The following is a 53,331-nucleotide window of genomic DNA, read 5'->3' on the forward strand; positions in this document are numbered from 1 at the left end:
TTTCTTATGAGTCAAGCCAGCAAAATGTTTTTAATGGGCTTTTAGGCTTGATTTTGGAAATATCATAGTGTCACTTATGGTAAAACTAGAATAAATAATAGCATCTATCTTGAATATAGCCATCTCAGCCCCATTACACCATAGCAATGCCATTAGAAGCAAACTGGTTTTCCTGTCCTCTCTGTCTATTAAGTTATCTTCCAAAGTGATAGCATTCTTACCAGGAAAATTTGTCAAGCATGTCCAAAGAATGATTAACTGTTTATATATTGCTTCAATTTCTCCCATCTATTGCAGTTTCTGATTTCCTTTGGTTGATGTCTTGAGCATCACATCAAGAAAATAGTTCATTGCCCCCATTTGATAAAAAAATACTCTCTGTATCTGAAGGAGGCTGGTGTTTAGCTTGCATCTGGTTTAGTATAATGGTAGTTGGGAGATTATGGATTAGTGACCCCAAATTTAAAGACACTAATCTTTTCAAGAAACTGTGGTACATGAGGTATGTTGCTGGATTTGGGTTTGCAGTTTTGGTGGTGTTGGCTTTTTATAAACATTGTCCTTCTACCTTTCCCAAAGGAAGCACACCAAAGTAACTCATGTCAATTGCAAATGTGCCCACAGGGTGATTAGTGTCAGCTGTCACTGAAGAAAATGTTCAAGTGAGCAACGGTGTACACCATTTAGCATGGGATGGAAAACTCTAACTCTCATATCATTTTGGTGACTGAATATGACATGGTGCTGAAGACCAAAGTATTATTCTCTTGGCTGCAGCTTATCCTCCATAAACTGACTTGAACTAATGGACATTGAGAGCTAAACTACCAGAAAGGCAGGAGACCATACTGAGATTATTCATGAAATCTGAGGTCAGTCTGTTACAACTACATGGCTGCCAAACCTCACTGGCTCAACTCACAGTTTCCTGACATGATAAAGCATAAACCATCTTTCTTTTTGCCAAATGGCTATGAACTGCCACTAGAGCCTTATAGTAGATATCTTTGCAGCTGAGGCATAAGCAGTCTCTGAGTAACAATGAAGCATTGTAAGGGAGGATGGAGAACAGAGAAGGGGACCTGAAAAAGCTGAGACAGCTGGCAGAACAGCTTTTGTAAAGGAAAACAAGGTGAGCACTTGCAAACTCCCACATTATGGCTTATATCATCCTCTTGAGCAAGGAGGAGTCAGCTGTCCTCTGCATTTGCCCAGGAGTAATCCTGGCTCATTTAAGAGACACAGTGTATCCAAGCTATTACTTAGCTTTTGATACAAATAGTCCCTTTGCTTCTGCTTGTTCTATAGCATTTTAACATCTCAGTTCTCAGTATCAAGCTTCCTGACTGTCAAGCAAGTAAGGCAGAAATCTGAGTCCTATACCATACCCTCATTCTTCATAGGAGTAAAAGACACAAGGACTAGCCATTCTGTGTTAAGAACTTTGTCCCTCATTCCTCCCATCATAAAAACAAAAGAGGAGAAAAAACCCTCAAAATTTAACTGTATCCAGTACAAAATGTATTGAATTCTATCTGGGGACATTAGGGGATTCAAGAAAACCTTGTGTTCTAAGTCCTTACTTAGTAGTTTCCTGTATAACTGCAAAATATGCCAGCAAACCCTTCTGCACTTGCTTTTGTGTTTATATGGCCAGGAAACCAAAACTCCTCTTCCTTCCAGGGTTATTTGGGAACCTGATGCATATCTCAGTTGTTTGGAATCTGATGGAAATCTATGCAAGTGCATAAAGCTGTTTTCTTACCAAACTGTGTCTTTGTAATTGCTAAACTGAAGTTAAACCAGAAATACATCTGGGCAGCTTTACTGGGTCACTGACTAAAATGATTTCTCTTTGATGTATACTACAGCTGCTCTTTAAATTATGCCTCTTCTCCAACAGCTCATATAAAGCTTTCTGCTCACTGTTCACTTTCTCATTTTAAAATACCAGTTTGTATAGCTTTTCCAGTTTAAGAGTAAAGGGATGGTAAATTGTGACTAATAATTCCTAGATATATTTGTGATTCAGCAACCCTAGAAAGCAGCTATGCAAATAATAGATACCTGTCTTGTGAAAGAAGTACCAGGGTAATTTTACAGTCTTTGAAGCAGAAGTTTTCAGGCAGCAGTCATTGTGTATCATTCAGTTTTGCATCCCTGATCCATTCAGCTGTCCAGACAGGAAACCTTCCACACTGTTCTTGTGCTGAGGTGCAACCAGGAGTAAATACCTTGTCATAATATATGGTAAACTTGATTGTGGTCATTCAATAAATTTAAGCATGGACAGGAGTGATTATTGTTCTCATATATAAGATTCCTTTTTTGCACAGGCTTACTGTAAACCTCAGATATTATAATTGTTATGATATATTGGGAGACACTCTGAATAGCCAACTTACTTCTAGCTGTCATGTATTTGGTTTTGTACAGACTATTGCCATTCAAGAATAATTGTTTTAAGCAGAAAAGCTTTGGTTACCTAACAAGCTTTTTTTAGTATTTATTCTAAGTTAAATACATAACCTGCTATGAGGGAACATGGCTTTCTGTTGTGAAATAGTCAGGTATACCCAACTGAATCAGTAGCAATCAGTTAATTAGAGCCAAATTTAAATTATTTGTTCACATCATAAGAAGCAAGCAAACATGGTTTGGGTACAAGAAGAATTTTCAATGTATTCTCTAAGTATTGGTTTGGGGTTTTCTTCCTAACCAACTATTTATGAATTCTATAACTTCAGCTCTGATTTCTCCTCTGACTTGTTTTCCCATTTTCAGTCATATCACAGCAGTTTTCTCTACTCATGTGGAAGCACTCAGGGTTTTTTCATCACAACTGCTTGAAAAGAAGATAAATTGGATTGTAGAGGAGAATGCAACTTTTAAATCTAGAAAATTAGTGGTTTATAGGCAAGTAGGAAATTGATATTATCATAGAAGTATTGCATTCTCCTTTTAACTTGCTGGTATGTCTAGGAATGAGTTGACACAGAGTCCTGAATGATTCTAGTCTAGAGCTAGAAAGATTTGGCCTGGCTCATGAGCATGTTTAACATTTTCAAACTGGTTTTGCCCTGAATAGTGAAAAAAAAAGTCTCTCAAACATAGCCACACTTCATACATGAGAAAATTTGAAAATTTTGGTTGTATTAATTAAATTTTGGGGATTTTGGCATTTCTTCATTTCAATTCCCAATATAAATTGTTTAATTTCAAACCAAATAATTCTTTAAATGAAAAACTGGCCTCCATTGATCCAAAACAAGACAAAATAAAACAAAACTAAATGAAACTACTTCAGTGAGATACTTTGGCAACTTCCAAACTTTCTATAAAAGATTCTTTTTAAGAGAACATCTGTCAAAACCAATTGTATCAGCAGTCAGTTTCGATTTTGACAAACATAGACTTTTCTAATTAATGTTTAATTGAAAAATTCCTGGCCATTCCTGTTCTACAGTGACATGGGAATTAGCTAGCAGCTGGACACTGTGCAAAAGAAATATATTTGTGTAGCCCAAGGAAGAAAAGCAAGCTGCAGAGTGAGGGCATAAAAATTAAGGTGATGTTATATAAGGCATTTTCTTTCCCAGAAAAATCTCATAGTAAGCAGAAAGCATTACTGATTTTGTTTGCTGTGACAGCAAGGGGACCTAGTGTGGCTGAACTGGGATTGCTTAATGCCTTGGCTGTTTCTTTGCCATGGAAAGCACCTGCATATATCAATATGTCTTCTGCAGGACATAGCACTGGTATATCAATGTGCACAGTGCCAGTGGTTAAAAAGTTGAAATTTCACAGGCAAGAGGTGCCATCAGTATCTCATTTTAATGAAAAAGAAGATTAAAAGCTAGACTTCCCCTTACTCGATGGAACAGCCTTTGTGATGGAGATGCCCAATGAAAATCTTATGTTCTGCAGATTGCAGGGCTGCAAAAAACTGTGTACACGTACACAGTTGCAGAGCTTCATGTTCCTCTTGAAATACCTTAAACGAATAATTACCTTGCCAATTACAAATTAGCCCTGCTTATAAAGCATCTCCCCATTTTTAGGCTGAATTTTCAAGAAAAAAAAAGGGGATGTTCTTTGCTGCTTCTGCACCTCCCACCACCTTTATTACTGCTGCTACTAGCACAGCTGCCTCTCTAGTAAAGGTGGTGGTAAGGTGCACTGAGACAGACAGCAGTGGTACTTGCAGCAGGAGCTGTGCCCATGGAGGTGGAAAAACTGCAATGATAAGAGCAGTATCAAAAGAGTTAGGTACGTGTAGGATGAGTGGGAATTTCTGCACTCCTAGGGAGAGGAAATGAGATGCTGCAGAGATTTTGAAACCTTTTTATTCCTTCAAATCAAATCCTCCTTATTTTTTTTTCCCTATGCTGGAGCCCAGCAGGAGAATAGTGATTACAGTCTCCCTGTGCAATTCCATCTCTCTAGCCACAGCCATTTTGGGAGCAGATATAATTAATCTTTTTCTCATGCACTTGAGAATGCCTTTGGGATACCTCCAAGTCTCATCTTCAGCAGACACCTTTGTTCCCCGAGGGGGATTTATTCACTGCCACAAATCACTCACGTTGAACGTCCTAATCGATACATTTCAAGAGAGTTTGAATAAATTATGTTTGGAAGCTGTAGTAAATAATTCTTCATTTAGAAGAAAACAAACTCTCCTTGAGAGGGTGTGCATCAAGTGTATCTCTGGAGCAGAACTGACAAAACGGACACCTAGTTCACTAAAGCATCTACTCTTCCGTGTGAATTTTAGGGAATGATAAAACTAAAAGATGGAAGATACTCAGGTTTTTAGTGTAGTGGCAGAAGTTGTTCTTTCAGCCATAACAACAAAAATAGTCTCCTTTGCATAGGCCTCTCTACTATTAAAGCCCTGGATGTACCGAGAGGATAACATCACTTTCTCATCCTCAATAGGTAAATGAGCACACTGGGTGTTACTACCATCCTTTCCTGGGGACTTGAGGACAGAAAGAGGACATGAATGTCAAGAGTCCCTTGTAACACCCATAAATTGATTCAAATTCTAATTTACCTCATCTTACATATGCAGATATCTTGACAGGTGTCCAGAGGATGGCGCTGGGCTCTTTTCAGTGGTGCCCAGTGACAGGAGAAGGGGCAACAGGCACAAACACAGGAAGTTCCTGAAACATGGGAAGTTTCACCTGAATATGAGGAAGAACTTTACTGTGAGGGTGACCTAGTGCAGAAATAGATTGCCTAGAGAGGTTGTGAAGTCTCCTTCTCTGCAGGTACTCAAAACCCACCTGGACACAATTCTTTGCAACCTACTCTGGGTGAACCTGCTTGAGCAGGGTGGTTGGACTAGAACTCCAGAGGTCTCTTCTAACCCCAGCCATTCTGTGATTTTGTGGATGTGTGTACATGTGCCAGAAGGAATGGGAAGGGGAAGGCAGAGGAACATGGGGAGTGTAGTGACACCAAATTACTTCACCAAAAGGCTGACTGAAGTGAAGGCTGCAGTCTTGCACTGCTGAATGAGAAGTAGGTAGGGACAGAGAAGGAGTCTTTAGAAGTGTCGAAGTGGCTGGCTTTCCTGATTAGTGCAAGAACACCCAGGCTCACTACACCTCTGCAAAGGAAGAACACCTACAATAGAGTCAACAGAGTAGTCACTTTTACCATTAAACAGGAAGATCAGAATTTCGTCTTTTGTCACAGAAGTGTCAATTCATTAATGCAAATAATAGTTTCAATACAGGCAATTAAAATAATGAGTGATGTGAGTAGGAAAGGACCCACTCCTGTAAAATTGTTCGTCTGGATTAACTTGATTTTGAAAAGACCACAAGGCTGACAGAAGTGCCAGTAGAGCTTTTCAGCCTCTCTTCTGGTTCTAAAAGAAAAATTAACTTGGGCAAAAATGAGAATATCAATCCAATGGGAATCTGCCTTACTTAGATATTTGTGCTGATTTCAAATGATTGAAATAACTCTGCAAACCTTCTGAATTTTGATTTAGAAATACCAAAGCATCATTATAATAAATCAAAGTATTTCAGGCATTAGTTGCAGAATAGTACCTCTCCATTGCATCAAGATCTTCTCTATCCACTGTTTCCCATGATGCACTTCCAGTTTTGGAACTTTAGTGATACGCTGCAGGGTTTAGGCAGTGAGGGGAAAGCAGTTCATCAGAGGAGATAAATCTAGCGAATGCTCCCAGCATTTGGGAAGCTGATGAATCATGGCATCAGTGGCAGAAACAGTCTAATGTTGAAATGGACAAATCTGAAAGAAAGTGGAGAGAGGGGAGAATCCCCCTAGCCAGAAATTTAGAACATAACCAGCAAAATCTTTCCACCCCATCCACACCACTGGAAACCTGTAATGTTGCAAAAATGCTGGTTTCCAGCAGTCACAGGGAAACTCTGATTAGTCCTTGGCAGAACCAGGTTAAATGTTGTTCAGTAATTTGCAGCAAGACACAATTGTTAGTGTCTGCAGAATCTTTTGTAATTTTAAACCACATGGCTTTGAAATATCTCTAAAACTATTTGTCTAATATCTGCTGTGAGCAGCAGCATTTAATTCAAGTCTATTCTTCTGGTAAAAAGGTGCAGTCATAGTTGTGAATATTATTGAGTAATTCACAGGAGTTTCAGGATAGACCAGGTTGGATACCTGGTGACTTCACAAGTACCTGAACAAGAGTGTCCAGCTAACAGCATCTGCATAATTTTTCATAAGCCATTTTTAGGTTCAGCTGAATTAGCTTTCCTGTCAGATCATGTTATCAATGGAGTACACAACTTCTAGGTTCTCATCACTTTCATTAACTACATTCAGATTATCTCTAATGATTAATCAGCTTGAAAAGAATTGCCTGGCAACATGCCTTTAACCACTTCCTGCTTGTGTGCCACTGAAAGCACTGCTTTGACAGGAGGGAAGGGTAGCAGATCTATTTACATAAAAATGGGAAAAGAAAATCTCCCTCATGTTGCTGTGTTCCTTCTCCCTCCTGCAGTAAGAATTGCTTATGGAGCTACCTCAGCACATTCTGGGAGAACTTATTCTCTCAGTTTGCTCTGCAGAATGGCATCCTTAGGCAGGATGGGACCAGGGATGGAGCCATGCGTTGGGTTTGGAGGAGGGAGGACATGCAAGGTCCTCTCAAGGGATGCCAGCCACAGCCAGGCACCAGTCCAGAGCCAACAAAGAGTAACGGAAACTGTTACCCCACTGAGAGTTACTGAGTTCCTCTCCACTGAGAGCTAGAACTCTGGAAATGGGAAAGGCTAATAGAGAAGTTTCAGACATTTGTTCATTCTGGCAGGAGTTGGTGTTGTCCAAAAAAGAAGGTGAACAGGAGTTTCTGAAAGTAGATGGTAATGAAGAATCTGTTGGGTTTTGATAGTTTTGCCATGTCAAGTAGATGGTTAACCACCTATGCTATGTTCAAACTAGGAGGAATGCACAACAACGAGCCCCAGAAACAGCATGTTTTATAACAAGACACTACATGCAGGTGAAAATGGAGCTAATCACTGGTCTAGATTTCAAAGGTAATTTTGGGAAGGTGAACTTAGATACAAAACCACACTAGGACTGCAATTTGAGGTAAAGTCTACTGAAAGATCTGTAGTTAACTCGTATTAATGTGTTAGTGATGGGCAAAGGGAGTGCCTCTGCCTGAAGATTTGAATGATAAACAGGACTTTGATACTGTGGAAAATTAGGACAAACATAAAACACATTTAGAAATAGATCTGAAGTAGAATGGCATTCAAAGTCCACCATAAGCAGCACCCTGCAAACAACATAAGTATGGCTGCCCAGTGTGGAGAAACCGAAGGCACCGTGTTGGAATTTTCCCTTAGAAAGACTGCACGTTTTAGGAAATTTGATGAACAGAAGAATGCTTCCTTACAGTCAAAATAGCCCTGGAATAAAAGATCACTGGCTTATTATCTGCAAATAGATGGAAGGCTCAGTTACCCAATGCTGATGCACAGTTAGTAGTGTCAACAAGTGGAAATGCTGACAGTATTTCAGAAAGAAGAGCAACAGATTGTAACAGGTAACCAAGAAATTGTAACAGGTAACCAGGAATAAGGCTTTCCAGGTGACTTTTCCCCCATGAGAGGACAGCTAAATAACAAACAGAAAAGGTAACATCTGCAGTGCTGCTGGGGATATCTTTTCTTCTTCTCTGCAAGCTGTTCTCCCTTAAGGAGAGGCTTCAGGTGATCTCCAGTGGAATGGTAGTCCAGAGACCTCTGCTCCCACATGCTCTGTGAGTGCTGTGGATGTCTGCCATATCAGGCTCATTTGTTCCACATCTGTGAGCTCCTCTGTGTAGCACAGGGCAATTCTTCTCCATCAGTTGTCTCTCAGCATAACTGAATAATTCTACTGGGATTTTTTTGTTCTTCTTGTCTGTAATGTGGAATGAAGTCAGTCCAAGAGATGTGTATTAGAACTAGCAAGGACTGGCAGACAGGCATTAGGCATGCTGACTTGTGTCAAGTATGCTGGGAAGAAATGCTGAATTTTGCTTTTTTCAGTTGTGTGTTCACTAAATGTGCCAGAAATCTGCAAGAGGCACAAGTCAAATATAAGACGTAACAGCAAAGCATCATTTAGTTTGAGAGCTCTTGAAACAAAGCAGTGGTCTCTTTATTGAGAAATATTGTTTAATGTCCCTCTGAAGCCCCTGTTCTCACTTATCTTTGCACTTAGTTGCACACCATTTAAGTATCAACAAGGACAGGCATAAAGTAGATCTCTGAGGCTGCAGTCGTGTTAAATATTCATCTTTTGCCTCAAAGGATCAGGATTTATTTAGCTGTAGCAAATGTAATTTTTTTTGCTTCATGAAGGAGCTAGAATGTCAGAGGAATCTCTGATCCACATCACAAAGCCTTAGAAACCACCAGTATGAAACAACCTTATGTCTTATACTTAAAACATAGATAGCTTTGCAGTAAATAAAATTAACTCCATGCAGTTTTCTGTGATTTATGTAATTTTTGAAAAGAATCTGTCTCCAAAATCTTTTCTACCTAAGGGTTTAAGATTATGTTGAGACATGTTCGCCTTCTTCAGGGTGAGAGCCTTGCTTGAAATGAGAGAAGTTTCTAAGAGTAGGTTCAGGGAACAAAGCATATTATGATGATTGAATGTTTTTGAAAGTCTATGCATAAAGAATATTGTATTTTTCATAAGAGGAAAGATATGTCTTGGTCATAACAAGTTCTGCTTGCTAATAGCATTATGTCCTAATTTCCAGTTTACTCACTCAATAAAGGCTTCGTTATTCTTTCATTGTAAAGGGGTTTGGAAGAAAATATACTATAAATAGCTAGTGTGGAGATTTTAAAGCAACTGATTTCATATTACATATAAATATTACAGAATAACATACTCTACTCTTTGCCTCAATAGAATCATCTGAGGCAAATAAAAACAGGACATAGGAATTTTGACCTGAAATGAGAGCTAGATAAGGCCCTTCAATTGGAATATTTTGAATTTTTATGTCTTATGGGACTATAAAAACCAAACAAAAACCCACGAAACCCCCAAGGTTTCTAATTGTTGCCTTTTTTAAAACTGAAGTTGTTTCTAATATAAAACCTCTTCCTTAGCCTGCTGCAAAACTTGGTAGCTTCAACCATATTTTCTAGTTTTATTGCATAACTTGTTTCCCCTCCCCAAAGCACATGATGAACCTGCACAATTGACAGGATCTAGCCTAAATACTTCCGATATCCTCACAGCATATCTGAGCAATCTGTTCTAGTGCATGATCACCCATGCAGTGAAGAAGTTCTTCCTCGTGTTCAGGTGGAACTTCTGTGCATCAGTTTTTGCCCACTGCCTCTTCTCCTATTGCTTGGCACCACCAAGAGGAGCCTGACTTCATCCTCTTGTCTTGACACCTTCAGATGCTTATAGACACTGATGATGTCTCCTCTCAGTCATGAGGCTGAACAGGCTTAGCCTGTTTAGATTTGATCTGCAAGCTTAACCTTTACTGGCCAACACAGACTTCATGTAAACTCCTGCTGTTGGAATTGTTGCTGTGGCTGAGAAGGTCCTCAGAAGGAATCAGTGTATGAGGTTTTGGCACAACCAGCCCTTGTGCCCAAGCTTGGACACTGATGATGTCTCCTCTCAGTCATGAGGCTGAACAGGCTTAGCCTGTTTAGATTTGATCTGCAAGCTTAACCTTTACTGGCCAACACAGACTTCATGTAAACTCCTGCTGTTGGAATTGTTGCTGTGGCTGAGAAGGTCCTCAGAAGGAATCAGTGTATGAGGTTTTGGCACAACCAGCCCTTGTGCCCAAGCTTGTTCCCAAGCTTCCTTTGTTCCCTGTCCTCTAACACACCTCACAGAAAGGTCCTATGTTCAAAAAGACTTTGGGACAAGAGTCAATGCCCAAGTCACAATACAGCTGAATGTCTGGGAAAGGGCAAATTGTGAGGAAGGTGCAGTTGCAGATAGCTGGATGGGGCAGATGTGCTATGCCCATAGCTCTTTTTAATCCACTTAATGCTGTCCCTAAACATACAGTCAACAGGCTGCCCAGAGCTCTTGTACAGTTTCTGTTGAATTAAAACTTTACCTTGTCCTCAGCATTACAGACATAATTTTTCTACAATTCAGCAAAAAACCCTGCCTAAGTATATTTCACTGGCTAGAGGACATATATCTCCTTATGCAAAGCTCTGTAATATTTTTTAACATTATGAAATATTGGATAAAATGATGCCTATGAACTGCTCTCGTGGAGTGTATCATCTGTGTGGCAGTAAACAAGGACATCAGACAGGCTGTACCACCAGTGAGCAGAACTTTTATAGGAAGAGGGGTGCAAGACCAGACATTCACATCAAGCTTCACTCAGTAATCTGTGATGACAGTGTTCCAAGAGGTCTTGTCTGCTGATCTTCAGGGATCTATTTATCTAAATTAAGGTGGTTCACTCTATCCCATTGCATACTCAAAGGGAAGAGCTGCATTAATGCCTTGCTATACAGTAACACAGCTGGTGATTGCAAATCTGTGCTAAGCTCAGCATAAGAGTAGAGAGCTTGTAAATGTATATATCTGACTAGATGAGACACTTTCATACCAAAATTTGCATGTTTCCAGAGATTTCAAAGGTTTTACGTTTTCACAGCATGTTTTCAGTCCCTTGGTTTTTAGCAGTTTTTTTTTTTAGATTGGTACAATAAATTGACTTGAATTATGAAAAATTGTGAACTTTATATTATAGGAGAGTAGTTTTAAGTTCCATCCTTTAAACTTTATTAAAATGAAATGTTAAAAATAACCTTTCGTGTAAGACATTTTTGTAACTCACTTATAAGTGGTCTTCAAAAAGTATTCTGTGTTTGGATGTACTTTGCTCTTTTCTGGGCAGCAAATAATTTGCAATTCTTTTTCTCTCCCAGAAAGGAAAAAGGGTGGATTCTTTCCATGCAAATTTGTATTTACCATTTGTAGAAATTATAAAAGAGTTAACTCACATGCTTGATAGGTTTGAAAAAAAGTAAACTTGCTGTAATGGGTTTTAATATGTACGTTTCTGTTGTGCAATAGCTGTCAGATTCTGTAGAAGACATAATTTACTCTCTTCTGTTGATGAATATGAAAATATATGCACAACTTGCTTGAAAAAAATTGTTCACTAGAATGGTTGGAAATTTATATTTTTAAAGCTGACACATGAAGAAATGACCATTGGAAAAGAGAGGAGAAGAAATCATAACTGGTTTTGTTTTCTTTTTTTGAACCTCTATAAGTCCCTTAACAACACACAACATGATAACTACTTTTAGGGACTTCTCACACTAGTTTCAGAACATCTCAAGCCCCCTGCTCAGTGTAGTATTTTGGGAACATCTATGAAATGAAAGATACCACTTTGACTGTTTGGCATCTTCTGTATAATTTAGACATTTATGGCTTTCTTTTGCTTCACACTTGCATCATACCTCTATGTTTCGGGTAGAGAGACTGTGCTACAGGTGTCTGGTATCAGATGTTATGAAGTATCAACAGATGCATAAATTTGTGGCAGTTGGAATCTGACCTGTGAGTGGCTCTGGAGAAACCCATTCTTTCAGGCAAGCTTACAAATAGGAGACCAGTGAGGATTCAGGCAGCTGAGGAAGATGCTCAGGTGATGAGGTATACAAAGGAGGCTGCATCTTTCTACATGGGAATCCTTCCAGCAAGGGAAGGGATAAAACAAGGACAAGGAAAGAAAAACTGAGGCTTTCTCTCACTTAAAGACAGTAAGTTTGAGAAAGTTATGGCAATGGCAAGGGGATTTAACCTGGAAGTCTGATTTTTTTTTTCTCCACAAATCTCTTTTTATTTCATGTGCTGTCTAGTGGCTTTGACAGATGAGTTGTAGTCTTGCTGCAGCAGCATTAGACACACATCTGCCTGCTGTAATTGCTCTGCAGGTTATCAGTTTCACAGCAGAGCTGACAGATATCTTGGCCCGGGGAAGACAGTGACCTCAGGAGAGGGAAGGAAAGGAGGCCGTGGAAGGGGAACTGAGCAGGACACTCGTGCAAATCGGTAGGAGGCAGATGGTGCCATGAAAGTCTGGCACTCTGCTGTCAGCTGAGTGCATCCTGTACCACTGCACTGGGTTGTGTGCAAATCACAGCTCAAAGAGCACAGTGTCATCATTTTTAAAAGCTCTGTGGTGCTTTTTTTTCTTCTGTCAGGGAATCTTAGAAGCAAATAGCTTCAGGGTCTAGACCAGTGGCTTCTGCTGCCCAGAGATGTGTTAGGCATGGGGCATACCTTGTTTTTTCCAAGAGTTCTAGGTAGAATTTTTATATATTTGACCAACATAAATGTTGCTGAAATGTTTATTTTGTTAACATATGTATATTCAAGGCACACAGAAATTGAAAGCTGTGTCTCTGTTCTGCTATATCTCAAAAAAGCTTCCCATTAAAAGTTTGAAGTTTTTCAAGCCACATAGCCTGTCATCTCTCTGACATCTACTGTATTTTCTTGCTCCTAAATGCTTCTAACTCAAGGTTTAGTCAGGTAAATTCATGTCTTTTGTCTTCCCCATTTGTTGTCTTCCCATTTTCCCACTCTTGTCAGCTGCCCTTTATTTCATGCCAGTATTTCCTGGTAACTTGCTAAATAGTAGAAAGAGATAAAGAGCCCCTGATAGCTCCTCTCAATGATTGTCCTCTGCCGGTGGCTGTGGTCAGCAGCTCCCAGCTCTTTGCACTAGTGAAGCCCCTGCCAAGTCTCAAAACCAGCAATAGGGGACACAGAACCTGGGGAGGGGAGAGCACCAATTTAAGGATGTAATGAAGCCTTGAGGAAGCATGTGGCCACAGTGCTCACTCCAGCACACTCACAAACCATTCTGCTACTCAATAAAAGGACCACATTCATTTTAAGTGGGAAACCCTCTCCTGCAATAGCACGTGAAGGACATGAAGTTTGCTAGCAGCAGATGGAAAAGTGTGTGTTGCTACATGGGATGTGCAGGTAGACAAAACAGCATTAAACACAGAACAGGAAAGTACAGTGAAAGATTCAGACCAGTAGAAATACAGGATTTGAGACAACAAAACTTCTCCAAGCATAGGAGCAATAGCTGATTCATGTGCTGGCATGGTGGAAAAGAGCACTATCCTCTCCCTTCCTCAGACCAGCAAGCATTAGCAGTAACTAGAGGAGCAGAAGTATCAGGAGCTTGCTCTGAGTTTAACAGAAGTAGCATAGCTTGTTGAGGAGAAGTGGAGATTCATTATCAGTGGGTATGTACCCAGGCTGACCACTCTCTGTCAAGAACAAATATTCCTTCAGGTCTATGGTCTTGAAGGTCATAGAGACTGTAATGTGAGCAGAGTATGTCACCTGGACAATCCCTGCCCCTGCTTTTCATACTGGAAGCAGCCTATCTAGATGTGCTTGAATTTACCTTCTCCCACTATTTCAAGGTATCCAGAAAGACCCTAAGCCTGTTTTTACCCATGCCACCTTCCACTCCTCTCCCTCTCAGTCATACCGTGTTATCTAAATACCTTCTTGCCAGCACATTAATATCTTGATTTTGTTTATTATACCTTTTTTTTTTCACTTGTAAGGGTGGCTGAGGAAGGGAGGGCTGGAACACAGAGATCATGTCAGAGGATACCTCAGAAGTTAGTCAGTGTAACTAAAATCAGCATGACTACCAAATATCCAGTTATTTCAAAAATCCTATATTCAGGAAGTCTTTTTAAAGCTACTTCTGTCCAAATTTGAGACTTCCATTTTCAGAAGGAATTTGAAAAAATTAAGGAAGGGCCTTGGAAGCAGAGGATGCAAGTCTTCATTTTACGGTGAAAATGTAGGTTCTGTCACTTCAGACACCAGAACCATGTCCACTGTGGTTTCAGAAAAGCTCTTCTCACACTAAAACAATTTTCATAATGCCTTCCTTTGTCTTTCAGTCCATGGTACCACCTGCACCATAAACAAATGTTCTGTGCACTTATTTGATTAAATGCTGCCATTCTTGCAGATGAAAATTTTTCATAATGGTCTTATCTGCAAAAACGGTACTTCACTCACACTAAAACTTGTTTGATAGTTGGATTGAACTTGCAAATCTTTTTACTCTACACTGGCTACAAATTCTTGTGCCGGGCCTATGATAGTTTCTTAAATTTCTGCTGAAATTTATACAGAATCTGTGCAGTTCACGTAACCCTCAAATGACATCTGGCTTTTTTGCACAGCGAAATTACTTTGAGCGCAGGGAAACTTAATAGAAATGACAGTGCTAATGCATGCAGTAAAGCTCACTGTGTTCTCAAGTGTCTTAGTAGTGTCCTCTTTATGGGGAATGCCAGGAACTTTAACAAAACACTTCTTTCCAGCAATATGTGAAGATCTGTATTTCCCCCCTGTGAGGATAGTATCCTTTCAGCTTTCTAAAGCATACTGGCTTCATGTGTGTCAGTGGAAGCCATGCTAGCCACAATGAATAGATAGATAGATGTAGTGTAAAACAGGATTCTCAGATGTTTTTCAAACACATACCAATAAAAACAATATGCTTAAAAAAAGAGAAAAGGTTTCCTGATGAGTTTTACATTTTACTTTTTAGAAAAATGTTCCTGAAGACTGTAGAGTGCTCTTAATCATAATTTTAGTGCAGCTCCTTAAAAGCCACATGCAGCCATCTCAAATTTTTCAATAATGCATTACTGTCAGGCTTAATGTTTTGTTACTGAGCAGTAGTGTCTGATTCAGAAGTACAAATGCATATCTACTTGATGATGCGAAGATTTAAGCAGGGCTCCTTCAGGATACCAAGTTTGCCATAAAATAATAAAAAGAAATCTCAGACATCCTTTATGAGTACAGAAGCTGTCTGGTAAGTCATAAAAAGAATATTACTGTACAAAAGGCAAGGATTTTATAGTGTTCAGCCAAATTGCACAGTTTCAATTTAAATGAATATTCTGATAGCAGTGTGCTACCCAAAATAAAACACTTAAATGTCTGAACACTTTCTGCCAGTTGTCCACAAAATTTCTTCCTATTCTATTCTAGAATGGATAGAATGTCTACTTTATGACCTTCTGAGGGCTTGCTCTGAAAGACTTTAGAAAGAGTCAAGCCTCTCCAAATCAAAAGACCTCACTGGAGAACGATGTCTGTATCGTAGTGGTGTATGTGTCTTGAAACGTTTTTTGCTGATTTGCAAGTTGTTTTGCTGTAGACACTCAAGACTTTGGCCCTCCAAAAGCAATATTCAGTGAGTGCATTAACAGGTTCTCTGAGCCAAGAAGTATTCAAAACCTACTATTTCAAAAGTTACTACCAAAAGGTGATCTGCTATTTATACAAGAAGAATGACAGCAGGGGGACTGTGCAGTGTCTTGGGCACTGCAAGCTGCTTAAGAGAAAGAAATTCCCTTCATGGTTCTGCTACCTTGGTGAAAATCAATGATTCATGCAGCTAGGCTTTTAAAATTACAAGGTATAATATACGCATGGCCTTTCTTGGCTGTACTCAGCATGTAGAGCACAATCTGTGCACTGGCCTGTATGGGACATCAACAGTGTCTATGTGTGCAATATGAAGGTCTAGTTACAAACACATGGGTCAACTTCTGTTTTGATTCAGACCTTCTTACTCTTCACAATTTTTTTGAACTTAGGGTGTGGTGCAAAATAAAGTTTTTGAGGAAACCAGAAAAGCAAATCTGTTAAAATTTGGAGTTGTAATTCACATTCGGACATCAGTACTGTTAACCAGAATAGATTTTAGAAATTGCCTTGTGCATTGATCTTGCCTTCCAAAACACAAATTCTTAAAAATTCAAACATTTCAAACTTCCCATACTGATGCAATTAATTGAAATTTTCCATGTAGACTATATTTAGCCAATGAAGGTTCAGTTAAGGTTTCATTGTTGCCAATACCTTCTAATTGTTCCGTAATAGATTACAATACATTGATATAAGTAAATGGAGCCCAAGATAACTCAATTACACTTCTGGTAGACTTCTTCTCTGTTACTTTTTATGAATTTATTTGTGAAATGCTGAATGGCTTTCAGAACTTGCTAGTAAAAAACAGTGTACCCATTGCAAAGTTGCTCTTCTGCCGAGTGACTAGTACAAATACCACTGCTCTGTGACTGCTGTATAAGTGGCCAGCAACATTTAAAAGGGTGTCCATGTTTCTGCTGCTTTGATTTCACTACACACTTAGCATTGCAAGAGGTGTATTGAAATCTTTATAGCTCAGAGACATCCGTTAAAATCTTGTGGTCTGTCTTCATTTAGCATGTGGTACCTTTAAAACACTTCTCTAGATGAATGAAGACAGCACAAATGAAAAATCAATGTTGTGTTAGGCCTGTCTTTGCATTGCAAGTGCACCACATGCGTCTGTCAGATTATTTAGCTGGCAGGTGTATCCAGACTGGGTTGCACAGTTCTGTTACTCTAGCAAGTCTGTTCTTAAAAACTCTATGGCTTTAAAACAGCATAACACAGATCATGTAGAAGTATCATACTGTGGCATTCTCTGAGGGGTTTTTTGTAGTGTTTTGAATTAAAAATATGTCTGTATATTAAAAATTCAATAAGGCACCTGACTACTCTGAAAAAAAAACCCACCAGCATTTCAGGGTTATCTGTCACTCTCCCATTGACTGTTTTAGGAAACTAAAACCCAAGCAACCAATCAAAATCTTGTAAAGATCATTATGCCCACACAACTCATTTAAAAAATCATGCAAGTGTTAATGTAAGTCTGTTCTTATAAATGTTGAGATTTTCCAAATATGTGGAAAATGTAAAATGGCAGTTGCAAGTCTTGAATCCACAGTACACAAAGCTTTCCTCAGGGTATGTTTTGGTTCTTAGAGTGAAGATTGGATGGGGTCTTAAAAGGATAGTGTGTACCTTAACGCTTAAGGCTTGAAGGCTTTCATCTAAATTCTTAAACTTAAAAACCAATTCTTGTTAGGAATCCCTGTACCAAGTGAATGCCAGTTAAAACAGTGAAAATATTAAGTATGGTTAAGAGATTGATCAAGTCAGATCTGGGGCTGAAATAAGCTGGTATAAGTTATGAATTTATGCAATCTACACAGTTGAAGTTTTGGTCCTTTATTGTCAAAGTCAAAGGAAGTAAAGCAATGCGGAAGAGCTGATGTGATAGATCACCATAAAAAAAAAGATATTTCAAGGGCTAAGTTTCTTGCCTGGAGAGTAAATCACCCTCTATATCCTTAAGTCACTGACTGCACCTTTCTGATGCAAGGTGATCTTTCTTGCCTATTGCAGAAGTTTGAAAAAAGACAGATTGCTCTAGATGATTCTGCACCAGTTCTGTCCTGAAATCTAAGCCATTATGTGTCCTACCTGCAACAAAAGACAAAATGCCACTTCCTTACTGTATAAAACAGGGTGTGTTTATCCACATGCTTATATCATCTCTTTCTTTCAAAACAGCCATTAGATAATGTTTCCAGAAGATATGATTAAAAAATTCTCTACTTCTAATGGAGTTTCAGGATATTTCTGTGACTTCATAGTTTATGAGTTTCTCCAGGGAATGCCTTCACAATTCTGAGAGGAGGACAGAAATGCATACAGGAGGGTCATGTGCAAGGGGATCCTCCAAAATGAACAGACGGGGCTAGATGGGACAGGGTCAAAAGTTCACATAATTTTCAGTACTGTAACATCATGCTTTTGAGGCCAGGGGAGAAAAAAATAGGAAAAAAAAAAAAAAAGGAAAAAGGTTTCTCTTGCTTCATCAGAAGATAGGCATCAAATGAAATTATTGAAATTATACAGCCTGTGTTTTGTGCCATTTCCAGCATCTGGGGAAAGCACTCTAAAACTTGCCACAAGTCCTGCAGGAGGTGGAGAGTCAGGGAGGCAAAACCATTCAAAAATTACCTTCTTTTCATCTTCTAGAGGTACTCTGTGGAACTTGAAACTACTGTAGTCTGTATTCAATAGAACTGCCCAGGTATATATGTAATAAACCAAATGATTCTTCTATCAGTTACTCCTTTTTGGGCTCTCTTCCCAAGACAGTGCTCTGTGTACAGGGGGATTTCTGTAATAATTAACCCTGAGAACCCAGTGAAATAAGTGGTAATTACACTGTCTAAACACAGAAATAGATCCTTGTGCTGTCATTTCCAAAACTGACAGGAGGCCTTACTTCAAATTTCTAGGGATTTTTTAGTTTTCATATTCTTCTAGCACTGCAAGATTGAAGATACACACAGGGTTGCACAGACTTTCTTGCTCTGCAGCTTGTAAGAACCACCTGTCTCATAACTGGTATAATAAACAGTTCCTGTACCCTTGGGTTCCTTTCCTCAGCTTCAGAGTAGGGACAGCAGATGTTCTGCAAAATGAAATCCTTTGTGATTATGAGATTGCTCAAAGGGCCATAGTACCTACCCACCCCCAAGAGAATGAGTCAGTCAAGCAAACTGCAATACTATTCCTATCTCCTATCAGCACAAATGGAAATCATAACACTGTTAGTAGACCATGCCACCAAATGGAGGCAAAGAACCAAATGCAAAACTGGCAGAAAAAACTGATACCTGTGATGTGATGGTCTGAGAGATCATATAGAGTGCAAAGGAGAAAAACTGTTCCATTGGACAAAGGCCCACTTTCACACCTTATCTTTGCCAGGCTAGAGGGTCTCAGGAAGAATGACAATGTTGAAAAAGCTGAAAAGCAAACTGAGATCTTGGAGACAGTATGTACTATTTGTGCTACTGTCGTAGAAGGTCTGCTCAGTATCAGTTGACAACATTCTACTCCTTTATAATTATGTACTAACTTTCACACTTAAGTACAGAAAAATAATTATTCTCATCAGAGTGACTTGATGAATTAAAGATCCTAAATTTCTTTTTTTGTGCCTTGGACCAAGGCACCAAACATAAACCTTCTGTCTACAGTTCAGTATCTAAATATAGCCAAGAATTAAGATATTCCTGCGTCTGCATCCTAAATAATCTAATGGAATCAATTACTATTTTGCGTAGAAGACATCTGGTGTTTGCAAATAAAACAAGAAAGATGAAATCCAATTACAATAATCATGAAGCTAAAGTTTCCACCCATCCTACCTCATCCTTAGTAAACATATTATAGTTTTGCATCACAGGGCGGATTTTTCATATTTCTTATAGACTTCAGCTTAAAAGCTCTCTGAGAGGATGTAACACAAGCAGAAGAAAAGGACTGACAACTTTGACTTCAGTCAGTGATTAAGCCAGTGAAGTGAACATCAATCATGTATGCACTGAGAACACTGTCCCATTGCTTGAATTTTCAGCCTTATGCTTTTATTGATCAGCATGCCAGTCATGCCAAACGAAATCACTGTTTGCATTGTGAGATACAACATGGTTCAGAGTGAGCACCAATGTCACCTGTGGAAAGAACAGAATCTGAAATGGGCAGAACCTTTTCCCACTGTGCGATTAAGATCTTTCCCCCATTATATTTGGAAGTTAATGATAGTCCCTGTTGTCAGCTCATTTCAAAATATACCCCATTTCAGCACTTTGCTGTCATTATAATTAATGCTTTATCGTACATACTGTATGCTAGGGCCAGAATGCAAACTCTCCTTGAATGTACATACACTGGATTTTGTGGAGTTTCTCATCCTTCCTTCCTTCCTTCCTTCCTTCCTTCCTTCCTTCCTTCCTTCCTTCCTTCCTTCCTTCCTTCCTTCCTTCCTTCCTTCCTTCCTTCCTTCCTTCCTTCCTTCCTTCCTTCCTTCCTTCCTTCCTTCCTTCCTTCCTTCCTTCCTTCCTTCCTTCCTTCCTTCCTTCCTTCCTTCCTTCCTTCCTTCCTTCCTTCCAAAGGCTAAATAGGTAAACATAAGTGTACCTGAATTCAGGGACTGCCCTCTTCCTTCTCCAAGTAGTGCATGGTCAGAAAGGGGATGGCTTTTGTCCCTCCCCATGCTCTAGAGCAGTCAGAGCACAGCAAAGCAAGCAGTCACTCTAAAGACTGGCTAGCCTGTGTGTTCTGAGTAAGCCTTGGAGAAAGCCATGACTCCTGAAATGCTCTACAATGAAAAGCCATGTTTCCTCACAACTCTGTGTCCTGCCAGACTTGCGAACCTCTGAAACAGTTGGCCATGGCAGTCCATACCAAAAGATGAATGCTGGAGAATTTTCAGTGCAGGATCGAGGATGGGAACCACTTCTATTAAGCCCTACTTCTAACTCTGCCCTTGGTCAGGCCATGTGCTATGTGTTGGGAATTGCAGCTGCAGATTTTACCATTCTGCAGCTGCACAACTCCCATCCATTTCACTATCACTTGCTGATAGTGTGAGCCAGAATGAAACAGAGGTCCCCACACTCTCCTCACCTGCCTGATGTTGTTTCCTTCCTTGCTGTGGTCCAAGTGCTCATATCTTCCCAAGGAGAATGAGACAGGGACTTGAAGCAAGTTTAAACTTCTTTTTTTCCCCAGTCTGGTTTAAATATAAATCATGCTTACTTTTTTATTCAATTCACCAAGTACCTGCACAAATGCTGCTGCCAGCACAGAGAAAGGGACAGCTCAGGTTAGGGAATGTGGGTGAGCTGTGCAGGAGAAAAGGGAGACAGACACTTATTGTGGTGGCAGCAGCAGCTTGTGGTGTATTAAAAGTTACTGTGAAACTACAGCAAAGTCACCAACTGTCATCATCACCTCTGAATGGTGAACCTTCGTCCTGTCTCCTTGTATTTATAGTGCAACAGATTCTAGCCATAGAGCCATTCTAGCCATTTTTTATATACAGCTAAACTTATGTAATAAATTCTTGACTTCAGGTGCACAGGTGAAATGAATGGGATTACAGCCCAACAAATACATAAATATGGGTAATTTGACTGGTTTCTGAAACTAATAAATTGTATTGTTTTATACAAATGTTTCTAGAATCTCTATCTTACTTAAATGAAGCAAACATTGCCTGTGAAAATATCTGGCTTTAATTCCCTTAACCACAGTCATTTCACTTGCTGAAGCAAGTACCATTCACAGCGTGACACAGCTATCTATGAAATAGTTTGACTGCATCATGCACAGTCAGCAGACGTTCAGCACTGTAATTTGGAGAAAGTGACTTCATACTGTCACACTCTCAGAACTACATATTGTGCTGCAACTCATCCTATCTATTGTAAAAATAGGGACAGTTTTTCAATTACATTAGAGTATCCCTTGTTAATAACACAGGTTTACATTTGATTAAAAAAAGGGGTGTGTTTTGTTTGTATGTCATTTTAATCTTCAGGACTTCAGCAACTATGAATTATAAGAAGTAATATCAATAGCATAAGCAGGTACACTCACCATGGGTAGTTAAATGGTTCTTCATTGTTTGATTTGACCAAACACTTCAGAAATTACTTGATTCTACTCAGTGACAGTGTGAGTGAAATGGTAGCTATACAGGAAGCTGAAATAACCACCAACCTTGAGTTCTGGAGCACGAGTTCAAGTTCTGAAGCTTAGTGTCCTTGCTACGTGTTGTTGTGTGTAAGCTGTCTATAGCGATTCTATTACAGAATAAAAACTTCAGCAGTTTTAGCAACTGTGTGAATGCAAACAAACTCTCACAGCTGCTGCTTGAATGCATGTAGATGGAATGGCACATCTCTTGTTTGTCTGTGCATGGTGTACCCAGGAGGCAAATCCACCAGAGCCTGCCTTTCCCCAGCACTCCTGGGGAGGATGTCCTGGGGGTGTGGAGCACAGTGCATGCTGCTCACACTAGACCATCTTCTACACACTTCTGTTTTAAACTGGGCTCCTCCCCACAGTAATCTGTTAGTACTTTTCAAAGGCAAAAGTACTAAATTTATTCTAATTATATGTGCTTGTACCAGCCATTACTCTGGGAATCTTACAGTTGTTACAAAGCTGTGAACCATTACAAGGATCCTGATCTCTAAACCTTCCCAAATAACAATTTAACAATAAATGTTTAACTCCTTTTGAAAACTAGATAATGCATGGTATATTACTTCCAGCTGCATATTTCAAGACTCTGGAAAGAGAAATATCTTGGCCTAATAAAATCTAGGAAAAACTGGCAACAAGCAAGAGAAAGCCTTCTGTGACCAGAAAATAGTCCCGAAGTTGGAAAAGTATTTTATAAATATATATTTATTATTCATTGTATTTACAAAGAGTAACTCTTAAGTAGCTAACCTTAGCTCTTAACAGACAGCTATTAGTGCCCCTGATATTATATCACTTCTAGCAATTTCATTGGTCCAACACTGACTAAAGAAGTCAAAAAGTAAAAAAGATCCATTCCAGCTCATGTTTAAAGTGAGTAACCATCCTGCTGTATTTTTAGCACAATGGAAAAAGCTGTGATAGTCATATGGTAAGGACCAATTCAGTCTCTACCAAGTGCCACACAAGCTGTGTGGCTTGCTGTTCAAAACGGTAACAATAAACAGTCCTTTGAGTCCAGTCAAAGCAATAAGAATAGGCATGATTCAATGCCACGGTAGCATAAGTGTGTCACTGAAATGTGGTCTTCTGGAAACTGCTTTGAACACAATAGAACTATTACTTGGCCAGCACAGTTAATGGCCATGTGCTTTTGTTGCCATGAGCTGTGAGAATCAGTTGAATCAGAGATTGCTGTAGAAATGTGAATGTACTTTATGACAGTCTGTAGTAATTCTGTACATCTCTTATGTCTGTGTTCTTATAGCCACTTGGGCACTGAAGTAGCTGAAATGAGAAAGAGGCAGCAGTCACAAAATGAAGGAACATCAGCTGTGTCTCAAGCACCTGGAAACCAAAGGCCCAACAACACATGTTGCTTTTGTTGGTGCTGTTGCTGCAGCTGTTCATGGTATGTCCTGTAGTATATTTGGTTCCATATCCACCACAGGTAAACAATGAGAATGGAAAGCGTCAAGCACTGGGAACATGCAAATTTCTGGGAGAGGAGGCACAATTTAAATTTTCACTTAAAAATTTGATTTAACAATTCTCTGATTTGGTTGGACATCTTGTGAGGGGGAAGAGGAGAGAATAGTAAATTCAAGCTATATTTACTCTACTTAGACCATAACTAAATGACAAAATTTCAGTTGTAAAACTTGTATGTGTGAATGAGAGACTTGATACTGAATATTTTATATCTGACTTGTACTTTTGATATAGCAGTGCTCTGCATTCAGGAGAGTAAAAGGGAGATAGTCATAAATGTAAATGTGTGGCAACCTGTTACACTTGTTAGTTGTTGAAAAACACATATTCTGTAAAACTGAAAACATGAACCTAAAAGTCCACTTTATCTTTTCACTGGTGTGGCATAATTTTAGTGGGGAAAAAAAGGCTCAAAAATTGTGGTTGCTTGTCCCTTCCTAAACTAAAAGCTCACTTGGAAAGACAAAGATTTAAAGTCAGTTTCAGAAATAACTTTAAATTCTTAGTGTCCTGAGATGCATCAGGTCTTTGTTTCTTATTTTCATGAACACAGTGTCGAAATATAAAGTAGCTGACGTGCACTACTGTTCAGAGCCTATGCATCCTATTACATACACAGTTCAGTCTTTTTGGAGTGACCATTCCTCCATGTATCTGTGTTATTTTCACTTTAATCAGCCATCTGGCCCCAATCTAAAATCTGAGGCTATTTGCCCCAATATATTTTAAAATACATACCAGCATGTATGCACAAGGAGCCAAATGGGACAGCTTTTTTCCAAGATGCCACATCCTGGAGGCAGTAGCAGGGTGGTCCTGCCTTGGCTGTTGCTTCCAATTTCACCTGGAGGCAGAAGCTATTTGGAGCCTGGATGAGTAAAAGCTCATGCTTTTACGAAGCTACTTTGCGATATGTTCAATCCATACAGCAAAGAGGTGGAAGTATATTAATGAGGAAGTAAAGAGAGAATGTTTTGCCACTTTTCTCTCTGCTCTGGGACAAGGGCACAATGTAAGGTTAGCTGTACTATTACAGACCAGAGGTTTATCTAGCTCAGTATTCTATTTCAGGAAGTGACCTTTATCGGATGCCCCAAGAAAAGGATAAAACAAGTAGACGTGCAACTCCTCAACCTACCCACAGCAAAAATCACAACTTCTGGAAATCTGCAGCTTAGGGACTTCCTTGCCCAGCGTTCATTTCTGTGTGGTTTATAGCCCTTAATGGAATTCTCTTTCCTTAATTTGTCAAACCATTTTCTGAAGCGACTTCCTGAACTCATATAAACTTTTGGCATCCAGGGTTTCCTGTAGCAATAAATTCTAAAACAGGCCTGTGCAATCTGTGAAGAATTAACTCCCTTTTGTTTGTTTTAACCGACTAGATGCTAATTTCATTTGATGCCTCCTTGTTATGATCATGAAGAATAGTGACTAATTGTTCCCAGGACGATCAAGACTTTACAGAGCTCTCTTGTACCTCCCTTCAACTGTTTTTTCTTCCATTTTCTCTGTTTTAATCTCTGTGATGATGGTTTATCCTTATCTCTCCTACCTACCTGCCTACCTTATGTCTCTCCAAGTACCTTTCCTATTCTGCTGTCTCCTGTCTGAGATGTGTGACTATATCTGTTGCAGTAGTCAGGACATGGGTGCACCATGTTTTGTGTTTGCTCTTGATTTTTTATTACTAACTCCCAGCACTCTACTTGCTTTTTAACAACTCTGTAGATAATGTTTTCATAGAATTATCCACCCTGACTACATCTCTTTCCTGAATGGAAATAAAGCCCATCATTGTGCATGTACAGCTAGGGTTGGCATTTGCCTGGCATACTAGAATATGAATGGCCATAAAAGTATCAGTCAAATTTCTAAAACTTAAAGACACCTGATTTTATCTTTTGAGCATGCTGTAGCTCAAGAAATCTTACGTGACAACTATATTCTATTTTGAAACTTTATGAGCTCTATGACCCTTGGAGTGCCTCCATTCCTTATAATGCAGTACCATTATGTATTTGAACATCTTATGCATATTAAATATAAATTAGAGCAATTACGGCTTTAAAACATAGGATGTATCTTCAGCTTTTTTTGCCATCTCTTGGGGCTTTTCAGGGCTTCAGGGTTTGGTTTTTTGGTAAAGTAGATTAGACTGAGCATGGAAAAATTCTGTCAATTTAAGCTAGTTTTCAGGATTAAGTCAAATAACTGGTCAAAGGGGATTGTGACATCACTTGCATTTGCTAAAATCAAAAGCTAGAACAGGTGATGTAATAAGTCTTTTCCACCTCTGTCTTCTTGGATTCTGTAGTGGAAACTCCTTTGGAGGAGATTGGACAAAACTTTGAAAAAGACAATATCAAATGTTTCAGAATCTCAAAGTGAAGTAATTGGTTCTGGTGCCAAATTTGTTTTGTAAATTTGAGCTGTCCAGGTAGAGTACAGATTACAGTTCTTGCCTCCATTTTGTACACTAATAAACTACAAAAATAATTTTTAAAGAAGTAGCACACTTTATTAGTCACTCATATATAGGGTATTCTAGGTAGGTAATTCTCTAGGGTAGGTTTCTGTAATAGGAAATCCTAATGAACAATTGAAACAAGTTTTCTGGACCTAATGTAATTACATGCTTTCCCTAGTTCCGTGGGTCTTTGTATTTGAGTAATGTGAATTTCTCAAGAGATACCTGTCTGGAAATGTTGCTGAACATAGTGGTGAAGACAATGCTTTAACTGTCAATATAAAAATTTGAAGAATTTTCATCTGTTTTTCCATCAGCCTGTGTGACTGAGGATGACTCTTATATCACTAATCTCTTATTGCCTCAACTTTCTCACCGTTCATAGAAATGAGAGGAGTATGTGCAGGTTGTAGTAAGAAATTTTCACTTTTACTTGTTTGAAGAGTAGTTCAATAGTTCATATATTCAAACGAATCATTAGAATTCTAAAAATATCTTTTGAGAATCATTTGATGTTTGTTTTCTTCTGTTCCACTCCATGTTAAAAGCAGAATAGGTGTTAAGTCTTCTGTTTGCACAACAGCATAGGTAAATATTCACACCATTGCTTGGGGAAATACTATCTTGCCTAATAGAGACTTGTTAAGAGCAAAAAGTGAGATTGAAAAATTATTTTGTACACCTTATTACAAACCTTTTTCTTCCTCTAATAATTCCTTCTTAAAGATAACAGCTATTTGGAGCACTTCTCTATTGTTCTGGGATAACCCTGGTAGGCAGCTCAGCCCTACACAAACACTTACTCCTCACCAGCAGGATGGGGAAGAGCATCAGAAGGTCCTAAGTAACAAAACTTGTCCATTGAGATAAAAGTTTAATTGACAGCTTTTTTTAAGTAAAGCTGTGCACAAGTAAAGCAAAACAAGAAATTCATTCACTGCCTCCCATCGGTATGCAAGTGTTCAGCCATCTCCAGGAAAGCAAGGCTCCATCACACATTACAGTGACTTGGGAAGACAGATAGATAGATGCTACAACTCTGAACCTCCATGCTTCCTTTTTCTTCCCCAGCTGAGCACAATGTCATACAGTCATATCCCTTTGGTCAGTTGGGGTCAGCTGTCCCAGCTGTGTTCCCTCCCACTTCTTGTGCACTCCCAGCCTGCTCACTGACAGGGCAATGGTCAAGGTTTGCTCAGATTGGAAAAGATGGAGATAAACAGGCTCCTTAAGCTGGCCATTTTATTTTAATAGGTGTGGTCAGGATGTTGCCCAACTAGCTTAAACTCTGAACTTGTTTCTGAACATCAGTAGCGAAGGAGGCGATTATCCTCAGTGGAGAAAATAAAGTACTTCTGAAGTTCTCAACAGGAAAAGCTTGTCCATTTGCAAAAGAAGCAGATGATATAACCCTGTGGAGATCTTCCATGGTACCTTCCTCTCTCCACTGACCAGATGGAGACCTTAGGCACTCACTTTCAGGGAGACTGCCTCATTAAAGCAGCTAATAGATAAGTACCAGCCAGGTACCTAAGGTCCTGAACTGAATCTTACCTTGTGTCTTTAGTGTCTGCAAAACTCCATTCTCATAAAGGACAAAAGAAAATGCTCCCTTACTAAGTGTAATTTCAATGACTTGGGTAGGCTGAGAGTCTCAAAATTTGCAGTAAGACTCCTAACATGACAGTCTATAATTCCCTCAATTACACTTTCTCCAGAGAGTTGTGCATTCAGTATTTAGCACTGTAGCTTTATAGTTTTGAGCTTGGCTTGGCGAGGGAAGGGTAGTAATCCTGCTACTTCACCTCCTCAGCCTTATTTAGCAATCCATTACTCCAGCTTCCTGAGCAGATAGGAAGCCAGTTGTTCTCTTGCAAACATTTGTAAATCACATTTGTCAAAAAAACTCCCCAGACGCTAGCACAGGGAGATTGGCTACTCTGCCAATTTTATTTTGTTTCCTTCACTGTCTCCCACCCAGAACAGGAGTCATATCTTTTTATCCTCTCTTCCTTTCATAAGGTGCTCAGTGAATTTGAAAGCTGTGGGACACTGATGCCCAATAACCCTTCTCCTTTTACTGTACACAGATGGCTCAGAAAGCATCTAGCATCTGCCCTGCAAGAGTGCTTAGCAGTATGGCAGCCTGGGGGACAGGAAAAGGCTTCCAGGGGGTTAAGTGTAGGTGGTCACTCAACTTCACTTGGTTCTGTAGCTCGATTCAAATGAGCTAGCTGGAAGGCCTTTGCCTGAAAGGGAGCCATTAAAACAACTACTGAAAGACTCTTGTGGAAAAGAGAAAGGTACTCTTGTCCATCAACTCCTAGCTGTGTCCTGTACAAAAGCTATGCCTGCCATTTGATTTCTTGTGACCCTTTCATGACTAGTTTCCCACACCCAAGAGATGCCAGGGAAGATAGGGTATTTCCCAGCTTGGCAGTAAACAAGAGTTGCTCTTGGTAAAAAACCTCTGTCCTTCACTTCTTATAATTTGCCTATAACTGCTGTGAGTTACGTCTGAAACTTCTTCCTGATGACCTCGCTACACAAATATTTTTCTTTATTAAGAAGAACATTTTCCTTGCATGGGTTTAGCCGTTGACTTAGGCCTACAAGAAGATATTTCTGTCACTTGTGCCATGAATATGAGATGATAGAAAAGGTTCTAAGAATAATTTTAAATTACATTAATAATTTTTCCCTATGGGGTTCAACCTTATTGTCTTCCTAACAAACAGAGCATGGTACTCTAAATAAAAATAAAAATAAAAAACCCTAAATATTTTTTTTAACTTCCCACCTCTACTACTTTGAGAGGAATAATTTTTTCCTAGCATATTCAATGTTAGTTTGCTATTGAAAAATTGTGTCTAAGCTTTGCATGACTTTACACAAGATAATCTCTGGGGGTCGTAGTCATGGCTACTTTATCTTATTTAACTATGGTATAAAGTTTGAAGGAGAGGGAAGGAAAGAAAGGATGGAAACAAAAAAACAGTGCAATAAATTATAGCCATCTACTCTGAAATATGTGGAAAACAAAATCCATATCCTTCTTCCCATGCCTGCCTGCAGCAGAACTTTCAGACTAGGAGGAGACTAGAGGTGGGCTGTCATCCAGGCTCCAGAATTTTGTTAAAGCTTTCAGCAAGAAAATAAAATCTTTATGTTTGAAACAAAAGCACTGGTTCCAAAAACTATATTTTAGCATGCAATTTTATTTCTAATTCTTCTTTTCCTCCCTGAACACACAGGACAACACATCTGAAACAGACATACTCAACTTCCTGCATTTTACCTTTTCAAAACATGAGAAAGCAAATATGGAAAACGGCATCAGGGACTATTGTACTCTAGTGCAGAATACACAATTTCAGGCCACTCTATTTTACTAATATAGAAGGTGACATTTTAAAAATATTTAATGAGAAAAGATGTTCCATTCAGAGCCTTTTCATACTTTAAAACATCACAGGACATCCTTATCTTTTTGTCATTTGCTGTTGCAGAGATCAAAGATGAAAGCATTTCCTCTCTTTCCTGGAGAACGATTTATTCTGAGGGATAGTAGACTTAGCTAGCACGGGAACTTGTGCTTTGTGCATCTATGGGACAGTATCATCTGCATCATCACAGTGCAATGGGCAGCACTGGTGCTTTCTTAGGAATGGAGCACCAGTTCTTCTGATGGGTAGTATTTAAAGCTGGATAAAATCCATTATCTGACCTGTCACACAAGCTACTGAATGTGATATTCCTGAAAATCAGCCTTAAATCACCTTGTCTTTAAGTCCAGATATTCTCAGTGCTGAGGCCATGAGAGAAAGATGACAGACATTCCTGTTGTCACTGGAATGTGCCATGGGGTGAGTGTGGGCTAAGGATTTAAATACTTAGTCCTCAGAAATGGACTTCTCAAAGTTCCCTGAGCTACTTAAAATAAGAAATTTAAATTCTCAGCATTTGGAAAAATAAGCAGAAGACACTCTAAAAATAAATAGCTTGTCGAGTATTTTTTTCATACTTTTGTAGGTTATGTTAACAGTATTTATTAAATAATACCCAAGCAAAGCATTTTTCCCTTTAAAGCAAAAGAAAAGGATGATCACTAAAGTTAAAAAAGTTAGAGGGGGAAGCATGTCTTCCTAATAGGTATGATATTTTATAGGCTCATTCTCCTTTACAATTAAGACAGGGCAAGTTATTTTGCTGGCAATTTATGGAAGTTTAGGTCCTCAGGGCAGGCTGGGGACAGGTGGTTTGGTGCATGCTTGTTTACACAACTCTCCCAGGGCATCACAGCCTGACTTGTCAACCTCTGGGCTTATGCCCTTCTGTAACACTGGGCCAGATTGTCAGTGTTAGCCTAATAATTCCTGTAAGTCTGCTGTCTCCCTGAGCCAGAACACAAATATACCTCATATGCAATTCAATATACAGCTTATCCCAGAGCTCCAGAGGTGGCAAGTGAAGGCAGCTGTGACCACTTCTTGCACATCCCTGTGAAGCAGATGTGAAACACTACCTTTCAAAAAAGTAGAGCACATTTCTTCACCATACATGATGCCACAAGGTGGAAAAGTATGTTAGATGAGCTTACAGGTACACTAACTGCTGCTAACTACTAGTTTTACATCTGCTTCTAAAGATGTTACCGGCAAACAAAAAAGGCTATAGAAATAAAATTTACAAAAAAATTCCAAAATTTAATGTAAAAACAACTAAAATAATCTTAATGTGTTAAATCTCATAAGGGCCTTCCTTGGTCACTGTGGAGCACTGTTCTAAATAAATCAAATTCATCTCACTGTCTCTCATCAGAAAGCAGCCCAGAAATCTCTATATCCAAGCTTATCCAGTGCTTTTTATCTTTCTGCTCTCTTCTTCTCAGTCCCTTGCCACCTACTTCCAAATCCATGTTGAAGTACAAGCTCTTGTGCAGCCTTGGAGCAGGGGCAGGGATTGTGAGCCACCAGCTCCCACAGCAGCAAGGGCTTTCCACAGGTCATTTGCCATTCAGAAGCAGCTTTGGTGCAGGCCATTGCTTTGGGGGACATGCAAAGTAAATCAAACTCATGCTGTTCTCTAGGAGAAAGCTGTAAGCTTTTATTTTGTCAAGTGATGAAAAGGAGTAGTCACTAAGGCACTGCCGGCCTGCAGTGAAGTCAAGGTGGAAGCACAAAGATACACAAAGATACTACACAGATGTTCAGCATATATAAATAATTTGAAATTAATTTGCAACCAAGAACCCTGGTTTGAAAAAAACCTGTAGCACTGTAAACTGAGTCTAACCCCATGTAAACTGATAAATGTTTCTATTTTCAAAGGTATGAAGTAAACTTGTTCCTCCCATCAAAAAAATTAATAAAAATAGAAGGCTAATGCGAAGAGTGTAGCAACAGCTTCTTATGCAGCTGGTCTCTTAACTTTGGTCACAAGCCAGTGGTAGAATCCACATTAACATCAAAGCCAACTCTGGGCTCTCTGGGCCAAGCTTTCCTAGTATCAGGATTTTATTCTTAATATCTTAAACTTTGAAAGTTCATTTCATTTTGAGGAACAGATGGAGGCTCATGTGTTTACTGACATTTTTACCCATCTGTGAGAACACAAGCAGGTTAGAGAATGAATAGATTGTAAACATAATAGATCATCAAATTTAAAATAAATGTTTCTGAAGCTTCACAAACAAAATCCATAGATTTCTTTGTGTGTAATATTACTAAGATATGAAACCCTCATCAGTCTAACTGCAGAAAATAGTCCTATTTCAAGCAAACAATTCTGTAAAGAAAATTAGAGTGGAAAAAAACCCCAGAACTGTAATCCTCCTAAATTGAAGAATAAATACGTGCTCAAAAGGGATTTGAGATTACACAACGCTCCTTCTAATTCAGCCATGCAAAAGATACTGACAGTAGCTCCTTAGAAGGAGATAGCAAACTAAATCTAGTTAACTTTAGAAAATTATCTTGATTCTGTCCTGGCAAAGCACACACAATGTATGCAGGGACAGCTGCTCTTGAGGAGACTAGAGAGAGAGAAGGCAGTGGCAGAATCACTTCCACTGGGGTACAGCAGCTTGATGTCTCCTCTGAGGCTGTTTAAGAGATGGATTGCTTCAGAGCATCAGCATCTTGGCTCGCTCTCACCCCTCATACCCATTTCCCACCTGCCTGTGCCAAAATGCTGTTCAGTTCGGTGTCTGTGGAACAGTGTCTGAAGGAAGATTGTTAATGTCATGGCAGATTTTCTGTCACCAACGAACAGCTTGACTGTTGCTGTAGAAAAAAAGAAAAGGCACAAAACTCAGGAGTGCTGAGAATGCCTGAGTCCAGCTTATGCTGTGATTTTCAGATATTAGGAGTTTAAAGCCATTGAAATCCCCCCTGATAGGGTTTGGGCTGATTTTTTAGTTTCTTTATTGCAAATTTGCAATTAGATATTTACACAAAGATGCATTAACTCAGAAGTCCATGGAAAATCACAGAAATGAAGTGCAGGAAATGTCAAAATGGGTCTGAGATTAAGCTGAAGTAAGGCCTGTTGATAGATGGTGACATTTTAAATGCACCAAAGAGGCCTTGCAAACCCTCCGAACTTTATTCATTCCGGAATAATAAAAACTTAAATATTTAACATGCAAAACCAACAAAAATCCCTTATCCAAATTAAACACACTGTCTATGTCTATACCAGTAAACTACACAGGGCCAGGGTCTAGCATGGGATGCAATCAGCCTGTACAGTTAAATTGTTAGCAAGTGTTGACTCCCTAGCAGAGATTTGGCCTGTCGCAGGTACAGAAACCCTGTTTTGGGTATGGGCTTTAATGGACTGGGGCTACATTGTGCCTCAGGACCAGAGAACTCTCCCAGACCATTTTATCTGCAAGAATAAATACAGCCTTTAGGTCCAAATCAAAAGGAAAAAAATGGGCTACTTAAACTGTTAGCAGCAGTATTTCCATCTTATATAGGTTTTTTTTAACCATGTATAATTCCAAATCGGTTTAAAATGTCAGTTAAAACAGGAATAAATGTCTAGCACTTTCAAGAGGAAAAAATGAGAAAATGTTTCATGGAAATGAATCTGGACCCCTAGTAGATAACACTTATAAGATGGAGATCCTCTCACTAAAAAAAGTGGGTCATTCATTCATTACATGAGACAGAAAGGCAAAGGAGATGTGAGTCCTGTCTAGTCGCACTTAATAATTCCATAGCACATATGTTTGTCTAGATGGCAACTCCATTTCTTCTGAAGTACCCAATTGAGAGCCTGATACTGGCAGAGGCTGAGCAATAGATATCTTCTTGTTGACATCCATGTTGAAAGTGCTTCCCAGCTGAGCTCCTTGTGTAACAGAAAATCTGGAAACCAGCAGTTAACATCCAACAAAACAGACCTCTGTAATATACATAGACTGGCACAGAGGCTCTCAATCCTGTTTCTTAGCTCCAGGCTAATTTCACAAAATACAGTCATCATGGTAGGAATTATCCTTTACAAATTCCTAAAGCCCTCTATAACTGAAGAACTTTACAACACTTTATGAAAAGAAAAAGTGTGAATTTAGTATCACTAGTGGTGATACCCAGGGCTCAGTGTTGAGGCTGGCCCTATTTAACATCTTTATTGATGATCTGGACATGGGGATTGAATGCAGTCTCAGTAAATTTGCAGACAACACTAAGTTGGATGGGAGAGTTGATCTGCCTGAGGGTAGGAAATCTCTACAGAGAGACCCGGACTGACTTGATCAATTCAATGGTCTCAACTGCATGAGGTTTAATAAGGCCAAGTGACAGGTCCTGCAATTGGGACACCACCCCATGCAGCACTACAGGCCAGGGGAGGTGTGGCTCAAGTGTTGTTTGCTGGAAAGGGAGTTGGGGGTGCTGGTTGACAGGCAGATCAATATGAGCCTACAGTGTGCCCAGGTGGCCAAGTAGGCCAATGACACCTTGGCCTGTATCAAGAATAGTGTGGCCAAGCAGGACTAGAAAAGTGATCATGCCCCTGTATTCAGCATTGGTGAGGCCACACCTTGAGTACTGTGTTCAGTTTTGGTCCCCTCACTTTAAAAAGGACATTGAGGCACTGGAGCAAAACCAGCAAAGGTCAGCAAGGCTCATAAAAGGTCTGGAACACGTTGTATGAGGAATTGGGTTTGTTTAGCCTTGAGAAGAGGCAGCTCAGGGGTGACCTCATGGCTCTCTACAACTACCTGAAAGGGGGTTGTAAAGAGGTGGGGGATGGTCTCTTCTGCCATGCCTGCAGTGAGAGGATGAGAGGAAACAGCCATAAACTGAGCCAGGGGAGGTTCAGATTAGAAATTAGAAAAAACATCTTCACTGTTAGGGCTGTCAGAAACTGGAACAGACTGCACAGGGACGTGATGGAGTCACCATCCCTAGAAGTGTTTAAGAGCATCTGGATTTGGTGCTGGAAGATATGGTTTAGGGCTTAGGGGCTACAGCAGAATGACAGGTTAACCTTTGGTCTTGATCTAAAAGGTCTCTTATGACCTTCATGATTCCATTCTGTAATTCTATGATTCTATTAATGTTTCCAGGCATCTCTTCCCATTTGGAAACCACATCTAAATCTATGAAATCAAAGGAGTGACCCTAATCAGGCTCAGTTCTTTACTGCTGCTGTTATTCTCATCTCTGCAAACCAAGAATAATAAAAAAATAGTCACTACAAAAACTGAGAGAGACTAGGCCCATTTATCAAGACCACTAGACTCACTTGCTAGTGATTTGGAGGGCTTTTATTCACCCAGATACCCTTTCAAGAAATACAATTTCCATTTCTTTGAACACTGTAGAACTGCCAGTTTTAATTATCTCAAATTTATGAAGGAATTGCTTGCAAAATAGCTGTAGCCAGAAGTAAGGACACTGCAGATTGTCTAGTAATTAAATGTATCCATCACACAAGGTGGAATATGAATGGTAATATTATCCTGAAGGAAGGAATGAAGCTGACAGCCAGACTAGTGATCTGTTGAGTGATCTGACAGGAGAAATGCACCCTTGAGTTGAATCTTGCCTAAAGCAGAAGGCAACTCTACAGTAATGAAACAAAGCTAGAGTAACTCCATTAGAAATCATTGGCAAGCAAACTTCGGCAAGATTTTTTACCTATACAAAAATTACATTCCATATCTGAGAACAAAAGCCTCAAAAAGTGATCCTAGAAAGGACTGAAAGTTTCCAAAAGTTGTAATTGCTTCTGTTGTGGCTATCATTATGTAAAAGTAATATTATCTCTTCAAAGTAGAATTCTGCAGAAAGCATATTTTCGTACAGACTTTGTAACAACATACATGTGATAAAAAAAGAGACTTTAGGAAAGTCAGATTGTTTTAAATCACTAGTTCTTTCCTCTTTTCACAGTTAGAACTTTTGCTCAGTACTAGTCTAAGTTTGAAGAAATACTGTCATTTATTTAAGAAGTTCAAGTACAGTGCACACTGGTAGTTTCCACCTGCCTCTGAATGTCTGCTGAGGTGCAGTATCAGTAGCTGGGTAATTTAAATCAGTCACACAAGACAAGAACAGACTGGTCTCTCCTTCACCCTGGAGTCATCCTGAGGTGTAAATATAATTGTGTCCCCTCAAAATATTCCTCAATTGCAGTCTCTTTTTTAAATATAATTGCAGTAAATGTGTTGTTTGTGGCACTAGTGGCCACACCTGGAGCACTATGTACAGTTCTGGGCTCTTCATTGCAAGAGTCCTTGACATACTGGAGCAAGTCCAGTTTAGGGGACTGGAGCACCTGTCCTGTAAAGAAAGGCTGGGAAAACTGACACTGTTCCACCTGGAGGAGAGAAGGTTCAGGGAGATCTTACTAATATGTATAGTTTCTTGAAGAGAAGGTGCAAAAAAAGGTGAAGCCAGGTTCTTTTCAGTGGTGCCCTGTGACAGAACCAGAGGCAAGGGGAGCAAGCTATAATACAGGAGATTCCCTCTAAACACCAAGAAAAAAAGTCTAACTCTGAAGCTTACCAAGCATTGTCACAGGTTGCCCAGAGAGGCTGTGAATTCTCCATCCTTGGAGATATTCAAAAGCCATCTGAACACAATCCTAGGCAGCCTGCTCTAGATGGCTCTGCCTGGAGTGGGGTGTATGTGTAGGGGTTGTGGACAAGATGACCTCCAGGCCTCAGCCATTCGGTGACTCTGTTTCTGTGATTCTGTGTTGAGCTTGGCAAAGACTTAACTCAGATCTTAAATGGTTGCAAAACATTTCTGGATATATTTGTGGCTATCTTAGGAGAAAGTCCCTTTTGCCAAGGGCTTTCCAGCAGGTTAGTTTTTCTGCTACCAGTCCACTTCTGAACATTTTATAAAAGAAGAAAGAATTAATATTGAAATTACATCAAAGATCGCATTGCAAATAGCAATCTATGATGAAAAGATGTATTGACACATGGATTTTTGATTCTACAAGGCTTTGCTTCCAAATTATTCATGGGGTCCTAAAGGAAAATGTAGAGTTTTGACAAATTTGACAGCTTGTCTGCCAAATGTATACTGAATTCAACTTTTATGGAAAACACCACAGGAGAATATTACTTGTGTCTTTAGAAAGAGTATGTCCATCTGATTGTCTCTTATGAACAGAAAAGGCTACCAGATTTTAGATCTATTCCATTTTAAATCATTAAATATACAGGAAAGGGAAGAAAGTGAAACACTGCAGATTTGCTAAGACCTTTTAAAGTTCTTGCTTTACCTAGCACATCCCTCTATGACTTACTTTAGTTTAGCATTCATCTTTCAGTAAGGATATCTACCTTCACAGTGGCATGTGGGATGCAATTTAATAACCTTATATAATGCTCTTACATAAACTGCAAAATCTTGGTCAATGCTTCCCATTAACAAAGAAGTGATTATACTCTTAAGCAGTAGATCACTTGGGTTCAATTCTGCTTTTACTCAAGCTGAGAAGTAGCACAACATAAGTAAGACTATCAGGACAAAGCTAAATGTCTTAACTGACTGGACCTTAATAGCCTGACGTGCTCTAGATATCTTAAACCTTGATTTCCACCAATCTCCTTTTTCTATTATATTCTACAGTTAAATCTGTTATGACTTTGACCAATTATGCTGAATCCAGCACAGCATTAAGAAAGCACCACAACTGAAAAGTAGTAATAAATTGAACCTACTCTCCCCTGCCTTCAAAGTATGGCAGAAAGATACAATCTCAGATGAACTGAGAAGTTTCTTATTTTTCATGGGGAAATTCACAACACAGAACACAGATGAGCTGGCCTTATCATAAGCCTTTGAACAAAAGAACTCACAGAACTTAGAACCCTATGCATTCATAATATTTTTAAGTGAATGTCCTTCTAAACTCTGTCTCACGGGGCTAAAAGCTATTCCTTTACACAGGAAAGTCTAATTCAAACTGCAAGAGCAGCACTATCAAACAAAAGGCAGGAGAATTTGCACTGATTCTTTCAGTCAACCCTGGATTGCTGCTACAGCATTGGTGTCAGAAACATGGCAGTGAGCAGGCCAAGATACCTGTGCACAGGCACAGGAGGTTTTGAGTACATACATCTCTTTATTCCTGTGGCCACACACTCCCCAGCTATACTGTCAATGCTGCTCCTCTAGAAATATCAAGACTGTTTTAGGGAAGTGAGGATACTTCAAGAAACAAATGCAGTCTTTTCTGTGCTTTAGGATTTTGATGCTGTAAGGCATTGCTCTTCATGCCTCCCTCCACTGTTCTTAGTATAAATGAGATTCTGAGTGAAAGGTGGAGGTGCTGTTTGCAGGACTCTGAGAGATGAGGCTCTAATAAATATTCCACATATCATGAAGTTAAGAGTTATAGCTACTGGATTTCCTGATGAGCTGTTTTCTTATTAGAAAATATCTTTTCTTGTAATCAGAAAACCTACTGGAAAAAATATCAACTGTGACAATATAATTTTTCTAAAGAGCTTCTTAAAGTTAAGCACCATATTTCACTTAAATCCATTATTTTTTAACTACAATTACTCACAAAAGACTAGTTAGAATAATGGTAGATAACTGAATAAAACCAAGACAACTGATTATTTAATTTTAAAATACAATAATTATTTTTAAAACCATCAAAACCAATTATGAAATTTCATTAAACTTTTTATGAAAAATCCAGTTCAGATGTAAATTAATTTTAACTGTCAAATCTGCCAAACACAAACTCAGTTCCAGTCAGCTGCATTCGCCATAAAACCCCAGTGGCAGGACCTGTGAGACAGCTTCTGCACACACACCAGATAGCAAATATCAAACCAGAAAATTTACACCTTGGGCTCACCCTTTCCCCACAATATTTGCATTATTTTAAAAAAATAATTGTTTTGGGGTTTTTGTTACATGAGGAAAGACTTGCAGAATCAGATGTCAAGTTTATAAATTCTCCTTGCAAACACATATTTTTTGCCATGCTAAAACAGCTGAGTGCAAGCTGGAGTCTATGCTTGTTTGCTTTGTTCTTTTACAGGCAATTTGGATTGTAGATGCCTCTTGTACCATTGTATCACCTAAGGCAAATGTAACTCTGGCACTCAGGAAACTTAGCACCACAGGTATCTGGACTTTTTGAAAGTAGTTTTTAGTTTCAGTGGACACTGCCAAGTAGGCTGATTATAGCCTTATGGTAATTGTTGGCTTTCCCCCAACAGACTGCTTTCCTATGTCAGTCTGCTAAACACAATCTCCATCATTTAGTTTTAAACCCAAGACAATTAATTTTTTACTCAGAGTTAAGATATAGCTATTTTTCATTAAAATTCTAACTTGTTTTCAGTACAAAATGTTACATCCTACATTTCTTTACTGAACTCAGTGAAGATCTGAAGGTCATATATTGTTAAATAAATAGGATGGACATTAATGACAAAAAAATTCCTTCATGTTTTTTTGATCGCTTTGCCCCTCTACTAAGGCCTTGTGAGACCTCATCTGGAATACTGTGTCCAGTTCTGGACTCCTCAGTACAAGAAAGACATGTTGCTCCTGGAGCAGGTCCAGCGGAGGGCAAGAGAGACGACTAGAGCATCTCTCTCCTTAGTAAAGGCTGAGGGAGTTGGGTTTGTTCAGCCTCGAGAAGAGATGACTGAGGGAGGACCTCATTGACATATTTAAATATCTAAAAGGGGGGTGCCAAGATGATGGAGCCAGGCTCTTCTCAGTGGAGACAAGCAATAGGACAAAAAGCAACTGGCAGAAACTGATTCACAGGAAGTTCCACCTGAATATTAGGAAGAACTTTACTGTGCAGGTGACCAAGCACTGGAACAGATTGCCCAGGGAGGTCATGGAGTCTCCCTCACTGGAGATATTCAAGAACCATCTGGACGCAATCCTGTGCAATGTGTTCTAGGATAACCCTGCTTAAACAGGGAGGTTGGACCAGATGACCCACTGTGGTCTCTTCCAGTCTGACTGATTCTGTGATTCCCCTCCAAAGTCTCTCACAGACAACCAATGCAGACATATGGAAATACCAAGTTTGCAATTTTTACTGTTTCATATCTTTCTGTGGATGAACTGCACATCACTTATGTTCGCCTTGCAGATCTCCAGGACTCCATGCAAGCCTCTACTCTATAATTTATTTAATACCACTAATTTGGCTGAAGTTCACTCTGAATTCCTATGTTTTGCATATACTGGTATTATTACAACAGCTGTAGAGCTTTAGTCTGACTTGCTATTCTTACAAGGACATGAATTCTCAGAGGTCAGATAAGAGATGCATCCCCTTTCTAATATAGCCAAGGGCCTGAAGGATACAGTGCAAGTTGATCTGAGCTTATGAAAATGTCTAGTAAAAGGTATCACTTTTTCTATAAAAATAATGATTCTAGCTCTCTTTTTTCCTCAGAATAATTATTCTGGATGTTATTCATTTACTGTAACAAAAAGTGAATTCCTAACTTTGATGGAAGCAGGTTTTTTACCCTTTATTCAGCTTACAAAAAGAAATTAGCCTTGGATAATATTGCTGATGTAACGTTTAATTCTCATGGGTGCCTATTTTTGTGACATTAAAAGGGAGAAAGAAGACAGCATTACTGACTAGGTTCTAAGTGATTTGAAATTAACATAGCTGTATTGTTCTTTATGAATGGATCACAATAATATTGTGGTTTTTTCATTATTACTGCTTTGCACATTATAGCAAAATCATCATGCTCCTCTGTTCATAAACAAACACAGCCCTGACTAGTTTTCACTGCAATCAGGCTTAAATATTCCAGCTGTTAGAAACAAACAGGTGCCATAAAATAATTTGGTATCATAAAATAAATAAGGTTTCATAAAAGAAATTAGAGAGTGCCAGTGTCTTTTGCAGTACCATACAGCATATGGGATATGGGGACCACATCCTTCTCTGACGACTACCGAAGCATGCCTCAGCATGTAGCTGAACAAAACTCTGTAAGCAATTGATTTTTCAATGATTGACTGTTGAAACAAAGTATTGAAGACAGTCTGATCAGATTGAACCACAATCAAAAATGAAAAGATACTGGCGTGCACTTTTTCTGCATCTTAATTAAAACGAGAAAAAATATGTTTCCATTCATATAGCATGTTTAAGCCAAACACTTGTGATAAAAGTGAAGGAATCAGAGATCTTGGAGATAGGATCACTACCACTTTGAACTGAAAAGTTAAGGTATTTACCCAGCTGGTGAAAGATCTAGGCGTGGTGCCCAGCTTTGTCTCAGAGTTTTCAAAACCACCTTTCCCTCACTTCAAGAAAATGCGCTAATCATATGTTCCTGTTTTCATGTGCACTAATTTGTTTGTTTAAAGGATTTTCCCTCTCCAAACAGCACTGAGAAAATATTTCCTATCTGAATCTATTTAGTAAATTCAAGTTGTGTTTTCAACACTTAGGTGAACGGTCATTTTGCATCATCTACCAGTGGAATTTTAAAATCACACTTAAATCCTGATTGCTTGGGTTTGGTTTGGGGATTTTTTTGTGTGTGTGGAGAGAGAATTGTGGGGGTTTTTTTAAAGAAAGCTAAAAATACTGGATGTCTTGATGTGATGATAAAAATTCCTAGGAGTAGGATAGAGTGAAGTGTGGTGCCACTGAGATACTCTTTTCAAAGGGTAGGTCAGTGAAGGAAAAATGTCAGAACATTTCTTACCCGGAGAATCTTAACTGAATATTGACTTTTGTCTGTAAACCAAATTCTGCCTTTAGATGTATGTGTAATGGACTTAATGTGGCCTTTGGGCTGGAATAAGGCAGGTTTTCATGTTACAGTGGTGGCTTGAGAGCTAGTGGTCCTAGTGTGTGACAGACAGAAGTTCAACCTAAAATGCAGTCACTGCCTGGCAGAGCCTAATATCTACAGACTTCAGCCAAGAAGTAGAAATTGAGCACAGATCTCCTGAATGGTTACCCAATAGCCTTCCAAATTAGCTCACAGTGTTCCAGTTTGATTTCTACTCCTTATCTTTGTGGCAGCACAAAAACCATCACTAAGGCAAAAACTAAGGGTTTAATAGTCACATTGTCTTCAGTGCCAGACATAATCACCATATACTGTGATGATATACTGCATATGATGCATATAGCTGAAAAAATACCTGAGTGAATTGTAGCTGGTGTCAGCCATACATGCGCAGAATATTAATCTTTGCACTTGTCGCAATGGCATAGTTTTCTTGCTATAGTAATAACATTAATCTCACTGATTCACCACATTTAGGCTACTGGTACATGAGAATCTGACCCTTGGGAAGCAATTAAATACCATTTGTTTACTGGGTATACACAGAATGAAAGATCAGGTCCATGTTTTAAATTATTTTCAGTTTCTTAATGGCAGTTAGAAAGTAAGTGCAGCAGTAGGGATGCAACTTACAAAAAGGCTAAAACCACCAGCTGGAAACACCCGGAGGAAGAGTCAGTGAGATATTTGCTCTTAAATTAGTTCAACTCTCTTGATGATTTTATCCAATTAGCTTGACTTTTTTTTACCTTCTCATGCACCAGCATGGTGCAATACTGATTTAGCTAAGTAATTATTCAACAGAACAATTATTTAATTGCTGAACATGAATATTAACAGCCAAATAATGGCAGCTAAATAAATAAAGATTGGTTTTCTGAATCCCAGTAGTTCCTCCAAAAACACATCAGCTAGGAACCTCGACCAGTTTAACCTTACATGGGGTAATTTGTTCAACTTTACACTTCTTCAAGCAGTCCCTGATCATCAACATTTTTACTTATAAAGCACGTGAAGTTGCAAAATAGACATGCATTCACTCCAATCAGAAATCACTCATAATAATACTGTTGCAGTAGTTAAAGAAAGTTAGCAGTTTTCTAGCAGTCAGGAACACGAGATGTATTTGAAAGGTACATCAAGCTTAGGCCACTTGGGTTTACTGAAGTACTTTTTACCATACTCTCCAGGGCAATAAAATCAGCATAAAAGTGGGTGGAACAGATCTTCCGTAGGAACAGAAAGCAAACCTGTGCTTGTGCTTTCCATTTAAACTCCACCTTTAGATATCTCAAACTCTCTCTTTTTAAGGTAGTAGTTTTGTTGTGTTTTAATCGGGGGTAATTCACAAATCTAAATTATTAGATATCTGCTGGGGTATATTCCGATTGATAAATAATAATGGCACCATAGACGTTAGTTTACATCATATGTCTCTCTAGAACATCTCTGTTTCATTTAATTACATTTTGATAAGGTGTGTCAGCAATTTCCTATTCTTAAAGCATTAACCAAGATAATTTTGTTAATCTTTAGCCTATTACTTTTACTCTGGTGAGTTTTATACTGTACAACGTAATTCTTCTGACATAATCAGCTAGCTTACGTGATGGATTGATGTATCAAGGACACCAACTCCAGGTATGCAGGTTGCCTTTGCTGCTGTGGACTGCTTGAATTCCACAGAGAAATGTGAACAGATAGGATATTTTCAGCTGAAGATAGCAACATAGAAAATACCAGTGCAGTGTTATAATTTTGAGGTAAAAGGTAGCAATCTGTTATTGTGATCAGAGTTATTTAAAGGTTGCTTTCAAATTAGCTTTGCAGTCACAAATGTGTAAATATTTAATTTTTTTTTCTGAGGGAACATGAACCAGTTCCTTGAGTGAAAACAGAACATGTTTGAATTGAATGTACTTGTGTATAAAAATGATGGTTTCATTCACAGGAAAAACATATCAAAAGTAATGTATCCGATGGAACTCTAGCCTTGACAGTTGTAGATAAATAAAAGTTTAAAAGTAGTGCTAGTGTTTGTCACTGGAAACATAATGCAGAATTTAGGCTAAGACGCATTATAAATTTAGTGCAGTTTTAAATGCAATACCCAAAGTTGAGTGTTCCAACCCAGTAGAACACTTCTGTCTTTAGAGTCTTCCCTGTTTTGCAGCTTTTACTAACTTCAGCCATTAAACTCCAGCTACGAATGGTGAGATGAAGGAGTCAGGGCCAAGTGTGTACCTTACATTGTCTCCCTGGTACAGACACCAGAAAATGGGTATGCTATGTTCCAGGCCCACCATCTGAACTTTTGACTGAGATATAGTCTTGTAGAAAATCAAAATGCATAGGGCCTATCTGTTACTCTTTTGATTAAAAAAAATGCTATGAAGTCAACTTGGCTTTCTTGCCCATTTTCCTATTTCTCTTTCTTACTCACCACTCACTACTTCACTATTCACTGTTTCCCCTTCATCAACCCATGATGGTTTTCTTAAGTATAGAAGAGATTTTGCATGAGGAAAACAAACAGTACTTGATCCAAGACAACAAATAAAATTAGCAGTGTAGACTGACTGCTCTCGGATGAGTCACTTTCTACTTCCAGTAAGACTCTGAATCCAAACCTTGGATATCTACTGCTCAACAAGTGAATTATCTCACTATAGCTTAGCTGCTGCTCATGTAATGGAGGAAGGAAAACAGGCAGCTTCATTATTGTTAAGACAGACTTGGGTGAACATGCTGTTACATTCCCAACCTACACAAGCTGTTTCCTCCTTCCATGGTGTTATTCTTCCATGGAACCAAAGGACACTCAGTTCTCTGCACGCAGCAGAGAAGATAAATGCTGCTCTAACTATGGACTGCAAAGGAGGGAAGGAGAGAGGGAGAGAGAGAAGCCTTGTGCCTTCCCTGCTTCTCCCTCACCCCAACTTTGTGCTCTGGCCAGATGCAAGGTGACCCTAAGCAGTTACATGTGTGGACTTAAAGATTACAAGACAGAAAGTAGACAGTCCCTTAATTTTTTCTCCTCCTGTATTCGGAACTCCTGTTGTCTTTCCTGGGTGCTCCCTCTATAGACTGATGAACAACAGGTCAGAGGAGACAGAAAAGCTTTTTACCTGCCAACCCCAGAGTTCAGGATGTGTTGTTTCTCCTGCAGCAGTTGGTGACACCCTAACACCTTAGCAGCACTGGAGCTGCATTCCTACGCTGTAACAGGGGAAGCAGGACCAAGGGCCTGAACTAAGGTCTTGGCAGGTAAGTGAAGGAGCAACCAGTATCAAAGAGCTTCATTTGAAAGTGTACGTCTTTGTAATGTTTAAGTCTTAATATGTGCCCTGCTTTACCTGGGAGCTCAAACTTCCAGTTTTCAGAAGACTATTTGAGATCACCTATTAGCTCTGCCAAATGCTTGAAAAAAAGGTTGAAGAAACTCACGAATGCAGAGGGGCTAGAAAGAAAGGTTATATGTGCTAAAAATGTCTCAAAGCTGGGATTTCATTTTAGAGCTGAGCAGGAATTATTCAGATTAGTGGGGGAGGGAGAAGCTTAATGCTACCAAAACATTTTTGTATAGCAACACTTAGGATGACTGAGAGCATCTTTGTATGGTGAACACTCAATGTTCAAAATATGAGCTCTCTTGGGATTTGGAGGGGGATTTTTTTGCTGTGTTACTTGTTTTCTCTCAATTGGACACATAAGGAACACCTGATAAAGAGAAATTTCCATGTCCTTACTATCTTCCATTTCTTAAGCTTAGTTATTGGAACCAGGTTTTCTGTATGAATGCCTATGTCACTCAAAACATGCTTTATTTCAGTAGTCATCAGGAACTGTGTTTTTGCTGGCAATACCATGTTCCAGAACATTCACAGAGAACACATAAAGAGGAAGTCTCTACCACTAAAACAAATCTGATTAAAAAGATATTTGCAGAAAAATAAGTGATACTAGTTACCAGCTCAAAAAAAAGAAAAAAAAAAGACACTTAAAAATATTACAAACATCCTCACATAAAGGAAGTCTTTCTATTCTTTGCTTGTGGTAATATGAGGGTAATGGATGCCTTTCTGTTCAGATGCCAGCAAGTCTTACTCTTTGGAGTGGAAAACAAATTTAGGTCAGAGGAGGAAATCATAAGGAGCTGCCACATGCTAAGTTCTGTATCTGAGCCATCTACTGTCACTGTATTCTGGGAAGAAAAAAGGGAACGTTCATAAAGAATGAAAAACTGTCCGGAACTGGTAGGGCACCAAAGCCCCATCAATGTCCAATTCCAATATTCTTATCCCTGCTACCCTTATTGTTACTAATATTCTCAATTTACCAAGTGAAATCACTCCAAAAGTGACCTTTAAGATTTTGTCCATGTTTCTGTGGATAAACTGTGAGCTTCTAAAAAATTGTATGTGCTGATAGCAACTGTTAATTAATATTCATCCGATTTCAGAGGAAAAGTCATTATTTTAAAAGTATCTCCAATATTTTAGGGGCAAGAGCGAAAAATGACACTTTATATAGGTTTATATCTTTTAAAAAGTTTGCATTGCTATAGTCATTGTTTTAAATTAACTTTCTCTAGACAAAATAAAGTGTTGTACTACATTGCAGCCTCACTGTTAGGAATGAAGATAGAGGAGACAATGCAGGAAGACCAACACATACGACCAAACTGGAGAGTATCCAAGTCATAGAAGAATGGTAAGTCAAACTGTTGGCTAGTAAATGTTTTAATTTGCTTTAAACTAATATCAATAATTGCCCTGAGTTTTATGCCTTGGGAGTGTCCTTTTAATTGCTTTTCCTCCAAAAAATTCTGTACAAAAGGAAATAAAATCTGTCCTAACAATGAAATGACAGCAGAAACATTTGTAAGTCAGGCTTATTTACACTTTCTTATTTGTGGGGAAGAACTGTGTGGAGGAATGGGAGGTGCATGGATGATTCCTTACGTGGAATGTCTCTGTAAGAAGCCTCTGCTACCTGTGAGATCATTGTCTTCTGTACTAATGGGCACAAACTCATTCACAATCAGATTTTTAACATGACTACTTTTCATAAAACAGCTTAGACTATGGTTTCACTGGAACTGACCAAGAAAGACATACCTTGAAAAATAGGTTAAAATACACTGAAAGTCTGAGCTTCTATTTCTATCCAAAGCTTGGGCCCATGTTTATTGTGTTGGGAAAAATGCTAACCCGTCAGAAGCCCTGAGTTCTCTAATCCATCAAAAAGTAAATTAAAACTTTCAAGAACATGGTAAAAGCAACCCAAACAACTCATTGTCTTCATTGTTGATCATGGTCTTTTATGAGAGGGCAATGTCATAAATTTCCACAAAACACTGTAGCGAAGAGACCTTCTCAACAGACAAGAAGGAAGCACACTTGCTTGTCAGCTCCATCCACCTCAGCAGGTTCTTTGCACTCCTCTCAGTGAGAGGACTTTTCACTTTCAAATCTGTATGTTTAAAGTTTTTCATTCAGATTACAATTATTTTGCAGAATAGTTTACATATTAAACACTTTCTCATTTATTATTTGCCACAAATAGTTTCCCATTATCTAGACTGCCTTGCATGCAGAGTAGGAGTTGACAAATGGATTTGAAGAGAAATGATATAGATAAATGTCACTTATTGTGCATCATGATTACAGAGAAGCTATTAACAACAACTAGTAAAGCTCGTGTTGGATCAGGAAGGGGAAGGTGAGCACTCAGAATTAAGTTTGAAACTATATTTAATTTTTGTTAAGTAATTCAGAGTATTACCTCCTCAATCTATTCATTGGTACATTAATGGATTAATGAGGCAAGTTAGTCTTCTGATCACTTATCCAGTGCATCCACTGTTAGAAGCCATGAATACTTTCCTTCAGGAAATGGGAGTAAGGATTTTTTCCCATTTCCTCTCTTTCCAGTTTTGCCAGCAACATCCATCACATCTCATGCCAATAGATCATCATTCAGGTCAATAGCACCAAACAGAGGGAAGCTTAGCAACCCTTAGGTACAAGCACAGAGAAATATGCTAATTTAAAAGCTCTCTGAATTACTATTTTGTTGGACCTCATTAGTATGCTTTTGGCTGCCAAGAGCCTCTTGTTTTTTTCTTGTTCCTAAACCAAATCATGTGGCAGCCAGAGATTGGCCAGTCACCATCAGAAGCAGGCAGGGACATCAGGTGTCATCTAAACCCCTCATGAAAGAGAGTCTATTTCCAGCTTCCTGAAATCACATCTCCTTTAACTGCAGAGGCAGGAATTCAGGGCTGTTGTGGGATTTTGTCTTTGAGTCACATGGCTAACAACACTAGCAGAAAACTTGTAGAAAGCCAAGTGCATGTCTCATAACATTAAGCACATTTAGTGGGCTATTGAGATAATGAATGCACAAGTGAAGAGTGAAAAAATTCCCCTGTCACTGCTTCCAGTCTTATTGCTTCCAGTTTTCACTCTGGATTAAAGTGCAGTTGAAAGGAAAAATTTTGGATGAATGTATGAAAACACTGTTACAAAAATAGAAGCATATTTGTAATGATATTTGCTTTTGCAGCCAAAACCCTACTGCAGATGAAATTTTGTCTTGGGCTCAGAATTTTGACAAGATGATGAAAACACCAGCTGGGAGGAACCTTTTCAGAGAGTTTCTTAGAACAGAGTATAGTGAGGAGAACCTGCTTTTCTGGCTTGCATGTGAAGATCTAAAGAAGGAACAGAACAAGAAAGTGATTGAAGAAAAAGCAAGACTTATATATGAAGATTACATTTCTATACTATCACCAAAAGAGGTAAAGCCATAAATGTTACATTTGCATTTTCTCTTATTCCAGAGCAGAAATGTTATATCCTGAATTGCCAAGAGTGGGCCTGATGTGTCAGATTAAAGTCTTAGTATGGACATTAAATCAGGAAGGGAAGGGACAGAAAACATAGAGGCACAGGTGATGGGCCATTTAGCACCACTGGCCACAAAACATCAAAGTTCTCTGTAAATCTCAAGAAATTCCAGGAAGAGAAGTCTGAGAAATAGGTATGCTTCTTTAGTAATGCTACATGTCTCCCAGAGAGAGGCATTAGGTAATGCAAATGGATTTCTGGAGAAAAGGCACCAAAATTAAGGAATTTAAATCAGAATCATTATAGATTTATCTGCTGCAACAGCTGTCTGGATGAAAATCTAAATTTGCACTGGTTATTCCTATGTCAGAGTCCAAGAATTGAGACCACATATTTTCTCTAATGAAACATATAATATATTGGAAATTATACAAGATTTTCTTCAACTCTTCAAACTGAAATAGACAAATTTTGAAATTATCTTCATCTGGAGTAAAGAAAAAGCATTGCAACCCCTATCAAACCATGTTTTGGAATACAGAGATGCACAAGTATATAAGCACTATAGAAGAGTCTTTCTTAAACCATGTCATGTACCTTTAGGTCCTTTGCCTTGTGTCTGTGCATTGCATTTGACTTCCTACTCAATGGTGTTATGCTAATTTATGCTCACTGTGGATCTTGCTTTCTACATTTTACTTCTGCACTGCATTCAGTAATAATTTGCAACTTCATTCATATGAATGAAGCCAACAGCGATTTATAGCTCCATTATCATCTCTTGTGCTATAGTGTCTGCTTTTGCTTTGGAGCGAGATACGAGTGCCAATACAGCAAGCTAATCATGAGTTTTTCTTCTAATACAGTATCTCTACTACATATGTATGTGATGAATGCTCAGTTGTCTTTTTAAGCTAAGATCAACCAGCAGTTAAAATTCAAACACTAATTGTTGTTTGAGTTAGGGTTTATCAAAACTACTCACAAACTTGGCGCACTGCATGTGTGCAGATCTCATCAATCCAGTTGCTCCTGCCCATAAGGGAAATCTTATGAGGCCAGAAAGAACTGCTTGCAATGCTTTAGAACAGCATGGGAGCTGAAAAGTTCTTGTTCATCCAGGCATCTCATTCCAGATGTTACCTTTTGGCATAAGAGCTGAAATATTTAGCATCACTTATTCAGTGATGAAGTTATTGAGGCAGAAGGTCTTAGTGTTCAAAACAGATACCTTGTATTCATCTGTTTAGCAGGAAAATATCTTTAGTAATTCCAACTCATTTTGCCAACCAGCTTTTATGAGTCGCAGAAAGAATACAATTCACATTAATAATTCCATAATAAATTTTGTTTTTTCATTCCTTAAGTGCAATTAACTTTTACTATGCTCAATGGGCCAAAACCCCACCATCCTGCCAAATTTGAGTTTTTAATCCCAGCTGTTATATTTGACAATGAAGAAGCAATTAGCTGCACAAATGGTTTTTGTTGACATACATGTGTGTGCATGTGTGTCAGGGGGAGAACTGCTTAAATCTTAGTGTGCCATTTTTGTGCTACAGAAATGCAGTGGTCTGGGACTGAAATCTATTCAAATAAATTCTGAAGGCACATGGCTGCAACACTGCCTCTCAAAACTACCACAGCACTACACCCCTGCACACAGTCACCAGCCAGGCAGCCCTACCGGTCTGTTCATTCCTGCCGTGCCATCCAGTCTGCTTGCACAGCTACCTTAGTTAGTGAATTCAATCAGAAAACAGCCCAAGAAAGAAATGCCACTTTCAGATTCCTTAACTCGTCTAGCTGTGGGGCTACCCAGGCAGCCATGCCAGAACCAGGAGTGGAAGCACCAGGGTGGGAAATAGAGGAGGCTATGCATGGCCACTGACAAGAGACCTGCTGGGTCCCCACCGATCAGGGAGTTGGACAGCAGGGACACCTGCTGCACCCTAGGGTGCTGCCTGCAGGTGCAGCAAGGAGTGCTTGGATGGAGAGGGTGCATGGGGCAGGCATAATGGATGTTCTGCAGAGATGGTGCACTTGAGTAATAGGTACAGTTTGCTAGCATGAATAGGTAACCAACTTAACTTGCAGTTTGGCTGCATCACAGTTGTGCCTTGTGACTGATAACCAAGTAACAGCAAATATTGGAGAAAAAAGAGCTTGTCAGCTGTGCCAGTAACATAGTACAGTATGCCAACAAACTAACAATGCCAATTTCTACAGTTGGTACTGAAGATATACTGAAAATATATATTTACTCCTCAGTACCATACCATACCATACCATACCATACCATACCATACCATACCATACCATACCATACCATACCATACCAATCTATGTCAAAGACTGCTTCACCACATATAAAAGCACACAAACTCACACATCCAAACACATTCTGAGTTTTCATCTTGGTTACCATCCTTCATGTGTCAAGGCACATGGAGCTTTCTGGGATTGAACTCAATCCTTCAGACAGTATGAGTATGTTTTTGTATGTTTGCAGAGTTGTAGGGTCAGACTGAAACTTGGTGTAAATCACAGTAGCTTAACTGATCTCTGCTTTGCATTTCTCTACTCACTATTTTAGCCTTTCTCTTCTTAGCTGAGTAAACCCTTGCTGGTCCCAGTGGGCTTTCCTGCTACTGCCATTTCCTTTAATCCAGAAGGCATTAAATTACTGGGTTTTAGAGCATTTTTGGATAAGATGTACATTCACTCAAATTTCTAGATGATATTCTAAAAACATCTGTGCATTTATCCCAAGCATAATATGCCTTTTTCTGCCTAGGCACAGGAGTTCATTACAAATGGTAAGTAAATGAGAAGCTAAAATTGAAACTTGCTAACAACTTCAATATGGACATATGATATCCTGAAAGTATAAATTACCAGATGTTAAAGTCTTGAAAAGAAGAACAAATCTGAAATAGTCATTATTAAGGGGGAGATTAGCACGATAAAAATTGTAAAGAATTCTGCATAATTTGTGAGTTACAAGTGTAGTTCCTGAAAAAAATGGCAAAAAAATCCATAGGGCAACCAGATGAGAATGATGAATAGAAAGCTTCTAAAGGTTTAGCCACAAATGCTCAGATTAAAAACATTTCAGCTCTCTGAATGAGGGTAATTCAACATTCATTTCACAGAAATATTTTGGAAAATCCAGCTTACTGCTGAGCTCAGTTTAGTTGCACTACATTTAAACTGTTATAGAGCTGCATTTCATCATACAGATCTTAAGATGGATGCAAAGACCAAGTCAAAACTGAAGTAGGGTTGATGGCCTTAGTGCATTACACAGTCATTTTGTAGTTGAAATTGTGAAAGAACAGAGCATTACTTGAATAAACTTATAAACCCAGCACGTTCAATGGAACCCTGAGAAATAAAGATACATATTACATCTTTTCCAATATTATTGTTTAATCTTATTTTGTTCTCATTTTCTTCAGGTTAGTCTTGATTCCCGGGTGAGAGAAGTGATCAACAGAAACTTGTTGGATCCCAGCCCACACATGTACGAAGATGCTCAGCTCCAGATATACACCCTAATGCACAGAGACTCTTTTCCAAGGTTTTTGAACTCTCAGATTTATAAGTCTCTTGTTGAAAGTATTACAGGCTCTACTTCTGAAACTTAGTTTTAATTTTCAAGCAAAATAACTTAATTTTTTTTGGGGTGGGTGGGATGGAAGAAAAGTAGTTTAATAACATCTGGAGCTGGGTTCCTGGAGAACTACAGTTTAGCACTACTCAGGCTACTGTGAAGAAAACAAATACATATTATGGTCTCTGTCTACATTTTTACCAAGGTCCGCCTTGCTCAAGATGGCGTGGGAGGGGAACAATGGATTTGCCAAAATACATTTGTTTCACACTCCTTTCACCCTACTGCAGTCAAGATTGCAATGATGTATTTGTAGTTTTATGAACAGTCTCCTTGTGTATCCTCACACTGCATGTGCAAGGTAAAACTGCTTCACTTACCACTTAGTTGTTGCAATATTTAATCCAATAACATAAATTATATCTGTATTTAAGACCTTTTTTTGTGCAATACAGTCTTATGGTACATAGAAACAATTGCAGCAAACCAGAAAAAGGCTTGCATTTTTTAGCATCACTAACTGAAAAAAGCCAATTTTTAAGGTGTAGCATTACTCAATATGCTCTACTGAGTACAATACACTGACTTTTTGAAGCCAATATTTCTGTACAGAGAAAAAGAGCTATTTATCACTGTTTATTTAAAATAAATCAAGTGGAGGATTCCTCTGGTTGTTCACTGCCAAAACTGTGGCATTTTCATTACAGAGTTTGCAATGTCAAAAAAAAAAAGGAAAAAAAAGGCAGAAAAAAAAAAGCACAAATCACTTAAAGGGATCCATATCTGGGTGACACAATCTATGCGCTGATATTGTTTAATTGTTAAAAGAACAAAGATTTTCAATGTACATTTCAGATGTCAGATACTGTAATTGATTTATTAAAGACTGGCTATCCAGTTCTAACACTGTTGTATAATGTTATGTACTTCAGCAAAAAAACAGAAAAAAACAAAAACACAAAAAGCTTGATAATTTAGTTTTTTGAATAAAGAAATTTAATAAAAGATTGCCTACATGTAGCATTTTAGAGCATTTTAGAACATTTTGATGAATTACATCTGTCCTGTAAGATTATTTTTTTTTGGAAAGCTAAATCCGGTAAAAATGTTTTTAAACAAAGTAATGTTTTACAAGGTGGCGGGTTAAAGAAGACTTAGCTTCTAGCCTCATTGATTTTGAATAACTCCTTGAAAACAAGGGTTTTGGAGACTAATATTAAACCAAACTTCAAGGGCTCCTAAACTCACAGATCTTACCCAAGCAAAATGCCTACACAAACGCAACAGATGTCTTTCCTGGGTAAAGAATCCTGTACTGAGCCCTTAATCAGATCTAAGGCAGCACAGTACTCCCATCAGTTGGCTGCCATGGTGTTTTTAATAGGTGTTTGCTTGGCCTTTTTATCAAAAAATGTCCAATTTCAGGACGCATTTTGATGTTTAAAGAGACAGTGACTTGGAACTCAAAAAACCCCTATCTTCATACTTACCATATACAAGCAAAATGAGTGTTAGCATCCCTCACAAACTGCTAAAGATATACCAAGAAATGGCTCTGAATACTTGTTAAATATATATATGTATGTGTGTGTGT

General features: G+C 38.8%; 1 protein-coding gene across 1 annotated transcript; it reads left to right on the forward strand.

The window, feature by feature from the left end:
* Positions 1-23,287: 23,287 nt before the first annotated feature.
* On the forward strand, positions 23,288-52,351 carry RGS17 (regulator of G-protein signaling 17). Its single transcript, XM_009080932.1, has 4 exons — positions 23,288-23,425; positions 45,891-45,980; positions 47,838-48,072; positions 51,583-52,351. Exons 1-4 carry the CDS (start codon positions 23,307-23,309, stop codon positions 51,769-51,771), a joined length of 633 nt encoding a protein of 210 aa, XP_009079180.1. The 5' UTR covers positions 23,288-23,306; the 3' UTR covers positions 51,772-52,351.
* Positions 52,352-53,331: the final 980 nt, after the last annotated feature.

Source organism: Acanthisitta chloris, unplaced genomic scaffold (assembly GCF_000695815.1).
Source record: "Acanthisitta chloris isolate BGI_N310 unplaced genomic scaffold, ASM69581v1 scaffold11510, whole genome shotgun sequence".
NCBI lineage: Eukaryota > Metazoa > Chordata > Aves > Passeriformes > Acanthisittidae > Acanthisitta > Acanthisitta chloris.

Bases quoted from the DNA above. Each gene is read 5' to 3' on its own strand.
- RGS17 (XM_009080932.1), top strand. From the start codon at position 23,307: ATGAGAAAGAGGCAGCAGTCACAAAATGAAGGAACATCAGCTGTGTCT. The intron at 45,981-47,837 runs GTAAGTCAAACT...TTGCTTTTGCAG, and splicing joins ATCCAAGTCATAGAAGAATG to CCAAAACCCTACTGCAGATG. The intron at 48,073-51,582 runs GTAAAGCCATAA...CATTTTCTTCAG, and splicing joins CTATACTATCACCAAAAGAG to GTTAGTCTTGATTCCCGGGT.